Source organism: Eptatretus burgeri, chromosome 12 (assembly GCF_056783735.1).
Source record: "Eptatretus burgeri isolate ZD-2024b chromosome 12, Ebu_testis_v1, whole genome shotgun sequence".
Lineage (NCBI taxonomy): Eukaryota > Metazoa > Chordata > Myxini > Myxiniformes > Myxinidae > Eptatretus > Eptatretus burgeri.
Genome location: NC_140972.1, coordinates 1,478,464 through 1,550,552, shown reverse-complemented (window position 1 = coordinate 1,550,552; position 72,089 = coordinate 1,478,464). Strand labels below are relative to the sequence as shown.

At 40.8% G+C, this 72,089-nt stretch overlaps 1 protein-coding gene across 1 annotated transcript; it reads left to right on the top strand.

The window, feature by feature from the left end:
* Nucleotides 1-12,696: 12,696 nt before the first annotated feature.
* LOC147014968 (deoxyribonuclease gamma-like) lies at nucleotides 12,697-53,920 on the top strand. Its single transcript, XM_085849231.1, has 8 exons — nucleotides 12,697-12,912; nucleotides 27,741-27,838; nucleotides 29,043-29,129; nucleotides 43,123-43,235; nucleotides 50,633-50,745; nucleotides 51,242-51,387; nucleotides 52,721-52,817; nucleotides 53,364-53,920. Exons 1-8 carry the CDS (start codon nucleotides 12,769-12,771, stop codon nucleotides 53,421-53,423), a joined length of 858 nt encoding a protein of 285 aa, XP_085705357.1. The 5' UTR covers nucleotides 12,697-12,768; the 3' UTR covers nucleotides 53,424-53,920.
* The last annotated feature ends 18,169 nt before the right edge of the window (nucleotides 53,921-72,089 follow it).

The following is a 72,089-nucleotide window of genomic DNA, read 5'->3' as shown; positions in this document are numbered from 1 at the left end:
TAAAAAATATATCTCTTAAAAATAGTATGAATATAAATATAAATTAAAACTGGTAAACCAGTAATCCCGGGCTTCAAGGCGTGCCTCCATTTTAACAAATTTCAACACCATCACCCTGTCACATGATGTGGGTTTTCCGAGTTAGAAAGTTAGTTCAAGTCTGCAATGTGGCCCAGCTACGGGGTCCCTCAAGTAATATCAATGAAGGATTGAAAAGCCCATAGCAATACATGATAGAGAAAGAAACTTCACATTGGACAAATCGAGGCTGGACAAATTTTCAAGTCAATTTCAAGTGAGAGTAATTAAATTGATAAGTTTCATTGAATTTACTCCAAGCGTTGTTTTCATTTTATGACATTTCAAAAATGGGTCATTTTCAACTTTGGGGGGCGCTGGGGGCTCACCGGGGTCAAATACAGACGTCGTATAAATATATTGGGAGTCCCCTGTTTATGTACTATCTAAATCTGTCATTAAATTTTTTCAACTCTCATTTGCATATTTTGCATATTTAATGAGGCCAATCGGCATCATTTAAAATCATATAAATTAAATAACGATTTCAACCAAATTAACAAGTTTACATTCCCAAGCAACTTAGCAAATGTGTGCAAAAGATTGAGGCTGTCTGATTATCCCTTCTGGAGAAGAAGATGTTTTTAGGTTTTGGATAAAATCCAATATGGCCGCCATACCACGTGACCTACGTCATCAAATGTTTCATAGTATAAACTTCAGGTGGTGAGTAATAATCCTGTTAAGTTTCGTTGAATTTCATCCGACAGTTTTCCCTCCAGATCCGCCACAAAATCGGTCAGTAGAACATAAAAACGCCGTTAATAATAATAATAATTAAAACTGGTAAACCAGTAATCCCGGGCTTCAAGGCGTGCCTCCATTTTAACAAATTTCAACACCATCATCCTGTCACATGATATGGGTTTTCCGAGTTAGAAAGTTAGTTCAAGTCTGCAATGTGGCCCAGCTACAGGGTCCCTCAAGTTATATCAATGAAGGATTGAAAAGCCCATAGCAATACATGATAGAGAACGAAAACTTCACATTGGACAAATCGAGGCTGGACAAATTTTCAAGTCCCCAAAAAAGTCCAATAACTCCACATTTGCATATTAATGTAAATGGCGAACTTGTAGAACGTTAAAATATCTTCCAGAATATGTGGTCACTTTTTGTCTATCTTCTTTGGTTTTCATTTTACGACATGTCAAAAATGTGTGATTTTCAACTTTGGGGGGCTCTGGGGCCTCACTGGGGTAAAATACAGACATAGTGTAAACATATTTGGAATCCCCTCTTCAAGGCCTATCAGAATCTGTCATTAAATTTTTTCAACTCTCATTTGCATATTTGGCATATTTAATGAGGCGAATCGGCATCATTTTAATCATATAAATTATGTAACGATTTCGACGAAATTAACAACTTAACATTGCAATGGAACCTTGCAAATGTGTGCAAAAGTTTGAGGCTGTCGTATTACCCCTTCTGGAGAAGATGTTTTTAGGTTTTGGAGAAAATCCAATATGGCCGCCATACCACGTGACCTACGTCATCAAAATTTTCAAAGTATAAACTTCAGGTGGAGAGTTATTCAATGGATAAGTTTCATTGAATTTCATCCAAGCGTTGTTTTTATTTTATGACATTTCAAAAATGGGTCATTTTCAACTTTGGGGGGCGCTGGGGGCTCACTGGGGTCGAATACAGACATAGTATAAATATATTGGGAGTCCGCTGTTTATGTGCTATCTAAATTTGTCATTAAATTTTTTCAACTCTCATTTGCATATTTTGCATATTTAATGACGCGAATCGGCATCATTTAAAATCATATTAATTATTTAACGATTTCGACCAAATTAACAAATTCACATTAACATCGAACTTAGCAAATGTGTGCAAAAGATTGAGGTTGTCGGATTATCCCTTCTGGAGCAGAAGATGTTTTTAGGTTTTGGATAAAATCCAATATGGCCGCCAGACCACGTGACCTACGTCATCAAAATTTTTAAAGTATAAACTTCAGGTGGAGAGTAATTAAATTGATAAGTTTCATTGAATTTACTCCAAGCGTTGTTTTCATTTTATGACATTTCAAAAATGGGTCATTTTCAACTTTGGGGGGCGCTGGGGGCTCATTGGGGTCAAATACAGACATTGTATAAATATATTGGGAGTCCCCTGTTTATGTACTATCTAAATCTGTCATTAAATTTTTTCAACTCTCATTTGCATATTTTGCATATTTAATGAGGCGAATCGGCATCATTTAAAATCGTATAAATTAAATAACGATTTCAACCAAATTAACAACTTTATATTCCCAAGCAACTTAGCAAATGTGTGCAAAAGATTGAGGCTGTCTGATTATCCCTTCTGGAGAAGAAGATGTTTTTAGGTTTTGGATAAAATCCAATATGGCCGCCATACCACGTGACCTACGTCATCAAATGTTTCATAGTATAAACTTCAAGTGGTGAGTAATAATCCTGTTCAGTTTCGTTGAATTTCATCCGACAGTTTTCCCTCCAGATCCGCCACAAAATCGGTCAGTAGAACATAAAAACGCCGTTAATAATAATAATAATAATAATAATACTAACGAATTCAATAGGGCTTCAGCCATGCTTGAAGCCCTAATAATACTAACGAATTCAATAGGGCTTCAGCCATGCTTGAAGCCCTAATTAAAACTGGTAAACCAGTAATCCCAGGCTTCAAGGCGTGCCTCCATTTTAACAAATTTCAACACTATCACCCTGTCACATGATATGGGTTTTCCGAGTTAGAAAGTTAGTTCAAGTCTGCAATGGGGTCCAGCTACGGGGTCCCTCATGTTATGTCAATGAAGGATTGAAAAGCCCATAGCAATACATGATAAAGAAAGAAACTTCACATTGGACAAATTGAGGCTGGACAAATTTTCAAGTCCCCAAAAAAGTCCAATAATTCCACATTTGCATATTAATATAAATGGCAAACTTGTAGAACGTAAAAATATCTTCCAGAATATGTGGTCATTATATGTCTATCTTCTTTAGTTTTCATTTTACGACATGTCAAAAATGGGTGATTTTAATCTTTGGGGGGCTCTGGGGCCTCACATGGGGTAAAATACAGACATAGTGTAAACATATTTGGAGTCCCCTCTTCAAGGCCTATCAGAGTCTGTCATTAAATTTTTTCAACTCTCATTTGCATATTTGGCATATTTAATGAGGCGAATCGGCATCATTTTAATCGTATAAATTATGCAACGATTTCGACGAAATTAACAACTTAACATTCCAATGGAACCTCGCAAATGTGTGCAAAAGTTTGAGGCTGTCATGTTATCCCTTCTGGAGAAGATGTTTTTAGGTTTTGGAGAAAATCCAATATGGCCGCAATACCACGTGACCTACGTCATCAAAATTTTCAAAGTATAAACATTAAGTGGAGAGTTATTAAGGTGTTAAGTTTCATTGAATTTCATCAAAGCATTGTTTTCATTTAACGACATTTCAAAAATGGGTGATTTTAAACTTTTGGGGGCTCTGGGGCCTCACTGGGGTCAAGTCCAGACAAGATATAAACATATTTGGAGTCCCCTGTTTATGTCCTATCTAAATCTGTAATTAAATTTTTTCAACTCTCATTTGCATATTTTGCATATTTAATGAGGCGAATCGGCATCATTTAAAATGAAATAAATTAAACAACGATTTTGACCAAATTAACAACTTAACATTCGCATGGAATATCGGACATGTGTGCAAAAGCTTGAGGCTGTTGGGTTATCCCTTCTGGAGAAGATGTTTTGAGGTTTTGGAGAAAATCCAATCTGGCCACCATACCACGTGACCACGTCATCAAAATTTTCAAAGTATAAACTTCAGCTGGAGAGTTATTAAATGGATAAGTTTCATTGAATTTCATCCAAGCGTTGTTTTCATTTTATGACATTTCAAAAATGGGTCATTTTCAACTTTGGGGGGCTCTGGGGCCTCACTGGGGTCAAAAACAGACATCGTATAAATATATTGGGAGTCCCCTGTTTATGTCCGATCTAAAGGTGTCATTAAATTTTTTAAACTCTCATTTGCATATTTTGCATATTTAATGAGGAGAATCGGCATCATTTTAAATTATATAAATTAAATAACGATTTGAACCAAATTAACAACTTAACATTCCCGTGGAACTGAGCAAATGTGTGCAAAAGATTGAGGATGTCAGATTATCCCTTCTGGAGAAGAAGATGTTTTTAGGTTTTGGATAAAATCCAATATGGCCGCCATACCACGTGACCTACGTCATCAAATGTTTCAAAGTATAAATTTCAGGTGGTGAGTAATTATCCTCTGAAGTTTCATTTATTTTCATCCAACAGTTTTCCCTCCAGATCCGCCACAAAATCGGTCAGTAGAACATAAAACGCCTTTAAAAATAATAATAATGCAAAAGAATTCAATAGGGCTTCAGCCATGCTTGAAGCCCGAATAAAAAAAAATAAAAAACTACCTCGTAATGTACAAAAATAGCACATACAATTATGTACGCTGTACAGTACATAATACCTCATAATGATTATAAACGACAGTGTGGCCCTGTTATAATGCGATCGCTGAGGTCCATAAAACGTCATCGCTAAAAAAACAGGATCGTGCTAAATCGGGATTCAAGGAAATCGCTTTCAAACTGAACCAATGAATCCACGTTTACCTTCCAGCAAGTAAATTACCTTTGAATTGAAGAATTCCGCGAATAAATCGTTGTTCTTCGTCGAAATTAAAACACAAATTTATTTTTTGGTGAAGCTTTTTATGTTGTTAAAACAATCGCACTGTTCCCAAAATATATCACACAATTGACAGGAGCTCGTTTCTTCATTTGTAAATTATAACATCGATTCAATGATTACATATTTATAAAATGCAAACGCAAATTATTCACCTTTCGATAATCGATGCGAGATAAGATTGTAAGCTGCTGCTAACAACACCGATGGCCGTCATGAACAGCACAAAGGTAAAACTAACGTGTCTTCCCTCAATCTTGGATGTGTGTTACAATTGCCCACAGTATTCAGTACAGTAACATGCTGTACAGGTTTGTATCCGAGGAGCAATAGGCAACACCATCGAGCCGAGGTGTCTACGTTTGTGTAAGTTCGATGTTCGAAAACGAAAATATATATATATATATATATGTATATATATATGTATATATATATATATATATATATATATATATATATATATATATATATATATATATATATATATATATATATATATATATATATATATATATATATATATATATATATATATATGATGTTCGCACAATGACGCATTTCTCAAAACGGAACCCCGTCGTTAAGTGCGCATGACTGTAGTCGACATTATAGTTCCTCCATGCAATGAATGCATCACCAACAGTTCACACAAGTGGAGAAGTGGACTTCCTTATACTTCATGAGGGTTCCCTGTCAGAATGACAGGGAACCCCATTGTTTTTCTTCTGTTTATTTCCTTATTCTTTATTATTTATTCTTTTTCCGCCGGCAATTTGCGTGTTCTTTCGCTTTAAAAATCATTTTCTCAAGAACGGTAAAGTCCGATCGACACGACATTTTCACCATAGTATGTATCTTTTTTGATAGCAAACTTACTTGGTAATTGTGACGTCATAGGTCACGTGGTGAGAGCGCCATCTTGAAAAAACCGAAAAACTTTGGACCTCTGTATCTCTGAAACGGTGCGATGGAAAATTTTTTCACTTCAAACATTTGAATAAGCTCCTCAAGGGAAACAGGTTGATTTTTCGTGAGGTCATCGGTCAAGAGGTGTGCCAGTAAAAATTCGTTAGGTACAACGCTGCATCGGAAAAATTTGAAATTTCTTGAGCCTCATCTGCACAACAATTCACAGTAGAAAAAATATATTGTGACGTCATTGGTCACTTGGTTTGGCAGCCATCTTGTTTTGGGATTTAAAAAAAAAAAATATTCTTCTCCAGAACGGCTAAACAGATTGAGGGGAAACTTTACACACACATTCTTCATGAGGTCCTTTCACAAGTTTGTTGATTTCTTATTGATCACTTATACGGATTGGCGTCAATCTTCAATTTACCGGAAACCTTCAAACATCTTCTTCTCCCGAACGGCTGGTCAGATCAAGGGGAAACTTCACAAACATATTGCACAGGAGTCGGGAATGTAAATTTGTTAATGTCTAATTGATAGGTCACATGGTTTGGCAGTCATGTTGGCAGTCATGTTGGAAAAAAATTAAGAAGAGTAAATAAAGAAGAATAAGAGTAAAAAATGAAGAAGAACAAATAATGAAGAAGAAGAGTAAATAATGAAGAAGAAGAAGAAGAGTAGAAATGAAGAAGAAGAGTAAAAATGAAGAAGAAGAGTATAAATGAAAAAGAGTAAAAAATGAAGAAGAAGAGTAAAAAATGAAGAATAAGAGTAAACAATGACGAAGAAGAGTAAATAATGAAGTGCGAAAATAAGACATGCTCAAAATTATGACATCACAAGTCACATTGTGTGGCGGCCATCTTGGATAGAAAAACACACATTTTCCGATGAACACTAAACTTGACAGACATGTTCCAATACACGGTTTGAAGCAGAATATAAATTTGTGATGTTATCGGTCACATGGTTCGTCAGCCATCTTGGATTGAAAATTAATAATTTTTTTAAATCTTCTTCTCCAGAACAGCCAGACAGATCGAGGCAAAAATTCACGCACACTTTCCCCAAGATATCCTTTCACAAATCTGTTTATTTCTAATCGAAAGGTCACACGGTTTTGCGGCCACGTCAAATTTACCCTAAAACCTTCTCTTCTTCTTCTCCAGAACGGCCGGTCAGATCGAGGGTAAACTTCACGTACGTATCGCACACGAGTGGTGAATAGAATTTTTTTAATTTCTAATCGATAGGTCACACAGTTTGGCAGCCACGTCGGATTCAAGAACAACATCAAATATCGTTTTCCCCAGAACCGCTCATCCTATCGTCGCGAAACTTTGCGACCGTCGTTTAAGTCTCACGTCGTATCAAAGGCTTCGTGTACGGGTACCGGTCATCACTGCCAGAAGTTATAAAGTGGCAGTTCTAGTTTTATTTTATTTTTGTCGATCTTGTCGAGGCTCGTATGAGAGCTCACAGACAACGCACAGCAAGGGGGGCATGAGACAAGAGGGGTGGGAGAGGGAAGGACAAAAGAGTGGGGAACGGAGACATTAGATGTGTGGAACACGGGGTATACAAGATGGACATTACAGGGACTTTCTGGAAGGAAAGCAGGAAATTTGAAGCGGGTGAGTTTGGGTTGGATTAATGGGGGCAGAAAAGATTGAGGATTTGTATGGGGGATGATAAGAGGTGGTGGTGGACAGCTGTTTTGAAGGCCTGGAGGGAAGAATGGGATTGAACAGAGTGAGGGAGTTTGTTCCAAAAGTTGGAAAAAGAGGAATGAAAGAATGAAGGTGACCAGTGATTCGTCATTTTGGTAATGTTACCAGAAGGGCGTTGATGGCAGACCTTGAGCGACCTGCGGAAATATTGTGGGGACAAATCACAGAGAGGGCGGGGGGGGAGGGGAGAGACCAGAGGACACAGTAGAAAACAGAAAGACCACCAACCTGCCTGCAGCGAGAGAGTGAGTGGCCGAAAGGCAGTCTCAGCGCGGGAGACACAAATGATCCGAAATGCCTTGGTTTCCACAGCGTGAAGCCGAGAAAGGTCGGAGGCAGGAGCACCAGACCAGAGGGGAGTACTCCATCAGGCTGTGGACGAAAGCTTTGTATGTGGTCAAGAACTCAGGTGGGCCAAGGAAGGACGTTGCACGATGGAGGATTACCAGTCGTCGACTGGCTTTGGAAATGGTGTGGTTCGAAACGGTCCTTTGGGAGAAACAAAGTCAGAGTGCGAGATTTGTCCGGATTGAAAGACATGTTCCACGTGTTGGACCATTTTTTGATTTTACCCAGATCTGCAGTGAGTGAAGAAGCTGCTGCTTGCCGGTCTGAGGGATGACCGATGGTACGGCAGAGGGTGGAGTCATCAGCAAATAGATAAAGAGGATTTTCCAGGAACTTGAGGAACTCCAGCCTGGACAGGAAGAGGGGATGAAAGAACTCCATTTAGGGTCACACGTTGACTGTGACAGGAGAGGAAGTCTGCGAGTCATGAGTGGAGATGGCATTGGATACCATATGAAGAGAGTTTGGTGAGCAGGGCAAGGTGTCAGACCGTGTCAAAAGCACGCAATATGTCTTGGGATATGGTTCTGATTTCATGTCCGGCATTGAGGACCTCCATCCATTGTTGGGAGAGCAGAAGCAGCATATCCAGCATAGGGTGACCTGGTCTGAAACTAAATTGATGATCGGAAATCAGGCCATTAGAGAAGAGAAAGGACTTAATGTCTGAAGTGATGATGGATTCCATAACCTTGCTGATGATTGGGAGAAGGCCGATTGGTCTGCAGTTACAGGGAACTGTTTTTGCACCTTTTTATGCAGGGCAGTGATGTTTGCTGATTTCCAAGCAGATGGCAGATGACCTTGAGCAAATGAGAGGGTGAATAGAACAGAGAGAGGGTGAGCAAGAGCAGAGGAGCGAGCAGGTTTTTCGGACACGTGGGCTGATGCCTTCTGGACCGGTTGCAGAATCTGAGTCGAGGTTTGACTGCAAGCTCTCCACCTTGTCAGAAGAAAAGGACACAGAGACCAGGGACAGTTGCATGCAACTGTGTAAGGTTGGTACAGAAAGCAGTGGGTTTTGGTCACAAGATTTTGATGCAAACACCGAGTTTAGGCATTCAGCTTTTTCACATGCGGTCTCAGCAGTGCGGCCATTTGAGGTAAGGGAGGGGATGGAGGGGAGCATACACCAGAAACAGATTTGATTAGATGCCACCAGGATTTGGAGAAGGGAGAGAGGTTGAGAGTTCAGACTTGACCTTAGAAAGATGTTTTCTGGCTCTCCTGAGGGTAAATACACACTTGTACTGAGCTTGATGGAAGGAACTGAGATTACCCTCAGTTGGGTTTGCTTTCCTGAGGCAAAGGCAAGTTGTTTCAGGACAACTGCCTCGTAACAAGCCTCAGTGAACCATTGGCGGGAGGAAGGGGGTGACAACTGAAGACGACAGGGGATAAATCTGTGCATGAGAGAGAGCAAGTTTCTTGGAAAGAATTCCCAGGATGAGTTGATGTTGGAGAAAGTAGCGATGGCTGCTTTGCGAAAGAAAGTAGAGAAAGACCAGTCTAGAAGTTTGATGGCTGCTTGGAGACCCTGCCAGCCGGCTTGAGTGAAATACCAGACTCGACGGTGCTGAGGGGGTTCTCTGATGACAGCCAGAGAGATGTCCACTTTGACAAGGACGTGGTCTGAATAAGTGATTGGAGTGGAGGAAAACCAGCAGATATTTTCAGGGAAATTTTGTCAAAATCAGATCCAGAAGAGATGGAGAACCATTGGCTTTGATCTGGGTCGGGAAATTGACTGATTGAGTCAGTCTTCCTTGTTTTGGTCGTTTTATAATGAATCTGTTTGAATGTGGCCATTAATAAGTATTGTTGTCTCAGTTTACACCTGTTTCTAATTACCACACCCGTTTCTATTAACATTAATTGCTACACCTGTTTTCTTTTCACGACCCCTGTTTCTAATTACTCCACATATAGTCACCTTGATGTAACTCATTTTATTGTAAGTTATAATCAAATGTATTTTATTGGAACTTGTAATCAAATATATCCTCTCTTGCTTATTATGTATTGGAGCCAAAAGTCCAAAAGCCAATTGCCTCCATAGCTTTATGTCTGCTTTCCTGTATTATTCTGTCATTATTCTCGAATTGCTCTCTGGATGTACTCCATGTCCTCTCTTTTTCTTCCTCCCTTCTCTTCCCCTCCCTTTCTCTCTCTGTTCTTAGATTTCTAATCAATGTGCTGGCAAGCCTTTGTGTACTGACAAACCTCTGTAAAAGAATTATGTGATGCTGACAGCCTGATATATTAATCTGTCCAGAATTGCTTTGCTGGTAGTTGGACCGCTGTTCGACCGTTGCTTGCATTCCTGTGCGTTTGTGTTTCTGACCAAGGCGATAAGAACTTTCTGATTTGTCTCTCCTGTGTGCATATTTCTTTAAACCGGCCCAGACAAGGTCAGATGTGGGACTTTATGACCAAGAAGTCTTGGAACATTTTGAATTTTGTTACCATTAATTCCGATGGGTGTGGAATCATACAGAACAAATAAAAGAACATTTTGTGAAATAGATTGATGATGTACAGGTTTCAATGAGATTCTCCAGTCACAATGCGCACACATGAAGATAAAGTCAACACATCGTGACGTCTGATGATCTCTGTCAGAATAATCAATGGTCATCGTCTTTGAATATCAGAATTAATGACATATTTAAAAGAATATCAGAATATTTAAAAAGTCTAAATGATGATTATAATTTGGAAGAATTAATATTGCACTTTGTGAAGATCATTTGCAAATTAGTTTGAAGTACTGTTTTAAATAGACATATCAATTTCACCTGATATTAAATTGTTTTAAATCGACATATCAATTTCACCTGTTATTAAATTGTTTTAAATTGACATCAATTTCACCTGATATTAAATTGTTTTAAATAGACATATCAATTTCACCTGTTATTAAATTGTTTTAAATAGACATATCAATTTCACCTGTTATTAAATTGTTTTAAATAGACATATCAATTTCACCTGTTATTAAATTGTTTTAAATAGACATATCAATTTCACCTGTTATTAAATTGTTGAAGAAGAGAGATCAATTTCACTTGTTATTAAATTGTTGAAGAAGAGAGATCAATTCCACCTGTTGTTAAATTGTTGAAGAAGAGAGATCAATTTCACCTGTTATTAAGTTGTTTTAAATAGACATATCAATTTCACCTGTTATTAAATTGTTGCAGAAGAGAGATCAATTCCACCTATTATTAAATTGTTGAAGAAGAGAGATCAATTCCACCTGTTATTAAGTTGTTGAAGAAGAGAGATCAATTTCACTTGTTATTAAATTGTTGAAGAAGAGAGATCAATTCCACCTGTTATTAAGTTGTTGAAGAAGAGAGATCAATTCCACCTGATATTAAATTGTTTTAAATAGATGTATCAATTTCACCTGTTATTAAATTGTTTAAAAAGCCATAAATTTCAACTGTTATTAAGTTGTTAAAGAAGAGAGATCAATTCCACCTGATATTAAATTGTTTTAAATGGAAAGATCAATTTCACCTGTTATTAAATTGTTTAAAAAGCCATCAATTCCACCTGATATTCAATTGTTTTAAATAGAAAGACCAATTTCACCTGTTATTAAATTGTTTAAAAAGAGAGATCAATTAAACCTGTTATTAAATTGTTTAAAAAGCCTGGTGTTTGCTTAAAAAAGCCTGGTGTTGGCGTAGTGGTGAGGGTAGCGGCTTGGGATCCAAAAGGTCCTGAGTTCAAGCCCCGTTGTCTGCTTGAATTAAGACACACCAGGAGGTTGTCTCAGCCTGTCATCCTTCCGAGGTCGGCAAAGGGAGTACCAGTGTACTGGGCCCGGTGTATGCCCCCGTTAGAATAGGTGTACCATCTCCCTGTGTCATAAGAGGAGACCAGGGTTGCGTCAGGAAGGGCATCCAGTGTAAAACCTGTGCCAAATCATTATGCGGATCATAACGGATGATCCGCTGTGGCGACCCCTAAAGGGAGCAGCCGAAAGAAGAAGAAGAAAAACAAGAAGAAGATTAAATTGTTCAAAAGGAGAGATCAATTTCACCTGTAATTAAATTGTTTAAAAAGAGTGATCAATTAAACCTGTAATTAAATTGTTTAAAAAGATGTCAATTTCATCAGTGATTAAATTGTTTAAGAAGAGAGATCAATTCCAGCTGATATGAAATTGTTTTAAACAGAAAGATCAATTTCATCTGTTATTAAATTGTTTAAAAGGAGAGATCAATTTAACCTGTTATTAAATTGATTAAAAAGAGAGATCAATTTCACGTGTTATTAAATTGATTAAAAAGAGAGATCAATTTCACCTGTTATAAATTGATTAAAAAGAGAGATCAATTTCACCTGTAATTAAATTGTTTAAAAAGAGAGATCAATTAAACCTGTTATTAAATTGATTAAAATGAGAGATCAATTTCATCTGTTATTGAATAAGACATCAACCATGCATCATGCTCTTCGACATCAACCATGCATCAACCATCAACCATGCTTTTCGCTCTCATATGAGCATCGTCAAGGTATACAAATTGATCAAAAAGACAAATTTACCTTTTTAAAAATTGTTTTGAATGAGACTTTTTCAAGATCTCTGAGAGACCACAAATCTAACCATTTAACCACCATGTCGACTCGGTGGAGGGAACAGAATGTCCTTTTAATAAAGATGTTCTTTCCTTCTTGAAACAAGTGTGTCCTTGTTCAACCGGAACATAAAAGTTTCCTTCTTGATTTATGATGTGTGGAGGAACGAAACGTGTTGTAAATTAGAGCCTGTTATTTATCACAATGTCCCTACCTGCAGAAAGCATCGATCAGCACTTCTCATCAGCAAAGCCACACCTTTGGCACAAAATGTGTCAAGAAGTGCTATAGAAGGACCAACTTCGACCTCACCACTTGTGTGAACCTTTTAGTTTGCAGTTTGAACAGTTTGCCGACTGTTTTCCTCGCCAGTAAAAGATGCATAAGTCTTTGTTCTTGTTCTTTTTCATCCTTGCCTGCTGTTTTGACATCAACCATGCTTTGAAAGTTTGTTCATACAGTGGGCTGGTCCGCAACAGAGTTCAATCGCAATGTCCAACAGTCAGCCAGGAGATAATCAAGGTAAGCAAAATCTGTGCATGATAATGGGGGTTTTTATGGAAGTTTTAAAAGTGAAGATGATGAAAATAACCAGGAAAGTAATTCCTGTCTTCATTGCAAAAATAAAGACAGTTCCATTGAAAATTTTGTCATTTGCTTAAGTGTATAATAAATCACACATTTCAGTGAAATTGTTGTCATTTATAAGGCATTTATTTTAATTGTTTGTGCTGTAAAATCAGATGAAGGAGTTGGAAGTGATTTACTAAATGTGTGTTCCATCAATTGGGTGTTTTGATCCCTCTGAAGGAGTAAATACAACTTCTGAAGAGTTGCTTCATGACTTTCACCACCTTAGAATCAAAAGGTTCTCACAAACAAATAGTCAATTTTCAGAAAGATGTTTTGATTCGAATGCGATGCTCTGCAGACATTAAGAGACACTATCAATCTGGTAAAATACCTCCTTAAAACAGGCCAATATGGTTAATGATTGGTTTGAAGAACATAACACTTTCCCTAAACTAGTCAAGAGTTGCAATGTGCCTCGATCACCCCGATATTCTTTTTGTAATTAGGGTGTGGAGATAATATTCCTTTAGGAATCAGAAAATAAAGTTTGCAAGTTGTTACAGAGGTGAGTTGCAAAGGCATTTCTTTATTAGGAATCCAATGTGACATGAAAATGAGTTTAGTGGGAGGAGAGATACAACAAAATGCGATGTTTTTATAAAATAAATTTCTGCTTATACATTTTTGAATGATATTTGGATAAAAGGTGCAGCAATAATTGGCATTGTCTCATGAGAAGAAGCAGAAATTTATCCAGATTAGATTTTCATGTTTGTTCCAAGGAATTTTCCAAGATATCCAAAATATCTCTTGCATATCTTCACATGAATGATATTAAGTGATTTAATTGAAAAGGATATATTAATTTGGGGAAAAAATTAAATACATACTTCTGGAAGATATAACCTGTCATCATAACATATCGAATTTGAGAATTGTCTGCTTGTTTTTTTTTTTTTATGTTTCACTTCTATGTACTCTCTTGAGGAATTAAAAATGAATACAATGTTTCATTGGGAATGTTTGTGAATTCGATTGATGACCACAAGTGGCTACCCAGCGCTGTCCAAAGATTGGGGGGAGATGGAACCCTCCGCTGCCCACCTGGGTGAGCTTTTCACAGCGGTTATTTTGGGATGTATCGGACATTGAACAGCGATGAAGTTACGAGCCTCATGGTGGTTACCTTTTGTCTGTGGGACGGCGACCGCACTGTCTTACCCCACATCCCAATATACACTTTCTAGTGGCCTTTGGCAGCCTGAAAACAGAGCAATGTGTTGTCGCTTAAAACCTTGGTCAGATTCTGAAGGACCGACACCCAAAATTTGTGGCTTCTTGATGCTATGGTTTACCCATGAAATAATAACATACGAACACACAAACAAAAAAAAACACTTGAAAATATTCAGAAGACCTTATAATTGTTTTGCTTTTTGTAACCACACAAATTAGTTCTAACATTTTTGTAATCTTCACTCAAATCTGCGAATTTGAGATTTTTTTTTAACTCTCTCACCCTTGCTGAGGGAAACCAGCTGCTCAAGAAACCTCCATAAGCCCAAGCGGAAGGTCGGTTACCGGGCACCACATGCTCTTGTTTATCACGAGTAACTTCCTGAGCAATTAGTTGCTCCATTATATTGCACCTGATCTTCGCTCCATGTTGACATGGACAGCTCAGGAAATGCGAGGGAGGATTTCCCCGTGCACACGCTTTGTTACACACCACAATCGGCCCATCCTCGTCAATACACCAAAGTGAATATTCTGCGGAAGTTGTAGCACGAGATTCACGAACGTTTTTGAAGGTTTCTCATGAAAAATCATTCCAAAATGAGTCGAAATGTGATGTCTGTTGATGAGGAAGGTGTGGATGATGATGATGTGGATGATGATGATGACGACGATGATGATGATGATGATGATGATGATGATAGTGATTTTGAGTCGGGAATGACTTTTCAAACAGGAAAGTGAAACTGACACTACTGACGACAATGCTGTGGGAGTTAACAGAGGTGTTTGTGGGGGGTGTGGTCGAGGTCGACGGCGTGGTGGGGCAGAGGACGTGGAGGGGATGGACCAAGTCCTGACTCCCCCAGGATGGACTGGGAGTTTACAGTGTCATGTTGAAGTTTGCACTGGGAGGAGAGATTATGCTGAAGCTATCGATAACCTTGGGGTTACAGGGAACCTGGTCGTCCGAATGACGGACAAATTCTCAGGATGGAATTATTCCCTGTACACTGACAGATTCAACACCTCAGTTCAGGTGGTTAAGTGTATGATCACACAACAAGGGATAAGGAGGTGTGGAACTACTATGACCAGCAGAAGACAATTTCCCAAGACCCTCACAAGGTGAAACAATGAAATCAAAAAGGGGAATGGGAATTTCTCTTCAATGGGATTGTTGCTCTTATAGTTTGGCAGGAAAAGTGGCCCATATTATTTGTCACCTCAATCTATGGCTCTTCCCCTCTTGAACATGTTCAATGATATGATGGTGCTGACAAAAGAAAGATTCCTCTTGCTTGTCCAAAAGCAGTGAAGGCCCATAATGCATATATGGGGGGTGGGGGGGGGGGTTGGACAAACAAAAATGAGCAAATTACTCAATTGCAGAAATGCCACCGCCACGATAAATGGGCAGGTCGCTTGGTAATAAAATTCTTCATGTGCACTGTGTACAATGCATACATACTGATGGGTTTCACAAAGTGCCATGCTCCACCACACAAGAGAGCAGTCAATTTCCATTTATTTTTGGAGAAACTGTCAGGAACTTGCAGGAGATGTTCAATCCACTGAAATAGCATTTGGTAATCGACCCTCAGCAGTTTCAGGATGAGCGACGACTGAAACGGGATGCTCACCATGATGTAGAAAAGGCTCCACCTGCGACTACCAACAATCGATGTGTTGTGTGCAGAGAGAAGGACATCATGGCAAAGTAAAGGAACTCTCGGGAAAAGGACGAGGACTTGCCAAAACGCTGCAAGACAATACACTGGTGCACGGACTGTGAAGAATTCTTATTTATCGGAAAGTCGGGATATGACTGCTCGTTTGAATGGAACCACAAACTGGAGTATTGGTGATAAACTCAAGAAGAAAGAAAGCAAGACAGTCTTTGATTCAAAATATCATTTAATTGTAATTACAGGATTAGAAAAATAATTTTAAACGCAGAAAACAAAAATAAAACAAATTTCAACTTTTCAATTATTTTTCTGAAGGGATCCCAGGGTGGGGGAACAGAAAGTCCAAGAAGCTCAGGGTTCAAAAGGTTAACACACAATCCTTGTTTTTGAATGAATTGTTGAATAATTTTTTGAATGAATTGAATGAAACATTCTCCACTGTTTTGAATGAATTGAGGTTCAATGAGTCTAAATCTGGACCTGTATCAAGAAAATTGGACTTCCGGTTCCGGTTTTAGAGCAGCGAGAGGTCTCCTTTGGGGCTCCCTGCTGACGTTCTCAAAGCTAAGTTACCGGTTGTTATTTGTCCCGTTTTAACTGTTTAATTTTCTCACCTATATGTTACTGTGTGTTGCTAGTTCGGTTTTGTTTCAAAAATCGTGCTATTTTGTGAGTATTTTTGTCGACGTTCTTACCTGTGCTTGAGGCCTCGGCCTAGGCTTGAGGCCTACCGGTTCCACTCGGTGTTCGATCGTTTTTGTTTTTTTTTGTTTGTTTTTTCTCCCCATTACCTTCAATTTCTATCCTCCCCATTACCTTCAATTTTGATCCTCCCCACTTTCCAAACATCCCCCATTCTCCCAACTAATCTCTTTCTTATCTCAAAAAATAAAAATAAAAAAATAAAAAAATACCCTACAACAACAACAACACGCTCACCTTCTCCCGATTCTGCTTCTTCTTCCTCTTAACTTCCTCCTCGTCTTCTTCCTCGATTTTTTTTTTTAACACTTCCATGACCTAATCTGTTGAACTCTCTCATATACAGTCATAGCTCGTTACTATGCCACCTCGCTTCTATGCCACTCTCGCTATTATACCACTTTTGCTCGGTCCCGACAAAATTCAATACAAAATAAATTTACTATGCCACCCCCTACTCTCGCTACCATGCCACTACTGTGTGACTGTTAAAAGGCACGAGTCGTGAAAAAGTCTGTATTGCACAGTGCTCGATTATCACACTCACGTCCAAAGGCGAAGCGACGAACTACACTCCAGCTGCGCACAACATAACTCAATACGTATGCGCATAGTCAGACTGTGTAAAAACACGCGATTCTTCTCCCCGATGCCAGCCACAACAAGCCAATCACAACACGCACAACGAGACACAAAAAAGCGCGAGCACACACACAGACACGCAGGCACACGTACAACAGTGACATCATTTTTTTTCAAATTCAGCCCATAATGTCAGCTCAGAAACGCAAGCGAACTGACTTTACGCTGAAGGAGAAGAAGGAGATCATCGATGCTGCGAAGAAGGAGCCGAATCAGTCCAAGTTGGCCAGGGAGATTAGCAAGAAATGGGGCGTCGAAGTTAAGAGAACCACCGTGAAGGGCATTCTCAGCAAGAAGGATGCAATCGAGGCTGCAATCAAAGCTGGATTTCCATCGAAGCGCATGAAGTTGACGCAGGCTCATGACCCGAAGCTTGATGAGGGAGTGCTCATGTGGCTGAAGCAATCAAGAGGACAGAATGTGCCTGTCAGCGGCGATCTGATCAAGGAGAAGGCGATGAAACTGGCCGAGCTAATGCACATCCCAGACTTCATGGCGAGCGACGGTTGGTTGGGCAATTTCAAGAAGCGCCACGGCATCACGTTCAAGACAGTGCAGGGCGAAGCTGGAGCGGTGGATTCGCAATCCCTTCTTGAGTGGCAACAACAGGTTCTCCGGCCCTTACTCGGGCAGTTCTCCGCAGACGACATCTTCAACCTGGACGAGACTGGACTCTTCTGGCAGCTGCTTCCGAACAAGACCATGGCTTTCAGGGGAGAGCGGTGTACTGGAGGAAAGAAAAGCAAGCAAAGGATCACTCTTCTGGTTGGGGCAAACATGAGCGGCAGCGAGAAGTTCCCTCTTCTGGTGATTGGCAATTCCAAGAAACCCTGTGCCTTCAAGAACAAAGAGATCCCGGTCAAGTACAAGGCGAACTCGAAGGCGTGGATGACGGCGGAGCTTTTCGAGGAGATGTTGCGTGCGTGGGACAGATGACTCGGCCAGCAGGGACGCAGAGTGCTGGTCTGTCTCGATAACTTCTCTGGCCACCCTCCCGAGCTCGAGCTGAACAACATCCAACTGGTCTTCTTCCCACCCAACACGACAGCCAATTCGCAACCAATGGATCAAGGAATCAGAGAACCTCAAGCGCCACAACAAGAAGCTCCTGCTATGCCGCCGGCTTGAGGCCAAGAACTAGGGAAAGGAGTTCAAGTTCACGTTGCTCGATGCTCTACACGTCGCCCGGCGTGCTTGGGAGCAGGTCGGCAAGTCGACGATCAGGAACTGTTTCGCAAAGGCCAAGTTCATCGAAGAGGAGATCCAAACTGAGCCACAGGATGCGGAGCTGCCCGACATCTGGGAAGCTCTGCCTGCCGAGGAAAAGATGCACGAGAACGAGGAGATCGAGCTGTCTGACTTTCTCGAAGCCGACGAGCGCCTCGCGACTGGCGGGTATTTCACGCTGGAGGAGATTGCGGAGGAGATTCTGTGCAGTGAGGAGCCGGTGGAAAGCGAAGATGACGAGGTAACTGTCGAGGAGGAAATCGTTCCGTTCGAGGAAGCCCAGCGCGCTTGTAGCACCGTCCGGAAGTTCATGCAGCAGAGAAGCGGGAAGCCCGGTGTGATGCAAGCGTGCGGTCGGCTAGACAACGAGATGCACGAGATCCGCCGAAAGAAGATGCGCCAGCCGACGATTCTTGAAAGCTTTGTGTGTCGTGAATTTCTTGCCATGCCATATGTTAGTGTGTGAACTCTGTTAGTGTGTGTATGTTCTCCGTTCGCTTAGCTTATACAACAGTCGTGCCTTTTACTTGCTGGAATAAATTTTGTCTAAAGATTAACTACAGATGGGTAACTTGAGAAAATAAGGCCGTTTTTACAAAATCTCGTTACTATGCCACTCTCGCTACTATGCCACTTTTGCTTGGTCGTGACAGGTGGCATAGTAACGAGCTTTGACTGTAGCTACTGTCCATCAACATCAGAGCTGTACAATTCGCCCAAATTTTCGCACTTCTTCTTTAGGTCGTTACTGTCGGCGCCGTAACACAGTCCCTCAACATCGAGAAGGAACCCAAACTTGGCGTCAGTGTTGTGCAAACGAGCGAACCTTTCCTCTATTTATCTGTGAAGATGGTCGAGTGTTCCCTTCATGACTCTGTCCTTTTCCTCCTTGGTGTTAACCCAGCATCTCTCATGTTCTCATCAGCCATTCGTTTCTTTCGTCTGACGTCTTTCAACTTCAATATTCCATTCTTGACAGACCGAGTCTTCCTTCGAGTGAGTCACTGACCAACACTTCTCTTTCATCATCAAAATGAACTCGGAGGGCTTTCAAATCCAGGGCAGCATCGTGGAAGTTCATGCTAGGATCCTGCAGCCTCTTTTGAATATGGTCAATGCGAATGAGTACTTTGTTCCAAAATCCAAGCAAAGTCAGAAAATCGTAACTCAACATGCGGCTAGACAGCTGCTTTGCTCACAACTTGTTTCACTGGTCTCGTTTTCATTGTCTATCATGTCCTGGAGAACTTGAAGTATCTCCTCAAGGTACTTGTTGACGGGCTTCACTACTTCTGTCCTTGCACTCCACCAGGTTTCGGACTCCGACTTATCAACCAGAGGCACATCGTTTTTGAGTTTGTCCCAGCGCTGTGTTGAACGGGAGAAGAACACATAGAGAGTTTTGATGGTTCCAAAAAACGTGACCATCATTGTATCCTGCTTGGTTGTGTGTACACCCACCAAGTTGACCGAGTGATTGTCGCAATTTACAAACACTGCCAGGTTGTTTTTCTCACTTATTTTTTGATGAACACCACTTCTGTATCCAGCCATTACAGCAGCGTTGTCATAGCACTGTGACCGACAATCTTGTAGCTCCATTTCGTCCTTCTCCAGCTGTTTCAAGATGCCTTCAACCAAGCCCTCAGCATCCTTCTGGCTTATCTGGATAAAGCCAAGGAAGGACTCTCTCACATGGACTGTTTTCCTCTCAAAATCAACTTCCACGTACCTCACTACTTCTGACATCTACTCACGGTATGCCTGATCCTGAGTGGAGTCGAACATGAGACCATAGTACTTGGCTTTACGAATGCTTCTCAGTAATCTCTGGCGAACAGTGGATGCCATCATGTGGATGAATTCCTTCTGGACACCCGGTGAAAGATAAGACGTGGACCCAGGAAGACTTTCCACGTGGACCGAGTGAGGTGTTCTTTCATGACAGGGTCAAAGATGGCCAGTAGTTTCAGTAAGCCAAGGAAATTTCCCACATTGGAGTCATCGTCTTGCTGAAGTGACTCACTGTGTCCCTGCAAAGCCAGGTTCTGAGTCACAAGGAATTTTATGCAGTGAAGGATTCTCGTCAAGATATCATACCACTTCTGCTTTTCCTTCGCAATCTGTGACTGAAGTTCCGCATCAATAACTCCTCTGTTTTCAGCTAAATTTCTTTCCATTCTTTCCACTATGTGAAGCACTCCCGATGATTCTTGGCATTTTCATGAACACGAATCCTTTCAGGTGCTTTCCACTGGTTGAATCCACTTTCCTGCTTCAATGAGGATTGATGATCTGACCGAGAATCAAAAAGACAACAGATACAAAATGCAGACTTTTTAGAAGGGGAATAGACCAGCCATGAGTGGGTCACTTCCTCACCATGACCACAGCCCAATTTCAGGCCCAGAAGAGAAGCAGGATTTGGGTCACAGCACATTGCTTTCAGGTCATGACCCCACCCTTCGCCCGGGGCTTATAAAAGGCAGAGCGCAGAGACATTCGCTCCCTCTTCTCTGCTCCTCTCGGATCTTCGTTGGCTGCTCTTCGTTGCCTCATTTTCATTGCCCCCCCCCTTCACTGGCTCTTCGCTCGCTGTGGGTGTACGATTATGAGAACGTGCTTCTTCCTGAGGGCCTGGGCCGGGGAGACTGCTGAGACTCTCGGCCGGGCTGATAATGTTTGCCACCCCTGTGCAGCTAGACGGACCAGTGTGGAGTGTACGTTGCCACTAGCCCTGGCAAAGTGACTAAGCCAGAGATAATGTGCCACATCTCGAGTTGGGAATGCTCAGGCGGAGCATCCCATGGAGGTACATGCAACACAAACAAACCTATACATGGCTAGGTTAAGGATCTTTCACCTCACGCATCTTCTCCTCTCTCTCTCTCTCTCTCTCTCTCTCTCTCTCTCTCTCTCTCTCTCTCTCTCTCTCTCTCTCTCTCTCTCTCTCTCTCTCTCTCTCTCTCTCTCTCTCTCTCTCTCTACCCCTCTATCCCTCTATCCCGTCTCCTGTGGACAGACAAAAGAGCATCATTACTGACTCGCAATCCCATTTTCCTCTGGCACGACACGGCACCCCCAATATTGCACTATACCACACCACTCACTCCCACACCTTCGACACCACCAGTATTCCTGACTCCTACCTCTCCTTAAGCATACTGGGTTGCGATGGTCCGTCAATCTCACCAGGTATTTGGAGGCCGTTTATCCTCATCTGCTTTCTTGCTCTCTCTGGGCTTTATCTCATCTTCCGTGTGTGTGTGTGTGTGTGTGTGTGTGTGTGTGTGTGTGTGTGTGTGTGTGTGTGTGTGTGTGTGTGTGTGTGTGTGTGTGTTGGCGCCTCTCCTAACCTGAGTTAAGATTGTAGAAGTTATAATGAGATAAGTCTGCTTTTGTAAGATTGCTTGCCTTTTGCCGTACCCCACAAGTTCCTTGCTATCCCCTGCTATACATACGAATACACCCAATTCACTGTGCTACATACCTTTCCTCACCATTGTGAATAAATGCTTGTGTGGAAATGTTTCCAGCTCGTTTTTGTCTATTCCTTCATTGGTCCAGCATGGTTCGTACTCCAGTCTAGCCAGGGTGTTATCCCCCAATGATCTGTTTTCTAGCCAGTACGTTCTTAGCAGTTATGCTCGGCTGCATCTGATCTGGCAAGGTCATCCGGTTTGAGCAAGACATACTGAGTGTGTGTCCCCCGGTAATTAAACCATTTGACCTTTAGATAAACGGTATCAGACGGAGGACCCTAAGTCACGTGGTCGAGTTATTGGCGTTCACGGTCGATTATCGACCTGCCATGTCACGAAGTTATTCATGTGTGACGGCCTGCGATTCCGGAGAGTCTGGTGGGAAACTGAGGTTGCTTACCCCCTCGTGTAATATATATATATATATATATATATATATATATATATATATATATATATATATGTATATATATATATATATATATATATATATATATATATATATATATATATATATGTATATATATATATGTATATATATATATGTATATATATATATATATATATATATATATATATATATATATATATATATATATCTTCTTCTTCTTCTTTCGGCTGGTCCCGTTCGTCGCCACAGCGGATCATCCGTATGATCCGCATAGTGATTTGGCACATGTTTTACGCCGGATGCCCTTCCTGACGCAACCCTGGTCGCCTCTTACGACACAGGGATATATATATATATATATATATATATATATATATATATATATATATATATATATATATATATATATATATATATACATATATATATATATATATATATATATATATATATATATATATATATATATATATATATATATATATATATATATATATATATATAAAAAATATACATATACATATCTACATATATATTTACATATATATATATATATATACATATACATATCTACATATATACATATACATATCTACATATCTACATATATATTTACATATCTACATATATATATATATATATCTATCTATCTATATATATATATATATATATATATATATATATATATATATATATATATATCTACATATCTACATATATATTTACATATATATATATATAAATATATATATATATATATATATATATATATATATATATATATATATATATATATATATATATATATATATATATATATATATATATATATATATATATATATATATATATATATATATATATATATATATATATAGCCTGGTGTTGGCGCAGTGGTTAGGGCAGCGGCTTGGGATCCAAAAGGTCCTGAGTTCAATCCCCGTTGAGCCACTGAATTAATACACCAGGGGGTTCACTCAGCCTGTCATCCTTCCAAGGTCGGCGAAATGAGTACCAGTGTACTGGGCCGGTGTATACCCCGGTTAAAATAGGTGTACCATATCCCTGTGTCGTAAGAGGCGACCAGGGTTGCGTCAGGAAAGGCATCCGGCGTAAAACATGTGCCAAATCACTATGCAGATCATACGGAGGATCCGCTGTGGCGACCCCGAACGGGACCAGCCGAAAGAAGAAGAAGATATATATATATATATATATATATATATATATATATATATATATATATATATATATATATATATATATACTGTATTAATATTAACAACAACAACAACAACAAAAAAATATATATATATATACATATACATATACATATACATATACATATACATACCCAACAACAACAACACGCTCACCTTCTCCCGATTCTGCTTCTTCTTCCTCCTCGTCTTCTTCCTCGATTTTTTTTTTTTTTTTACACTTCCATGACCTAATCTGTTGAACTCTCTCATACATTATTTTTAACTACAAAAACGATATTATAATGCTTCATCTTCCTCTCTCACACATGTGGTACTCTTTACTGTTTCACAATGCACTACTCTTCTGCTATTTTAACAGACTGCTCTCATTTCGACCTCTCCTTCATTCCTTGCCTAAAAAATCCAACTATTACAGCGCTTCTTCTCTCCATGCTCTGAATTCGCCTTCATTGCATCCATCAAGAATTGTGTTAAATCGCATCTCTGACCTAAAACTTTTAAAAACCACAGTTTGCCATGGATGCTCGCTTTCCATGAAACATTCTTTTTTTCCAACTTCAGTGCCAACTCACCCCCCTCACCCCTCACTCTCACTCTCAAAGCAACCATCCCACTCTTCTTCCTCCAAGCCTCCCTCTCACCTCTCTCAAAAGTCCGGCCCTCACCTTTCTGCCACCTTTCATCGCCCTCACTCTTGCTTCTCAAAGTTGCCCCCCCTCTCATCCACCAACCTGCCTCCCTGCACTGCCCTCTCACCTCCATCTCTTCACTCCACCTCCTCAAATCCTCAACTGCCTTCTTCCTTGTCTCTTGTCCCCCTCTCCCCCAGCACCACAGAGCCTTTTCTCCTCCTCATTCGGCCCCCTCCCCTCGCTGTTCTGCAATACCCCACACTCCTTCAGCAACCCTCCTTACCTGCCCCCCTCGTCCCTTGTCCTACCCTCCCCCTCCCCCTCCACCTCCTACACCCAAAGCCTCCTCCCCTTCCTCTTCATTAAAAGTGTGGACCTCAAATATCCGGGGCCTTCGCTCAAACCTTTCAGATCTTTCCATACAGGTTGCCACTGACAAACCAGACATTATCTGCCTAACAGAAACTTTCCTCTCCCAAGACGTGTCTGACTCCCAAGTATCTCTCCCTGGCAAGTATCATACTCTCCCTCCCAAGTATCATACCCTCTTACGGTATGACAGACCTGAGCCTCGTCCTGGTGGAGGTGTTGCTCTCTTCATCAAAGACTCTATTCCTCACTCTCCATGCACTGCTCTCACTCCCCCACACCCCCAGGAATACCTCTGGCTTCGGATTCCCCTCCACTCCCACCTCATGTTTATATGTGTACTGTACCGTCCACCGAACAGTGATGACTCCATCTACACCTCACTATCCGAAAACATGGACCATCTTATATCTTCTCATCCAAACTCTCTCTTCCTCTTATGTGGTGACTTCAATTGTCATCACGCCAGTTGGCTCGGTGTGGGTACCTCTCTCACCTGCCATGGCACCTCAGCAAAAGCTTTCTGCGACTCATTGGGACTGACTCAATCGGTCAACTTCCCGACCCGGATCTCAACCAATGGTACTCCATCTCTTCTGGATCTGATTTTGACAAATTTCCCTGACAATATCTGCTGCTCTTCCTTCGCTCCAATTGGTTCTTCTGACCACGTCCTTGTCAAAGTGGACATCTCTCTGGCTGTTATCAGAGAACCACCTCACCGCCGTCGAGTCTGGCATTTCACTCAAGCCGACTGGCAGGGTCTCCGAGCAGCCATCAAACTGACAGACTGGTCTCCTATCACTACTTTCTCAAACATCAACTCATCCTGGGAATTCTTTCAAAGAAACTTGCTCTCCCTCATGCACAGATTTATCCCCTCTCGTGTTCAGTTGTCTGACCCTTCCTCCCGCCCTTGGTTTACTGAAGCTTGTGGCGAGGCAGTTGGCCTGAAACAACTTGCCTTTGCCTCATGGAAAGCAAACCCAACTGAGGGCAATCTGAGTTCTTTCCACAAAGCTCGGAACAAGTGTGTGTCTACCCTCAGGAGAGCCAGAAAACAACATCTTTCTCATCTCAAGTCTGAACTCTCAAACCTCTCTCCCTCCTCAAAATCCTGGTGGCGTTTAATCAAATCTGTTTCTGGTGTATGTCCACCTCCATCCCCTCCCTCACCTCAAATGGCCGCACTGCTGATTCCACACGTGATAAAGCTGAATGTCGAAACTCGGTGTTTGCAGCTAAATCTTGTGTCCTAAACCCATCACTATCTCTACCCACTTTACCCAGTCGCACCCAACTGTCCCTGGACTCTGTATCCTTTTCTCCTGACAAGGTGGAGAGCTTGCTTTCAAACCTCGAGTCAGATTCTGCAACCGGTCCAGACGGCATCAGCCCACGTGTCCTCAAAGCCTGCTCTTCTGCTCTTGCTCACCCTCTCTCTGTTTTATTCACCCTCTCATTTGCCCAAGGTCATCTGCCATCTGCTTGGAAATCTGCTAACATCATTGCCCTGCATAAAAAAGGTGCAAAAACAGATCCCTATAACTACAGACCAATCAGCCTTCTCCCAATCATCAGCAAGGTGATGGAATCCATCATTACCTCAGATATGAAATCCTTCCTCTTCTCCAATGGCTTGATTTCCAATCATCAATTTGGTTTCAGACCAGGTCACTCTACCCTGGATATGCTGCTTCTGCTCTCCCATCAATGGATGGAGGTCCTCAATGCCAGACAGGAAATCCGAGCCGTATCCCTGGACATATCACGTGCTTTTGACACAGTCTGGCACCCTGCCCTACTCACCGAACTCTCTTCCCATGGTATTCAAGGCCATCTCCACTCATGGCTCGCAGACTTCCTCTCCTGTCGCAGTCAACGTGTGGCCCTAAATGGAGATCTTTCATCCCCTCTTCCTGTGCAGGCTGGAGTTCCTCAAGGTAGCGTTCTGGGCCCTGTTCTTTTTCTGGTTTTCATCAATGATCTCTCGGACTCTCTGGAAAATCCTCTATTTCTCTTTGCCGACGACTCCACCCTCTTCCGTACCATCTGTCATCCCTCAGACCGGCAAGCAGCAGCTTCTTCACTCACTGCAGATCTGGATAAAATCACAAACTGGTCCAACACGTGGAACATGTCTTTCAATCCAGACAAATCTCACACTCTCACTTTGTCTCTTCGAAAGGACCGTTTACAAACCCCCCCCCATCCACTTTCTCAACAATCTTCTGGAAGAAGTCTTTTCTTTCAAGCTTCTCGGTCTCACTATCTGCCATGACCTTTCCTGGGAAAGTCACATTTCCAACCTCGCCTCAAAAGCCAGTCGCCGACTGGGAATCCTCCATCGTGCTAAGTCCTTCCTCGGCCCTCTTGAGCTCCTGACCACTTACAAAGCTTTTGTCCATAGCCTGATGGAGTACTGCTCTCTCCTCTGGGCTGATGCTCCTGCCTCCCACCTTTCTCGGCTTCACGCTGTCGAAACCAGGGCATTTAAGATCATCGGCATCTCCCGCAATGAAGCTGAGTCTTTGGGCCTCTCACTCAATCACCGCAGGTTGGTCGGTGGTCTTTCTGTCTTCTACCGACTCCTCTCCAGCCTTGCCCCCCCTGCTCTCTCTGCGATTTGTCCCCACCACATTTCCACAGGGCGCTCAAGGTCCGCCAACAACCCCCTTCTGGTAAAACTACCAAAATCACGAATCACTGCTCATCTTCACTCTTTCATTCCTCTTTTTTCCCGCCTTTGGAATAAACTTCCTCACTCTATTCTTTCCCATTCTTCCCTCCAGGCTTTCAAAACAGCTGTTCACCACCACCTCTTATCTTCCCCCATCCAAATCCTCGATCTTTTCTACCCCCGATAATCCACCCAAGCCCTCTTCCTTCATTTCTCCTGCTTTCCTTCCTGAAAGTCCCTGAAATGTCCATCTTCTCTTCGCCATGTTCCCCGTCCCATCCCCATCCCTCTCCCTTCCACAGTTCACCTAATGTGTCTGTTCCCCACTGTTTTGTCCCTTCCACTCCCGCCCCTCTTGTCTCATGCCTCCTTGCTGTGAGTTGTGTGTTAGCTCTCATACGAGCCTCGACCAAGGTATACAAAAAAAAAAAAGTCGTGTTTGTCTTTCATTTCTCTTTCATGTGCAGCTCATAGTCAGTGATCTTTTGTTTGTTCTCTTTAGATTTTCACACGTTGTGATATTCTCCTCTTCATCGGAACAAAACCTCCTTCGGAAGGAGACGTGAATCGAGCAGCAATTGTGGTCGACCTCCTGAACAGGTTTGGCAACTTCATAATTTACAAAATCTACATTTTAACGAAGCCTGTCAGTGGCAATGAGCATGAACAAGACCTTGTGCTGAAGTTTGAACTTTTCTCTTTGACATTTCTCTTACCACGTCCTTGTTAAATAAATAAACATTTGGAAGGGTATGATGAAGCTGTAGATCAAATATTTATGACAGTGTTTGGATTAAGCTGAAAACAATTCTGAGAATTCGAAGGAAATTATTCAAATGTAGTTTTACAGTTCACTCACACATTTCTCTGCAACATTCTGACAGTGGCAGAGGTTGTTCGAGTTTATTTCTGGAATTATGAAGGTTCTCGAAGGGTTCCATCATGAACCATGTTTTGTGTTTGAGTACATCATCAGCAAGCCAGGAAATAAGAGAGTAGAGATTGACAAGAGTGAAAGGGGAAATAATAGACTTCCCAGAATGAACCATTTTGAGAGAGATCTGGAGACTGAATCGGAATACTTTGTGACGGTTGATCATGTAAAACTAATGGATCATTTAGTTTATATTTAAGAATCTACTATTTTAATTGCTTACACCTTTATCTCATGGGCTGGCAGCATGGTCTGTAGGTGTGCAGACTTACCTCAAAGGTATCTCGTCTTGGTTTGAATCTCAGCAGAGCTATCGTTTGTCAGGGTGGAGTTTCACAGGCAGGGTTTGTGTGTGTGTGTGTGTGTGTGTGTGTGTGTGTGTGTGTGTGTGTGTGTGTGTGTGTGTGTGTGTGTGTGTGTGTGCGCGTGCGTGTGTGTGTGACGTCCCATCTTCCAGCATTAGTTTTTGGACATTATTGATCCCACGGTGTACTTCGTGAAGAGTTGGCGAGCGATCTCCGGCACATTGGCCAAATTCCAAATTCCTGTCCTGACTCCCTGTCAGAGTGGTGACCCGTCGATGATTGTAACCTGAACCATGTAAACTACTTCGGCATCACCGACGCTCTGTTTAAAGCATGGTTCATGATCTGCTCTTTATTACATCACATTTTTCATTAACTTTGTTTGTTTGTTTTTCATTGTATATCTTCACGTTGTTGGACCTTTATAATTATTATATTTATCTCATGTTATTTTGAAAGGGATGTTCATAAAAGTACATGGAATTATCAAAAGAACATTTACATTGAAATCCAGCTTCCTGACACCGGTTTTACTGGAACTTATTAACTGGAGCATCTCCCCTAGGGAGTTCCCTGAAAACACCTACAACTACATTATGAGTGAAGAAAAGATGAAAGCATCCTGGAAGAGAGTGTTTGCGTTCATCTACCGGTGCGTCATCCAATGATCTTGAGAAGGATCATTACGTAGAGGGGTGTGAGATCAATTGTATTCCCTTCTATAAACATCCACACATGACATTTGTTGTACCAAGATGATTTGAGAATGAGATGCAAAAAGTGAATTATAAACATTTCTTTCGTGTCCAAGTTCACATAATATTTATAAAAATGGGATTTTTCACTTACAACTCCATTCCTACCCATCCTTCCCCCTTGGTGTACAATCGTTTTTATTTGTATTCTCTCCCTATTATCTGCAATTCCTATCTTCCCCACTTTCCAACGTCCCCCATCCCTCTCAACAAAACACTCTGTGTCTTGTCTTAAATCCCCCCCCCCAAATAATCTCCCTTTCTCCTTGCATACCCACGAGTTCCGATCCTTCTGCTTCTTCCTCTTCTTCTTCTTAATCCTGCAGGCACACCTTCTTTATTCTACTTGCGCTGACCCACACAAGCCTTTACCTTCACGATTTCTTCCGCCAACCTTCCATTCGCGAATCTTACCTATTCTTCAAAAATACATCAAAAATTAATAATCTTCCTTGTATCCTTTCTATATATACACCTCCTGTAATCATGTGTCGCTCTCCACTCTTCCTGATACGTTTCATCGACCCAGCAGCTTCACTCTGCGTTTACCGTTACAAATTCACCACACACCTCCACGATTTTACCTCAACCTTCCCTTTTCCAAACGTAACGCAATCCTTATTTGAAATAAATAAATTCACTTTTGACGATACACCTCCCATAACCACGTGATTCTCCCCATTCACTATTCACCTCCACGGTTTTTTCTACAAACATTCCATTTCCTAATCTGATGAAAACTCTCCAATAATAATAATAATAATAATAATAATAATAATAATAATAATAATAATAATAATAATAACGGTTTCTTATAATGCCTCATCTGCCTCTTTCACATGTGTGGTGCTCTTCAATGTATAATAATTCACTTGTCTTGTTCTATTTCCACAGACTGTTCTCAATTCGACCTCATATGTGGTGACTTCAATTGTCATCATGCCAGTTTGCAAGGTGTGGGTACCTCTCTCACCTGTCATGGCACTTCAGCAAAAGCTTTATGCGACTCATTGGCACTGGTCAACTTCCTTACCCGGATATCAACCAATTGTATTCCATCTCTTCTGGATCTGATTTTGACAAATTTCCCTGAAAATATTGGCTGTTCTTTCTCCGCTCCAATCGGTTCTTCTGACCACGTCCTTGTCAAAGTGGACATCTCTCTGGCTGTTATCAGAGAACCACCTCAGTGCAGTTGAGTCTGACATTTCACTCAAGCTGACTGGCAGGGTCTCTAAGAAGCCATCAAACTTCAAGACTGGTCTCCCGTCACTACTTTCTCCAACATCAACTCATCCTGGGAATTCTTTCGAAGAAACTTGCTCTCCCTCATGCACAGATTTATCCCCTCTCGTCTTCAGTTGTCCTACCCTTCCTCCGTCCCATGGTTCACTGCAGCTTTTGGCGAGGCAGTTCTCCTGAAACAACTTCCCTTTGCCTCATGGAAAGCAAACCCAACTAAGGGTAATCTCAGTTCCTTCCATAAAGCTTGGAGCAAGTGTGTATCTACCCTCATGAGAGCCAGAAAACAACATCTTTCCAAGCTCAAGTCTGAACTCTCAAACCGCTCTCCCTCCTCCAAATCCTGGAGGCAACTAATCAAATCAGTTTCAGGTGTGTGTTCCCCCTCCATCCCCTCCCTTACCTCAATTGGCCCCACTGCTGATACCGTAAGTGAGAACGGCTGAATGCCTAAACTCGGTGTTTGCATTGAAATCTTGTGTCCAAAACCCATCACTTTCTGTACCAACCTTAAGGCCCGGTCACACCTTGACGTTTTAGCCAACGTATGGCGATTTTTGAATTTTTTTTCTAAAACGCTGGCACACGTTGAATACGTTATGGGTAAGTTTTGATAACATTGAGAGCACGCTGAAAAACACTGCCATATGCCGTTGTACGCTGGCTTTAAACGTTGTACTTTTTGGTTGTCCTCAAATTTTTTCATGCTTGAAATTTCACGACGTATGCCGGTGTATGACTCACACGTTCCGCTACGCTGGCCACAAGTTGTATGCACGGTCTGCGATCGTTGACAGACGTCAACACATGCTACTTGTAAGTTAATCATAAGTTGAGACACGCCGAGGTAATGTTTAGCGTACCCGAAACTTATTTCTAACCTATGATGAACGTGTTGTTGGCACGTTACGCGATCGTTGCCACACATCGACAGACGTTACTTTTAAGTTACTCATAGGCTGAAAGACGTCGGTATTAGAGTGTACTAGGTGCAGCGGGACGCAAGAAGCACGCGGGCCACCATCTACTCCGCTTTATTGCGCGACCAGAAGCACACTCTTCCCACCCCTAGCGGGCGAGGAATGATATACAAAAACCCAATCACATGACACAGCACACTCCTCCCCTCGTAAAATGACCCGTCACATAATGAACGGATAATCACAACATGACCATCGGAACCCATCAACACTCATAATCCTCCAAGTACCGCGGCCGCACCCTGACCCGCCTCGGACAGGCAGCGCCACCGGACAGCCCAGGCTCAGACGCCTCCCGGCTCGGCCGAGGCGGCACCCTCGCCGGACTCGCACTTTCCGCAACACCAGCTACCCCCGACTGCCCAGCCTGCTCGACGTCCCCGGGTAGGATGGCATCAGGCGAAGCCCCCCTTGGCGCCGGCCCAGCCAGCCCCGGCGATACAACGTCAGGTGCCGGCGACCCTACCGGTGGGGGTCCCGCACCGTTCGGCTCGGGGAGGTGTGGGGGGGGGGTGACGCTGAACAGCGATCATGCATCTGGTCCACGTGCCGCTTCCACACATCCCCACCATCAGTCCGCACCATACAATTCGCCGGCCCCAGCACCACAGAGACCACCGCCGGCACCCATTTGGAACCGTGGAAATAATCGCGCACCATTACCCGCTGCCCCACCTCGAAGCTGCGCAGCCGCGTCGGACGCGACATCGCCCCACTACCCGACCCTCCAGGTCGTAGCAAATCCAGCCTGGACCGCAAAGCCCGTCCATAGAGACGAATGGCAGGCGAATCACCCGTGACAGGATGAACTGCGTTCCTGTAATGGAGCAAAAAGACATTGACCACCGTCTGCACAGGTGCAACACCCCCCCTGCGCAAAGCCCGCTTCAACATCTTGACAAACGACTCAGCTTGGCCATTCGTCTCAGGGTGATACGGTGCGGACCTTAGATGTCAAATACCATTCTGGGGCATAAACTCATCAAATACACCCTCGATGAACTGCGGACCATTATCAGAGACCAGGATCTCCGGCAACCCTTTATTAGCAAAGATCGTCCGCAGCTTCTCTACTGTAAGGTTTGCTGAAGTATGCTGCATTACTACAACCTTCGGCCATTTAGAGAATGCATCAATCACAATCAAAAACATCTTGCCATTAACCGGTCCCGCAAAATCTACATGGACCCTCTGCCAAGCTCGGTCTGGCACAGGCCAGAGACCCGAAGCTCGACGCGGGTTATCAGCATCTGTCTGGCACGCGGCGCAACGCTTAACCAACTGCCCAATGTCTTTGTCCAACCCCGGCCACCACAACAGGCTACGAGCAAGACTCTTGGTCTTCACGATGCCTAGGTGACTGACATGCAGTTCTTCCAAACACCGCTGCCTGAACCTCGGTGGAATCACGGTCCTCATTCCCCACATTACGCACCGCTGGACCAACGACAGCTCCGCCGCGCGTGACGTGAAAGGTTGAAATGCCGGTGTCGAAGGCAGATCACTCCAATTCCCCGTAGAAATCGCCTGGACGACACGGGCAAGCACCGGATCACGAGCCGATTCCACCGCGACCTGCCTGGCCGTGACCGGCCCGCTTTGGACCTGGTCCAGCGCAAACACATCGACCCGGTCGCCCAACTCAGACGCAGCTGGACCCTCCGCACACGGCAAGCGTGAGAGCCCGTTGCAGTTAGCATGCTTCTCGGTGCTTCGGAACTGAATATCATAATCGTAAGCACCCAGAAACAGACACCACCGCTGTATTCGCATGGCTGCTACCACCGGCACCCTGCGTTCGGGTCTCAGGATGAATTGAAGCGGTTTGTGATCCGTCTGCAAAGTGAAATGCCGCCCCAGCAGATATTGATGAAACCTCCGCACACCCCAGACGAGGCTGAGAGCCTCACGCTCAATCTGGGCATATCCGTGCTCTGCTGTGTACAGGGTCTGGGATGCAAAACAAACAGGCCGCTCGGAACCATCGTCCATCCTGTGGGAGAGCACTGCCCCGATACCATATGCAGAGCTGTCGCATGCCAATAGGAGCGGACGCGCAGGCTCGTAGTGCACGAGGACCGTATCCTCTGTGAGCAGCCGCTTGACGCGGTCGAACGACGCCTGGTGTGCAGGCCCCCAAGCCCAGCGCTCGTCCTTCTTGAGCAACCGCGTTAACGGCGCAAGTTGTGAGCTGAGCCCGCGCATGAACCTTTGGTAATACTGGGCCATGCCAATGAACGAGGGCAGCTGCGTCTTGTCGCGAGGCGGTGGCATGCGCTGAATCGCCTCCACCTTCCGAGGACCTTTCAAAAGCCCCTCCGGCGTGATGATGTGCCCGAGGTATTCCAAGCGCTGCTTGAAGAACGCGCACTTGTCCCTGTTTAAGCGCAGGCCGCACGCTTATAGCTTTGTCAGCACTTGGGCAATGTTCGCAAGATGCTCGTCCGCCGTTTTCCCCGCAATGAGCACATCGTCCAGGTAGGTCTGAGCGGGCAGGCCAATGCAAACCTGATCCATGGCTTTCTGCCACAAAGCTGGGGCCGAAGCAATCCCAAAACAGAGTCGGGTATATCGATAGAGTCCTTGACATGTGTTGATTGTTAAAAGCTCGCTACTCCCGGGATCAATCGGCAGGTGAAAATATGCATCACGCAGGTCTAGCTTCGTGAAGTATTGACTCCCCGCCAATCGCGCATATATTTCATCGATTGACGGCAATGGATATTGCTCCACGCTGAGCCCCGGGTTAACCGTGGATTTGAAGTCCCCGCACAATCGGACGTCTCCATTCCGTTTCAGCACCGTGACAACCGGGGTGGCCCAATCCGAGCACGACACCCGTTCGATCACTCCACAGGCCTCCAGCCTATCCAGTTCACCCTTGACCTTGTCCCGCAGGGCATATGGCACAGGACGTGGTTTACAAAACCGAGGAACCACCCCCTCCTTCAAGAAGAGCTTCGCCTCCATGCCCTTGAGCTTTCCAAGGTCGCCGCTAAACAACCCTTGATGTCTTTGAAGAATCTCCTCCAACTGATCCTCCCACTGGCTCGGCACGGGTTGCACAAGGTGAATTGCGGCCCAGTCTAGCCTGATGCGGCCAGCCAATCTCGGCCGAGGAGAGACGGTCCCCTCCCCCGCACGACGTACACCCGAAGCGTGGCGACCTGGCCTTGGTACCGCACAGACACGTCTGCCATCCCGACTGGCGTTATCTTCTCGCGGGTGTACGTGAACAGCATGAGGTTTGACCTGATAAGCTTCAAGCCGTTGAGTCTACGCGCGGTCTGTTCGCCGATGAGCGACACCGCTGCTCCCGTATCGACCTGGAACGTGATCAGCGTTTCGTTCACTTCGACTTCCACCGTCATCGGGCGCGCCGTCGCCGGGCCAATTGAAAACAGGCTCAACAACGGCCGCTGGTTCTGCCTCGAGTCACCTCGCACATCGCCGTCCATGACCTTAACGGTGGCCGACGCCCCACGGCACACACGCGCCAAATGACCCACCTTGTGACAATTCAAACACACGTTGCCTTTACACGGGCACGCACGGCGCAGGTGTCGACCTCCACATCCCAAGCATGTCCGCGGGGTCACCCCGCTGCATGCGCGGCCGCGTGGCGACGTTCGACCCGCATCGAAGGTCGTGCGCGCGTCCCGGGGTGCTCGCGACCCCGCGTGGCCGGTGATGGCTCGAACATCCCCGCGAGTCTGCTCGACTGCCGTAGCCGTGGTGACTGCCGAGTGGAATGTAATGGCTTCATCCTTCAGCCGTAAAACCGCTGAAACCATTTTCGCATCTTGTAAACCAGCAATAAAACGATCTCTGAGCCGAGCTGGCCGCTCCCCCGCCGTGAACTTGCAGGCCACGGAAGCACGCTTAATCTGCGCCACAAACTCAGAGACGCGTTCCTCTGCCCCTTTCGAGAGGCGATCGAACTGGAATCGAGCGAGCTGCAAAGACTTCTCCGGCGCCATGTGTCCGTATAAGTCACGTCACGTGACACAGCACAGGTATAATGGATCGTCCTTGCGTCAGCGTCCACGGCCACGGCCAGGACACTTATTTTCAGCATTCTTCAAACTTTTCTTCGGCATGACGAGGATGTTCACACTTCGATGTCTAGCTTGGCTATGATTCCAATTGTCCATCGGCAGCGTCTATTTAAAATAGTCGAGTTTGAGCGTTTTAACACGTTCAGAAGAAACGCTTCAAATTTCAAAACCTCAGCGTCAAAAAACAAAGGCGAGTGACAGCAATTTAAATCGTTCATTGTAAACAATGAAAATATTTGAGTGGTACCGTTTAAAAGTCGTTGAGTGTAAAAAAAATCCAATTGTTGAGCGCAAGCGTCTACTTTCAATAATCGGGTTCGAGCGATTTAACACGTTCAATAGAAATGATTAAAATTTCCAAGCGCCAGCGTCAAAAAACAAAGGCGAGTGACAGCAATTTAAATCGTTCATTTTAAACAATGAAAATATTTGAGTGGTACCGTTTAAAAGTCGTTGAGTGTAAAAAAAATCCAATTGTTGAGCGCAAGCGTCTACTTTCAATAATGGGGTTTGAGCGATTTAACACGTTCAATAGAAATGATTAAAATTTCCAAGCGCCAGCGTCAAAAAACAAAGGCGAGTGACAGCAATTTAAATCGTTCATTGTAAACAATGAAAATGGCTGAGTGGTACCGTTTAAAAGTCGTTGCGTGTAAAAAAAATCCAATTGTTGAGTGCAAGCGTTTACTTTCAATAGTGGAGATGCAGCCATTTAAATCGTTGAGTGGCAGCCTATGAACCAACACGTGGACACGCGGACGCAAGGAGGATCCATCAAAACCCACACCCTCCCCCTCACACTCACCTACTACTGCCAACATGAACAAACTACTACTAATACTAATACTAATACTGATACTGATACTGATACTGATACTGATACTGCTGACATGGACATCGACTCAAAAAGGAACTCGAAAACACTGTTGGGTTCCCCTTTTATGAGCAGCATTTTTATATACCAATTCCCAAAACCGCTGGGAACACGTCTTTATATGGCAGTTGTAACCTAGAAACACGTTCATTTTTTTTTTGTCGACCGGAAGACGTCATTGGAATACGTCTACATACGTCGATGTGTGTTGGGACTACGTAAAGAATTGGTTCAAAGCACGTCAAACATAAGTTAGAAATAAGTTTCGCGTAAAAAAGACATTACTGCGACGTGTTTCCACTTATATCAGTAGTAAGTACGTAGTAGTAAGTAGAGTACGTCAAGAAATTTTAAACATGTTCAAAATTTTACGACGTACTCGGCGTATGACACACGTTCCGCATGCGATGGGGATAAGTTTTACACACGATATGTGGACGCTTACACACGTCCACAAAGGCTACTTATAAGCTACTCATAAGTCGAAACACGTCGCGGTAATGTCTTTTTTACGCGAAACTTATTTCTAACTTATGTTTGACGTGCTTTGAACCAATTCTTTACGTAGTCCCAACACACATCGACGTATGTAGACGTATTCCAATGACGTCTTCCGGTCGACAAAAAAAAATAAATTAACGTGTTTCTAACTTACAACTGCCATATAAAGACGTGTTCCCAGCAGTTTTGGGAATTGGTATATAAAAATGCTGCTCATAAAAGGGGAACCCAACAGTGTTTTCGAGTTCCTTTTTGAGTCGATGTCCATGTCAGCAGTAACAGTATCAGTATCAGTATTAGTATTAGTATTAGTATTAGTAGTAGTTTGTTCGTGTTGGCAGTAGTAGGTGAGTGTGAGGGGGAGGGTGTGGGTTATGATGGATCATCCTTGCGTTTAACGATTTAAATGATAAACTCAACGATTTAAATGGCTGCATCTCCACTCTTGAAAGTAGATGCTTGCGCTCAACAATTGGATTTTTTTTACACTCAACGACTTTTAAACGGTACCACTCAACTATTTTCATTGTTTACAATGAACGATTTAAATTGCTGTCACTCGCCTTTGTTTTTTGACGCTGGGGTTTGGAAATTTGAAGCGTTTCTTCTGAATGTGTTAAAACGCTCAAACTCGACTATTTTAAATAGACGCTGCCGATGGACAATTGGAATCATAGCCAAGCTAGACATCGAAGTGTGAACATCCTCATCATGCCGAAGAAAAGTTTGAAGAATGCTGCAAATAAGTGTCCTGGCCGTGGCCGTGGACGCTGACGCAAGGACGATCCATTATACCGACGTCTTTCAGCCTATGAGTAACTTAAATGTAACGTCTGTCGATGTGTGGCAACGATCGCGTAACGTGCCAACAACACGTTAATCATAGGTTAGAAATAAGTTTCGGGTACGCTAAACATTACCTCGGCGTGTCTCAACTTATGATTAACTTACAAGTAGCATGTGTTGACGTCTGTCAACGATCGCAGACCGTGCATACAACTTGTGGCCAGCGGAGCGGAACGTGTAAGTCATACGCCGGCACACGTCGTGAAATTTCAAGCATGAAAAAATTTGAGGACAACCAAAAAGTACAACGTTTAAAGCCAACGTACAACGACGTATGGCAGTGTTTTTTCAGCGTGCTCTCAATGTTATCAAAACTTACCCATAACGTATTCAACGTGTGCCAGCGTTTTAGAAAAAAAATTCAAAAATCGGCATACGTTGGCTAAAACGTCAAGGTGTGACCGGGCCTTTAGCGTTGTACTCACATATACCAAACTTACTCATACCGTATTTGACGTGCCCCAAGGTTTTAGACACATTTTTCTTAGGTCGGCATACGCTGGCAAAATCGCCAAGGTGTGACCGCGATGTTGACACTTCCATTTCTACGGCAGTTATGATTCGAATCGTTGTGCGTCAGCCTTTTAATTGGCTACGTCACGACATCGTCGGCGATGCGTGCAACGCGCTATGCCGAAGTTAGACTATCGTTGGGCATCGGTTGTGTAGGCCGACAACAGGTTCAGCATTCGTTGGTATAAGTTATCAATAACACAACGAAACGTTCTGTGTCCATTACTAATATGTTATGCATACGACCAACTCGTTATGAATACGTCCGAATCTTAAAAAAAAACATCAAAAGTTCAACGTCAGCCAGCGTTTTACATACATTTTAATACGTTGCCATCGCTGGCTAAAACGTCAAGGTGTGACCGGGCTTTTACCAAGTCACATGCAACTGTCCCTGGTCTCTGTGTCCTTTTCTCCTGACAAGGTGGAGAGTTGCTGTCAAACCTCGACTCACATTCTGCAACAGGTCCAGATGGCATCAGCCCACGTGTCCTAAAAACCTGGTACTCTGTGCTTGCTCACCATCTCTCTGTTCTATTCACCCTCTCATTTGTTTAAGGTCATCTGCCATCAGCTTGGAAATCAGCAAACTTTACTGTCCCACATAAAAAATGTGCAAAAACAGATCCCTGTAACTGCAGACCAATCAGCCTTCTCCCAATCATCAGCAAGGCTATGGAATCCTTCATCGGTTCAGACATTAAATCCTTCCTACTCCCCAATGGCCTGATGTCCAATCAATTTGGTTTCAGACCAGATCACTCTATCCTGGATATGCTGCTTCTGCTCTACCAACAATGGATTGAGGTCCTCAATGTCAGACATGAAATCAGAGCCATATCTCCAGGCATATCACGTGCTTTTCACAAGGTCTGGCACCCTGTCCTGCTCCCCAAACTCTCTTGCGATGGTATCCAAGCCAATCTACACTGATGGCTTGCAGACTTCCTCTACTGTTGCAGTCAACGTGTGGCCCAAACTGGAGTTCTTTCATCCCCTCTTCCTGTCCAGGCTGGAGTTCCTCAAGGCAGGGTTATGGGCCCTGTCCTTTTTCTGGTTTTCATCAACGATCTCTCCGACTCTCTGGAAAATCCTCTTTATCTCTTTCCTGACGACTCTTGCTGCTAGCAGACTTTGTTGATCTCTGTAAATCATTTGATTCAGTGAATTGCGATACCCTCTGGAGGATTCTTGGTCTTCATGGGGTGCCACCCAAACTGAACGATCTGATGTCTGAACTCTACTCTGGTACTGAGAGTGCTGTGAGATAGGGTGGTACCATCTCTGACTTATTCCCAGTTGTTAATGGAGTTTGTCAGGAGTGCGTACTGGCCCCCACACTGTTCAGCACTTCTATGGGCTGGATTCCAGGGAGGATATCAGAGAGATCAAGCTGCGTTGCATCATTTGGGAATGTCAAGATCTCTGACCTTGATTTCGCAGATGATGCAGTCATCTTTGTGGAGACTTTAGATATCCTTTTGGGGGCCCTCGAGGTGCTGAATGAGGAGAGGGAGCCACTGGGATTACGGGTTTCCTGGGTCAAAACTAAGATCCAGGTTCTCAATGACATCTTGGATGCTGCTGTCCTGTCTGTACGTGTTTGTGGTGAGGATATTGAGGTCGTGGTGAGATTCACTTACCTTGGCAGTGATATTCATGTCTCTGCTGACTGTGAGTTAGAGGTCAATAGACATCTGGGTCGGGCCTGGGGAGTCATGGATTCACTGGATAATGGGGTGTGTCACTGTCGGTACCTGTGCGGGAGGACGAAAGTCCGAGTCTTCAGGTCCTTGGTGCTTCCAGTCTTGCTCTATGGATGCGAGACTTGGATTCTGACCAAGGATCTGAGATGGAGACTTAATTCCTTTGGTGCCAGGTCTCTTTGGAGAATCCTTGGTTATCGCTAGTTGGATTTTGTGTCCAAGGAGTGGTTGCTGAGAGAGACTCAAATGAGATTTGTTACCTGCATAGTCCGTGAGCATCAGCTGTGGCTGTATGGACATGTGCCTCATTTTCCTAACGCTGATCCTGCTCACCAGATTATCTCAGTGAGGGAGTCTCGTGAGTGGAGGAGGCCAATGGGCTGACCACATGCCTCGTGGTTTCAGCAGGCTGATCGTCATCTCAAGGTAATGGGGATGGGCCAGGCATCTGCCTGGAGGGTGGCCAGACGGAGGCCCCTGGAGTACCAACTGGCGGAAAGTGGACGCAGTGACGCGCTGCTCTGGCACATTCTCCCATACCTGACCTGACCTGACCTGATGACTCTACCCTCTGCCATACCATCGGTCATCCCTCAGACCGGCGTGCAGCAGCTTCTTCGCTCACTGCGGATCTGGGTAAAATCACAAACTGGTCCAACACGTGGAACGTGTCTTTCAATCCTGACAAATCTCACACTCTCACTATGTCTCTCTGAAAGGACCCTTTGGACCCCCCCCCAATCCACTTTCTCAACAATCCTCTTGAAGAAGTCTTTTCTTTCAAGCTTCTGGGTCTCACTATGTGCCATGGTCTTTCCTGGGAAAGCCACATTTCCAACCTGGCTTTCAAAGCCAGTCAAAGCCAGTCACTGGGAATCCTCCATCGTGCAAAGTCCTTCCTCGGCCCACCTGAGCTACTGACCACTTACAAAGCTTTTGTCCGCAGCCTGATGGAGTACTGCTCTCCCCTCTGGGTTGGTGCTCCTGCCTCCCACGTTTGTCGGCTTCACGCTGTGGAAACCAAGGCATTTCGGATCATTGGTATCTCCCATGAAGAGGCTGAGTCTTTGGGCCTCTCTCTCTCTCTCACCACAGGCATGTCAGTGGTCTTTTTGTCTTCTGCAATCTCCTCTCCGGTCTTGCCCCCCACCCCCCCTCCCTGTTGTGTCTGTGATTTGTCCCTACTATGTTTCCACAGGGCGCTCAAGGTCCGCCAACAACCCCCTTCTAGTAAAACTACCAAAATCACAAAACACTACTCACCTTCAATCTTTTATTCCTCTTTTTCCCACCTTTGGAACAAACTCCCTCACTGTTCAATCCCATTTTTCCCTCCAGGCATTCAAAACAGCTTTTCACCACAACCCCTTGTTGTCCCCCATCCAACACCTCTATCTTTTGTACCCCCGTTAGTCCACCCCAAACCCACCTGCATCAAATTCCCTGCTTTCCTTACTGAAATTCCCTGTAATGTCCATCTTGTATGCCCCGTGTTCCCCGCCCCATTCCACAGATTTCCTGATGTCTCTGTTCCCCACTGTGTTGTCCTTCCCACTCCCGCCCCTCATGTCTCATGCCCCCCTTGTTGTGTGTTGTGTGCTCGCTCTCATACAAGCCTCGATAAGGTACACAATAATATATATTCCCACGACGTCCATCGTTTCTTACCGACATCCTTCCTCGCTGGATTCTCATCACATCCTTTCCCTTTTTTTCCTGCACTTATCAAGGGATCAACAACTTCAGGATTCATCGATTTGTGATGAAGAGAAAGGATAAACCTTCAAAACTTGAAGATAATTCAGAATGAAACAAACTTGAATCTCAATTGGAATTTTAATATTTTTGGTGGACAATGTCTCTTTAATTTCTATTTCGTTCTCCTTCACAACCATCATCATATTTTACCAATTTATAAAATAATAACAATCACTTAAAAACCACACAGGTTCGCAGGATCAGATCAGATCCATTCCAACATTCTGAATGACGTGTGTACATCCTTCTGTTTAAGAGAGCAGAAATCCCTTCTCAAAACAACAGTTCCATCAGGCTGGAGGAAAGCTGACGGAGTGATGATCAAAAAGAAAGGAAACAGGAATGAACAAGGCAATTAGCATGGTGTCAACTTGAGTTGTGTGGCAGGCAAGTTCATGGCAAACATACTGAGGGATGTCTGTGTTGAACACATGGAACAGAACGCTGTGTTCACGCACAACCGTCACTCAAACTGTGATGTCATACATTGTGGACACAAGAATCCAAATGTTGAGTTCGTCATAAATAAACACAACTCTACCATAATATAAACATGAGCAGAACGAGAGCGACAATAGGTGGAGCACACACCGTGTAGGAAAAAGATCAAAACCCCCAAATATCCCCCAACCTCAAAGCAGAGGAAGAAGAAGATCAATAGGTTTCAAGTGTTGAGAATGATGAACCAAGTTGATAAGATCACTGAGGGAATATTCTTCAACAGACGAGCAGAGGAACAAATACGAGGAAACTGGTTCATGAGATTCACGGGAAATTACCGGAAGTAGATAAAGAAAAACATTCGGTGAAAGAACAATTACACAGTGGAAAAATGTCCGCACACAAATGGTTATCAGTGCTACGGTGAACCAAGTTCAGTTCAAGAGAGTTTATACTGGAAACATGACCCGGGAAATATGACCAACAGATACCACGTGACCACAATTATAACTTCAATGTGCAGGAAGAACAATCAGATGACTGAAAATCCTGGAACAAGTGATGTGTGTGTGTGTGTGTATGTGTGTGTGTGTCTGTGTGTGTGTGTGTGTGTATGTTTGTGTGTGTGTCTGTGTGTGTGTGTGTCTGTGTGTGTGTGTGTGTGTGTGTGTGTGTGTGTGTGTGTGTGTGTGTGTGTGTGTGTGTGTGTGTGTGTGTGTGTGTGTGTGCGTGTGTGTGCGATTTGTTTGTAACTTCTCCGTGAGTCTGACACCATGTATTAAAGAAGTTTTCATTTCCTGGGAGGGATCACTCCCTGAAAGAGGTCTCTGTTTTTGCCATATGTGTGAAGGGGTCGACCCAAACATATAAAAGTTGAAAATGCTTGATGTAAGAAATGTGAGCAGGAAGTTTGTATTACATGTTGTACACGATTCAATGCAAGTTTAGTTACTGGTTTTGTTTGTTTGCAGATCAGACTTGGTGGAGATGAAATATGATTCCACGGAACAGGGTCCAAAATTAAGTGGATATAATATCTTTCATCCAGAGTCATTCTTCGTGAGGTTTCAGGCCAATAACACCAGTAATATTAAAAACTTTCACATTTTAGTTTACACAATGCTCTTTCATCGGTACAAAACAATATTTACTAATATTTCATTACACTTCATTACAGATTTGGAATGTGATTTATTATTGTGTGATGATTGTTCATGAGTTGGTTTGATTGTTCCATAACACCCCCATTGGTCCAGGGCCTTGTGTATGCCCATGGGAATTTTATGATAAATCTAATGTTTATTGTATTAAATGTGTTGATATGTTATGGAACATTGGAAGCAAGTCGGGTTCCATGTTTTTATACGAGTTCAATATAATACATTTTGAGATCCCAGAATGAGGACACCATATAATCGGTGTCTCGCTCTTCCCCACTGTCTGTGATTGTTTCGAGATCAGTGTTGAGATGCCTTGGTTCATTGTCCTTTTGTGTGTGAGCTTCCAAGATCGCCATCAGCTTAAATTTGTTCAGGCAGACTTGAAGGGAGCCATCTGATGTAAATAGAGATCTTGGAATGGAACTGAACTGGCACATTCCAACAGCGACTTGGAGATCAACATCTGGGTGTGATCATGCATTGATGAGCAGTCGAGCGAACAGTGATAGGTTCTCCTTGAGCTCAACATGAGTGGCAAACTTGAGATTTTTTTCTTTGAAGCAGATTTCCACGCCAGACGATTCAGCGTATTGCTGGGTGATGTCTTCATGGCTGGAATGGTGAGCTTGGGATCCGAAGGTCCTGAGTTCAAATTCCGATTTGCTGTTGAATTAAGACCAGGTGGCGTTGACTCAGCCTGTCATCCTGAGGTTGGCAAAAATAAGTACCAGCTTGCTGGTATCCTGTGTCGGAGTGGCGATCCGTCCAGCATTCTGCCCAATAGCCCAGGAAACTGCTTAGTCAGCACCAACGCTCTGCACAGAGTATGTTCCCAATGTATGGATAGAGATTGAGCTTGTTCATCTTTTTCCAAAGACTGAGTGCACCAACGATGTGCGTTGTTACAAAATCCTCACAGCACTGCGATCCAATGACAAATCCACTAAAGGTAATACATATCAGGGGTGTGCATTCAGGTGTACTCCTTGGGTCGAAATTAAATTGAAAAATAGCAAACACAATGAACTAACATTGCAAACAATTATATCTTCCAAAGGTGTATTTTAATTAACTCAAACACCCAATTTTCATTCATGCACTCCATTGGAGTTCCTTTCGTATGCATGCAAAGTTCAGGGCCCCGAGTTTTCATATTTTTGGAGTTATGGAGGAGATGGACGGATGAATGGCCTGACACACACACATTTATGAGTATAGATGACCAATATGAGCGATATTCAAAAATCTCTCTGAATGATCATCAAAACACACCAAGGTATGTTTTTTGTTCAAAATATAACATAAAGATTTCGTTGGAAAATATAAATACATATATATATATATATATATATAAATATGTATATATATATATATATATATATATATATATATATATATATATATATATATATATATATATATATATATATATATATATATATATATATATATATATATATATATATATATATATATATATATATATATATATATATATATATATATATATATATATATATATATATATATATATATATATATATATATATATATATATATATATATATATATATATATATATATATATATATATATATATATATATATATATATATATACATATATATATATATATATATATATATATATATATATATATATATATATATATATATATATATATATATATATACATATATATATATATATATATATATATATATATATATATATATATATATATATATATATATATATACATATATATATATATATATATATATATATCCATATATATATATATATATATATATATATATATATATCCATATATATATATATATATATATATATATATATATACATATATATATATATATACATATATATATATATATATATATATATATATACATATATATATATATATATATATATATATATATATATATATATATATATATATTTCTATATATATAAATATATATGTATATATATATATATACATATATGTATATATATGTGTACATATATATATATATATATATATATATATATATATATATATATATATATATATATATATATATATATATATATATATATATATATATATATATATATATATATATATTGTGGTGAATTGAGGTGAATTGAGGGACATGACGCGGGATCACATGTTGTGCGTCTCGCGTATAAGGGGAGGTCTCCGCGGCACGGGGTGATTGTCCCAGGGGCATTGCCATTTACATCGGCTGTTCACTTGATGCTCGTTGACTGAAGGTGCTCATTGACTGGTGAGAATGGAGATTATATCGAACTCCGTGCTTACGCGGATTTAGTCTGCAATGATTAATCGCACATGTATACGTTACTGCTTATGTATTCCTAGCTGAACCTGTATTCCCCGGTGTGCCCGCAGAAGCGGCTCCAATCAAATGGAATAAAGCCTAAACTCTGAAGGTTCTTCTCTCGCTCTCATTTCAATTTATTCCATTTGGTTTTCTCGGCTCTCTCAACCAACGATGGACAAGATCTACAAACCAGAGAGGTTCGACGCAGACCCAAACGCGACTGACGCAGAAATGAAATGGTCGCATTGGTTCTGTTCCTTCTCACTATCTGACCATCATCGAGGAGAGAGCTGACAAATTTGCTGCTCTCGTGAATCATGTCTCGCTCAGCGTGTACAGGCTCTTCTCGGAGTGCGACACTTACGAAGCAGCGATCGACGTGCTGCAAGCGCTCTACGTGAAGCCCAAGAACGAGGTATACATACGACATCTTCTCAACACACGCAAGCAAGCAGCCGGGGAGACAATCGATCAGTTCCTGCAAGCTCTGAATCAGCTGGGAAAAGACTGCAGCTTCCGGGCTGTAAGCGCCGAGGAACACCGAAAGGAAGCCACACGGGAGGCATTCATCCAAGGACTCAGATCAGCCCACATACGGCAACGCTTACTAGAGAAAGCGCAACCCACTCTTGACAAGGTAGTCGATCAGGCACGAGCGATGGATATGGCTCAGCAGCAATCTGAGTCATTTGGGACACCGATGCTGCTAATGAACGCTGCTACGATGGGAACCCAAGGAACCCCACTGGCACAGACACAGCCAGACATAGGGGATGGAGAAACACCCGAGGAGCCGGATACCCAGGCCACGTCAAACTCCTCAGCAACTGCTCCGGTTGGTAAATGCTTCTTTTGTGGGTACAAAAGGCACCCTCGTCAAAAATGTCCCGCCAGAGATGCCACATGCATGAATTGCGACAAGAAAGGGCATTATGCCAGGGTATGTAAATCTACTCTAAGGAGAAATAAACCCACTTCTGCGGCTCTCTACTCGCAAAATAAATTAACTGCAGCCTCCCGGGGAATCTATCCAAGGCTATCATCAACGTACGAATTAACGGGCATATGGCTGAGGCACTGATTGATACCGGTAGCTCTGAAAGTTTCGTCAACAGCTCGCTAGTGAAGGGCAGGAAATGGATAATCCACCCGACTGACAATACGGTATGCATGGCCGCCACCTCACTACAATCCCGCGTACGAGGGTACTGCAATGTTGAATTGGACGTAAAAGGGTACACGCATCGGGATGTAAGGGTACTGGTGCTTCGTGATTTGTGCGCAGACGTAATTCTGGGTCATAATGTCCTCAAGCAGCACACGAGCGTCGAAATACCCTTTGGAGGAAGCAAGCCTCATCTAATTTTAAATGCGTTGACCACCGCGGAGGTGACGTCCCCCCAGCTGTTCGCTAACTTGTCGCCGGTCTGCAAACCGATAGCGATTAAATCGCGGCGATATACCACTGCTGACATGAATTTCATCACCTCAGAAATCAAGCGATTACTGGAAGAAGGAATTATAGAACCGAGCGATTCGCCATGGCGCGCACAGGTGTTAGTAACCAGCAGTCAGAACCATAAGAAACGAATGGTTGTCGATTATTCCCAAACGGTCAATCGCTTTACCCAACTCGATGCCTACCCCCTGCCGCGCATAGACGAGATGGTCGAACGCGTGGCCAATTATAAGGTATTCAGCACCATCGACTTGCAAAGCGCCTATCATCAAATTCCCATCCGAGAGGAAGACAAACCTTACACCGCATTCCAGGCAGGGAGGCGCCTCTACCAATTCAGGAGAATACCTTTCGGTGTCACGAATGGGGTAGCTTGCTTCCAACGGGTTATGGACGACATCATCTCAGATGAAAACCTCAAAGACACTTTTGTTTACGTGGACAATGTCACAGTGTGCGGTAGGGATCAGGGGGAACATGATAGGAATCTGGACAGATTCTTGAGCATTGCTAGAAAATATAATCTGACTCTCAACTACGAGAAATGCGTATTCTCGGCAAGGTCAATTGACCTTCTCGGCTACACAATAGCCGACGGCACGATTAAGCCTGATCCTGAACGATTGCGCCCACTTCGTGAGCTACCCCCACCTCAGGACCTGCAGGCAATGCGCCGGGTGATCGGCATGTTCGCTTACTATGCAAGATGGATTTCGCAATACTCCGAGAAAATACATCCCCTAGTGCATTGCAAAAACTTTCCACCAGATGCCGCTGTTGTAAGAGCTTTCCACAACCTCAAGGATGATATCAGTAAGTCCGTGGTTTTATCGATCGATAGCTCGGTGCCCTTTGTGGTGGAAACCGACGCTTCAGATCACGCCATAGCTGCTACACTTAATCAGTCTGGGCGGCCGGTCGCGTTCTTCTCGAGAACTCTCTCTAGAAGCGAGCAGAGACACTCAGCGATAGAGAAGGAAGCGTACGCCATCGTCGAAGCGCTGCGGAAATGGAGACATTATTTAGTGGGAAACCACTTCACGCTCGTTACGGACCAACGATCCGTGGCATTCATGTTTGATGGGAAAAATAACGGGAAAATTAAGAATGAAAAAATTATGAGATGGCGGATAGACCTAGCTTGCTACAGTGACGACATTGTTTACCGGCCCGGGAAGGAAAACCCTGCTGCAGATACCTTCTCTCGGGTCTACAGTTCGGCAACAATCAGTCAGGCTTTGCAAGACCTACACGTGTCTCTCTGCCACCCAGGGGTAACCAGAATGGCACATTTCGTTAGCAGACAAAATCTTCCCTATTCTGTTGAAGATATTAAACAAATGAATGCTTCATGCCCTGTTTGTGCTGAACTAAAACCCAGATTTTATGGCGCGGCATCTGGCAGACTGATCAAGGCCACTTCCCCCTTCGAGAGACTAAACATCGACTTCAAAGGGCCCCTGCCGACCGAAACAGACAACAGATACATATTCACCGTTGTTGATGAATATTCAAGGTTTCCTTTCGCATTTCCGTGCTCGGATATGACCTCGGGCACTGTCGTGAGATGTCTCTCTGACCTCTTCGCTATGTTTGGGAAACCTTCGTACATACATTCAGACAGAGGGTCGTGTTTCATGTCGGCCGGGCTAAAACAATTCCTACTAGAGCTCGGCATAGCAACTAGTCGAACGACGGGTTACAACCCACAGGGAAACGGGCAGGTGGAACGGTAAAATGGAGTTATTTGGAAAGGCGTAACTCTGGCGCTGAAATCGAGAGGACTGGGCCCCAAGCGGTGGGAGGTTACTCTTCCCGACGCTCTGAATTCCATACGCTCTTTGCTCTGCACGTCCACCAATGCAACTCCTCACGAACGAATGTTTACTCACCAGCGACGTTATGTTGACGGTCAAACGGTGCCCAACTGGCTGACCCATCCCGGAACAGTGTTCATGAAACGCCCGGTACGACAAAGCAAGTATGAACCCCTGGTGGAGGGGGTTGAACTCATCGATACTAATCCAGAGTATGCTCATGTCAGGCTCCCGGATGGCAGGGAGACCACTGTGTCGGTTCGCCATCTGGCTCCCTCAGGTACTCCTCCCGCAGGTACACCACCTTCTGGCACTCCTCCTTCTGTCATCCCCTCCCCAGGTGTTCCCCCCCAGGAACTCCACCGGGCGACGGGGCTGCCGCGATCCACCCGAGAGCGATCGAGGAGTCATCCCCGGCACAAGTCGAGGCTCACCAAGAGGATCGGGAGTCTCCCTCAAGTGAAACTGCCATTTACTCCCGGAGAGGTCGACGAATAAGGCCCCCTCGACGACTCAATCTGTAAAGGGGATTATCGGCATTCTCGCTGCTCATGCTCCTATATGCTCATTATATCATATATCGATGCTCATTTCCATGCTCCTACAACTCAAAATAATCACTGCTTGGCATGTATGCTTCTGTAGACCTATTAGTCCGCGTTGCTTGAAATGTATACTCCTATAGTGCTAAAGCAATCATGGTGTGTAAGATGGGCCCGTAGTTGCATTTTAAAGGTGGGGAGAATGTGGTGAATTGAGGTGAATTGAGGGACATGAAGCGGGATCACATGTTGTGCGTCTCGCGTATAAGGGGAGGTCTCCGCGGCACGGGGTGATTGTCCCCGGGGCATTGCCATTTACATCGGCTGTTCACTTGATGCTCGTTGACTGAAGGTGCTCATTGACTGGTGAGAATGGAGATTATATCGAACTCCGTGCTTACGCGGATTTAGTCTGCAATGATTAATCGCACATGTATACGTTACTGCTTATGTACTCCTAGCTGAACCTGTATTCCCCGGTGTACCCGCAGAAGCGGCTCCAATCAAATGGAATAAAGCCTAAACTCTGAAGGTTCTTCTCTCGCTCTCATTTCAATATATACATATATATATATATATATTTATATATATTTCTATATATATATATATATATATATTTCTATAAATACATATATATATATATATATATATATATATATATATATATGTATATATATATAAATATATGTGGGTATGCCCCGGTTAGAATAGGTGTACCATATCCGTGTGTCATAGGGGGCGACCAGGGTTGAGTCAGGAAGGGCGTCCGGCGTAAAACCTGTGCCAAATGATTATGCGGATCATAAAGGATGATCCGCTGTGGCGACCCTAAACGAGAGCAGCCGAAAGAAGAAGATATATATATATATATATATATATATATATATATATATATATATATATATATATATATATTTTCATATTTATAAAAATATATCTGTACATATATAAATAAATACATACATATACATTTAAGTATATATATATATATATATATATATATATATATATATATATATATATATATATATATATATATATATATGCATAGTTTTCATTAGAGATACACCTGGTGTTGGTGATTGTGCCTGTGTTGTGTAAATTGTGAGTTTCTCAATTACAGACGATAACAAATTTTGGTTTTTTCAGGTATCAGGGATTTGATTCTTATCCCCATTTGGACGGATCCAACAGAAGTGAAGAAAGAAAGTGATAAACTTTCTTCAATGTTTCAAGCAGTTCAATCACAGTGGTATAACACAGTAAGAACAATAAAAAAACTCGTTTTTTAAATAAAATCTGTGCAGATGTCCCGTTGTAAATTTAATATCCACTCCACATACTCTATGACTCTTGAAATATTTTTTATGACATTATGTAAATTCAATAATTTATGACGCAGGTACATTTTGAAATTAACCTTCAACAAAATTTTGAGAAATGCTCCAGAAAGTTAAATAACAATGGTGTAAAGTCAAGGGCTCAGGATGTGCAACGAATGTTTGGATGGATTCCTTGGTTTGAGGGTCCACGAAGCCAACATCATCAATGGAGTCATAAATGGAGCTTTGTGGACACAAGTACATTTACACAATGTCGATCATACATCCTTCAATCGTGGACATGAGTACATTTACACAATTACCATCACGCATCCTTCAATCCTTCATCTGGAAAGAATATTGGAAATTAAATAATGTAATTCTGGTGATCGAGGATCCAAAGAGATCACGTGACCTTTTTCTGTTTCTTCTGTAGATGAACGCCATGTTTCTCGGAGACTTTAGTGCCATGACACATCCTCAGGAGGACGAAAGTTTGAACCAGTTTGGTGACTTCCTTTGGCTCATTGATGAGAACATGGACACAATGGTGAAAGAGGATATCAACTCTGCAAATGACCGGTTTGTTTGCAATTCCTCAATTCTATTGGGACATTATATAGTAAGAGCAACTACAATCCTGAATGATGTGCTCTTTGGGATTATTCAGTTATAACATTCACAAAAATGTGAAACTTGTTCTTCTCCTTACCCCACTCCACCCAGATTCCTTACCTGTTACCTATCCCCAACCCTTTCCCTTATTTTCCAAACTCTCAACCTATTTCCTTTCAATTCCCTTTCCTCTAACAATGACATAGCTTCAGTTGTTAACCACAAGCCTGGTGTTGGTTAACAGTAACCAATGTTAACTATGTAACCAATGCTATGTAACCATTTTGTCTAAATGCAATATCAATAAATAAAGAAATAAATGAACACCTTGCAGACACACAAGTGAATTGTTTACTTCAAAGGAACTTTGCGAAAACGTGTTCTTGATTTGTAATAAATTTATCTTTACATGTTTCATGATGAGTTATGTGTGATTATCAGTTGTACTCTTGAACCACCAACTGCAATATGATTACATCACTACCCATAAATGAACACACACACACACACACACACACACACACACACACACACACACACACACACACACACACACACACACACACACACACACACACACACACACACATACATACACACACACACACACACACACACACACACACACACACATACATACACACACACACACACACACACACACACACACACACACACACACACACACACACACACACACACTCACACACACCTGGCACAGAAACCACTCCAAAGTTGGTTTCCATCTCAGATGAATAACTTTATTAGCCTCTGTTGGACTTCATGCGAAATGAGAGCGAATGGATTTGGTTTCTGTTCACGTCCCTGCGTGCGTGTGTCCTCAACCATTTCTCGGACATGCATTTACCGATGTTGTTTAAACTTGTCATTCAGATAACGAATGATGTCTTACATATGCTAGTCATTTATTTTTCCACATCAGATCGAAGATGGCCGACTGGTAAACTGGCATCCATTTTAGTGGCACATAAATATGGGCTAGCCCTTTACGTCCACACAGCAAAATTACTCAAACAACGGGTCTGCAACATTTTATGTCTTTTTTATACTTGTTTTCCCAACCTTTTTAGTTGTGGGATCTGCAGGGAATCCTCACATTCTGAAATCCTACACCGATTCATTGGTCCATCCAATGGCACAACACCCTATCATGATAAACATAATGATGAGATATCGTGTGCTGTTTGGGTTAGGTTTTGGGGTAGGGTTGGAGTTACCTTCCTCTGTGTGTAATACGATTCTCGCCCCCTTTACGTCTCACGTGTTTTCAAACTTACAGATTTGTGGTTTTTGGATCGGCATTACAAGAGGCTATTGTACCTGGATCAGCAAAACCTTTGAACATTCAGACGGAATACTCTCTCAGTGAGAATGAGGTATGAGCAGGGTATACCTGTCACTGATTGGACATTCAGAACATACCGATCATTCATAGTGGACTTTTCTATTGATGGTTCATCGTTTGGTGCTTGGTTATACTTGGCGTTCCATAAAGTGTGCACAAGTACATCAATCGGGTTTTACATGGCAATGAAGGATGAATGGTTACGTTTCTCCTTCATTTAGATATATCTGGTTTACAATTAATACAGTTCTGTGTTCCATGGACATAATGATTTTTTGGGTTTTCCCAGTTTGTTGAAATTTCTGTTTTATATAATACTTTTCCCCATTTTAATTGAGGATGAGTTCAATGAACCTGGACCAACATTTCAGAGGTGATAAATGTCCCCAGTAAACACATAAGATGATCAATGTGTGTTTGGAATTTAAAGTACCCAGAGACGAATGTAATATTATAAACAATACATATGATCTGATAAATCAATAAGTTTGATTAGAAAAGATAAGATTTGAAATGTTTATGAGGACATGTTAAAAGTAACATGGTTAATGGATTCCTTTTCCTGATACTCCCACAGGCTCTGTGTGTCAGTGACCATTACCCTATCGAAGTGGATCTGAAGGAAATACCGGTTTAAACATGTCGCACCCAAGATCGTGAGCAACTCTCGATTTGATGCCATCGCCGAGAGCACAGAATGAAAGGGTACAGCTAATAATGGAGCTTTTAAGGGATTAAATTCGTGATTATTCAGCATTTGTGCTTTTCTTGTCCCTTTGCAAATCTTGTGCGGAACATATGATTCTATAAGTGGTTTATTGAATAAGTTTTAAATGGTATTGTCTTGGGGTTAATCAGTAAAGTGATGGGGCACTCTTTTCACAACTTCTTCACATGATGCATACCAGTTCACTGAGCTGTTCTTTTTCTTCTGGTTTCCTTGTTCCTCCTGTACTCTTTATGTAACTCTTCTATCAATGTCTGTTTCCTGCAAATAAAACTCATGAAAACACATGAATGTATTGCGTTTGAATTTGCTTACCTGCTGTTCACTTCAATATGGCTTCATTTCAGGTCTCCTCATAAATGTGTGAAAGCCATGAACAAGAAGAAGAAATCATTTGTGGAGGCATGCCATGTCGTTGTCATTCTTACAGAATAACTTACAGAAAGAAAATAATTTACAGAATCTGCTCCATTTTAGGTGTTTGCAAAAACTCTTGGGTCACATGATATCCTGTACAATTAAAGAGATGTACCCGAAGAAAAGCTGCAATTGGGAACAACATTTAAACAAACATAGTTCAGAATGTCATTCCAAATAATTTCACAAGACAAACGAGGGATGGAGCTCACACAGCTGTGTTATTCCATTAAAGGATGTGTGTCTTGAAAACAGAACTTCATTGTTGATTAAAAAAACTCAAATTGGTAATTGTATATTTGATGATGGGTGAGGAGGTAGAGGGGAAAATTACCACAAATACACGACACACACTACCGCAATCTGACCCAGGAAGGTTTTCCCCAGGACCAAGTAGGAGCCCCAGGAGTCTCAATCCCATCATTCGCTGAGCTGCCTCCCCCTTTTTTTTATGTTGAAGACTTCAATCATGGACGAAATCGTCCTCAACGAGGCCAAGTCTTAAATAAAAGAACTGCATTGATAGAAAAGAAAGGAAAAAGAGAAGAGTCGAAGAATTTTTGAGGAAGTAATAAATCAGTTTTTTGAAAAGGGAAAAGTCATGTGTTTGGGAAGACATGAGAAGGTAAAGAGTTCCAGAGTTTGGCAGTGGAGTGGAGGGAAGAAACAAACATCGTAACGACCCACCCTTGAGATGCCAATGGGCACACAGTAATCATGTGATGTCGTGGCTTGTCCAGTATTCCTTGACCTCGCGAATGGTGGAGGTACACAAGAAGTAAGTTTTATGAGCAGAAACCGATGTAGTATCTGTAGAAAAGAGAAAGAGAGCCTCCTATGTTGCGGAATTTGAGTGTGTCAAGTTATGAGAGAGAAAGAGAGAAAGAGAGAAAGAGAGAAAGAGAGAAAGAGAGAAAGAGAGAAAGAGAGAAAGAGAGAAAGAGAGAAAGAGAGAAAGAGAGAAAGAGAGAAAGAGAGAAAGAGAGAAAGAGAGAGAAAGAGAGAGAGAGAGAGAGAGAGAGAGAGAGAGAGAGAGAGAGAGAGAGAGAGAGAGAGAGAGAGAGAGAGAGAGAGAGAGAGAGAGAGAGAGAGAAATTGAGTTTTTGATACATTAAACTTAACTTGATTACATTTGCCCCACTTGGAGATTTTGTCCAAATCCGAATTTAAAGAGGTGGCTGTGATGAAACGAGATGTAGATCGAGTGAGGGAAGATGGGGCAGATGGGAAAGACATGGAGGAATGTAATGTTGAATCATCAACATATAAGTGCATTTGGTAACGATTGGAAGAAAGAAGGTCATTGATAAAAATAAGGAAGAGTGTTGGAGACAGAATGGAACCCTGAGTTACACATCAGTTGATAGGGAAGGGGATCGATGTTGAACCATCAACAATTACAGAGATAGAGCGGTTGTAGAGGAAGCTCGATACGAGAGAGCAGAGTGAAGGAGGAAAGCCGAAAGAGGGAAGCTTGGATATCAGCCCCCGATGCCAAACTCAATCAAAGGCTTTTGAGATATCAAGACCTACAACAAAGGATTCCCCAAAGTCTCTCAAAGAAGAGGCCCAGACATTCGTATTCATAATGTAAGAAAGGATATCACCTGTAGATCTTGCTTTGTGAAAGCCGTATTGGTGATCGGATAGAAGACTGTGAGGTTCAAGATGCTTGAGAAAATGGAAATTGAGACGACATTCAAAGATTTTGGAAACAGTGGAAGTCAGAGCAAGAGGACGGTATTCGAATGGTTTGAAGGATCACCCTTCTTTAAAATAGGCTGCATTAAGGCATGTTTCCAGGAAAGTAGAAAAGTTTGGGTTTTTAAACAAAAACGAAACAAACGAGCAAGCAGGGTGCAAGCTCTCAAGCAAATTCCTTCATAACACGAGGAGGAATGCCATCTTGCCAATAGGCCTTGCTTGTGTCCAGAGAGAGGAGTATTTTTTTGACTGAATGAAAAGAGATGATTTGGAGGGACATATGATTGGTGGGAGGAAGGGGGTTGACTCAGCCTGTCATCCTTCCGAGGTCGGCGAAATGAGTACCAGTATACTGGGCCGGTGTACATCCCGGTTAAAATAGGTGTACCATATCCCTGTGTTGTCAGAGGCGACCAGGGTTGCGTCAGGAAGGGCATTCGGCGAAAAACATGTGCCAAATCACTATGCGGATGATACGGATGATATGGCTTTTAAAAAAAATGATCCATAGATATCGTGGCTTTCCTTCCAGAACACCCAAATTCCACGTGTTAGTGGTTTGGTTTAGTTTAACGTGTTGACATCTTCTTTTGAGGTATGATACACTCAGTGGTTTCTTTGAGTTAAGTCTTCTATTCAACATCTCTTCTGTTTTAAGGTTAGGAGTATATTCACTAAGATACCAACTCATTTCATCAATTACAAATTTATTCTGATCACCAAAAGCACTACCAACACCAAAAAGTAATCTATTTTCATTATCATTCCTTTGCAGTTGAAATCTAATTTTAAGACCATACAGAACTTTATCATTATCACAAAATCCAAATATACCTTTAAGAGGAACTGCCACAGTAAAACTATTAACTGCTTTTGTATCATCATTATACGCTCCTTTCCTTTGAATACATCCAGGGTCTGTGGTTGTTCCCATTGACACATCAGGAATAAAACCTTCGACAGATCCCTTTCCTATTCTATCACTGAATGAATATAGTGTAAATTTCATCATTTCAGATACAGCAGAGACATAATCAACCATTTTAACTTCTTGTGTTCCAATGTACAAACGAACACTATCAAACATTTTACAGGAGAAATCATTTACAAGTGGAGCATTTGTGTTATTCCCAGTCTTAGTGAATTTAAATTTACACAACAAGAAACTTTCGAATAGATTCAAATAAGTTTTTGATTGTTTATTTCAAAACTTTTTGTACCATTTGCATTCCAGTCTCTTCCAGTTATTGCATTTACCTTGAAATAAACTTTTTTAGTGGAGTTTGAGATGACAATGGTATCATCCAAATCATCGATACTATCAATTGCTTCCATACTTGTATTTATTTACGAAAAAAGATGATAAGACTTTTGAAACCCTGACCCAAGTATGTGAATTATTTTCTGTCGTTCTTGGGGAGACAACTGAGTTTTGCTTTTCTTAATTTATTTTATTGCTTGTAATTTATGAGATTCCTTTTGGGCATCTTTTATGCTCTTCACAGCACCTGCTACATTTCCCGCAGCAGAAGCAGTTGAACCCATTAGGTCTTTATGTTTAAGAATAGTTGAACCGATACCCATTAGAGTATCAATTATCGCATCTCCTCTAAATTGATGTCCGACACCCCTTTGTCTCTGAGGTTTATAGTATCCTCTACCAAGATACATACCTTCACCCTTGTGGTATGGGGAAAGGAACATCCCATCCCCTGTAATTATTTTATATTTTCCCAACTCGTGTTTCCTCACAATAATCATCGTATTTATTTATTGGAAAACTTGACGTAGGTGAATTCTGATGGATATAACTTCTCCATTAAAAGAAATCATACGATTATCTTGGTCGGTTATCCTAAACTTTACTTTGTGTATGGTTTTTCCTGACAGAGGGAGATAAACCAGATTTTTGGGTTCCATATTGAATTTATAACCAATTGGGGTTGAGTATGCGCTGACTGAAAATATTGCATTTGTTTTTATTCCATCATTATAAGCACCATTAATCAAATCACAGAGAATTAATACCGAATTTATTCCTGAGGATATTTGAATGACATTATCACTGTAAAACGTCCCATTAGTTTCAATCTTTTTGGAGGAGAAACCCAATCACTCTCTAAATGAATTAACTGTTGTGAAATCAACCTTGTAGTTATTTTTAAGTTTAATCGTTGATTTTGAAGTATGTTTTTGAATGTCTATCACAATATTTTTTGGTTCATCACCCTGTTCTTTCATAAGGCGAGCAATTTTGGAAGATATTTGAGAAATCTCATATGCTCCGGGTTAGACTGTTATAGTTTTGTGTCCACTTCCCGGATTATAACTGAACTTGTCATTTTTCTCAGTTATATTAAATAAGGTATTATAAGTTTCCATGGGCAATAAAGATGCCTCATATTCTTTTGTTGGGTCAGGTTGTCGTGGGTATGGGAGTACGGTGAATATACTGGTTCTGGCTCACTTTTCCCCATGTAAATGAATGGGGGATTTTCAGCGATTCATATTTTTTTTCCCTAAAAATAAACCCCCTTTTTATCCCAAGGTATATTTATTTGTCTCCCCTTTTAACCTGGAGACACTTTTTTTTTTCAAATAATCCATGCAATAAGATAAAGATTTGTTCAAGTACTAAAGTGGTAATGTGATTTGTTGAAGGTGATTCGAAAGAAATATCTAAAACGTCTAAGCCTCGGGACACTCTTTATCAAATAACCGATGCATATTGTTTAGCTCACTCATTGAACCTATAAAGATTTGTTCATTCTCAAATTCCTTCAATAGTTTAATTTTCTTTGCACAATAATCCCCATCTAAAATATTGAAAAACAAAACATTTGAATCTTTATATTTTTTAAGATACCCCTTTTGTGCCATTACGAAATGATAAACTTCTCTTAATGCTCTTGTTTGACCACCTCCTGAGCCACATATCATTTTGAGATTATAGTAAATTGTTTTTTCATTGTTCAATTGATAACCATCAAGTTTTCAGTCCATTCAAGGATATTCATTTTTTTCTTTACATCCTCTAACTTACTACTTTTTAAATTGATTCGCTTATTTGTTTTATTTACCTTTGTTTTAGTTATTTTTTCAATAAGACTTTTTTGATATTTTTCACATTCATTATGTTTTCCATTTATATTCCAAGACTGAGATTTTCTCCACTCTTTAGTTTGACTAATACTTGGTTTGACCATTTATATATTGCGAAAAAACGCGGCGGTAGCCCTTAAAAAACCCTAACCCATCTTACCATCGTTAAAACACAATCTATTTTATTCATACAATATCGATTTGTTATTCATACAATATCGAACAACCCTAACCCTAACCCTAACCCTAACCCTAACCCTAACCCTAACCCTAACAGCTAACCCTAACCCTAACATACAATAAAACACAATCATACAATATCCATATGGAACACAATCTATTCCATTATCTAAAATAAATCTCTTATCATCAAAGGCTCCTAATGCCTTTTTATTTACTTCTTCACTATATATGTTATGTTTATAACTTCTTATTGTATTCATTTTCCTATATTCTTCTTTCTTATTCATCAAACAATTATAATAATTTCTAAAAGTTATTGATTTCTTTATTACATATTTCTTTATTCCCTTTAACCTCTTATCAATTTGATCACCATACTTATAAGCATATGCCTTTGCTCTCAATCCAATAAACTCACTCATTACTTTTCCACCCAACTCATCCTTAAACTTACCAATAACCTTTTCATTCTTTTTGGAAAATAACTCACTCTTCTTGCTGAAATTACTTGTATCATATACTCCAATATTTTTCTTCATATCTTTATAAACATCATCAGTTTTTATATCTAGGATAAAACTATCAGTGTCCATATACAACAATGAAACATTCTCACCATACTCTTTCTTTAAGTCATTATACAAATAATCATACATCAATATCTTTGATAAATCAAGAACTGCTGTTCCAATATAAATTGGTTTATCCATTACAATACTTTCCTTTTTCATATGAATTGCAGAAAAGTTCTCTGAAAAAACCTCTTCTCTCTCAAAACTTGGTTTATTTATCAATCTCGAAGCTTCTTTCCAAGATGTTGCGAATCTAATGTTTTGCCTGTTTCTAACATTTTCCATAGTCTTTCCAAATACAGCATTATTCATTAATGTATAAAAGTCCCCTTCAAATTTTACTTTTGTATTTGCTCTCATATCTGTATTGAATTGAATATACTTTTTCACCCAAGGACTTTGTTTAAATTTTAAAACTCTATGAATTTTAGCTACTCTCAATCCTTCTCTCAAAAACTGTTTTAAGCTTCTCTGAAGCTTCTTCTAAAAAGAAATTTGAGGATTACATGAAGCACACGACTGAAAAATATAAATATATTGTTGTGAAACAAGATGAGATATTAAGGGATATATTTTTTGTTTTATAAACAATTACATATATAAATGACAACTATTATTGTAAATCTTGTGGGTAAATCTGCTTCTGGAAAAAACTTTCATAAATCAAGGTTCTTGTGTAGTACAAATGAGAATATTGTAAATTTACTTAAAAAACACGCCGTGATACGCATTGCATCAACAACAACTAGAGCAATTAGACCTGGAGAAGTAAAAGGTGAAGATTATCACTATATTTCAGTGGAGGAACATATGCGATTGAGGAATGAAGGTCAAATATTTGAGGAGGTTTCTCTTGGTACAACAAAATATTCACATTGTAAGAGTGAGTTAAGGAAACTAAAATCTGGTGGTCTTGGGATATTAGAAACTAATCCAGAAGGAACGAGACAAATTATTAAACATCTGAGCGGAGTGAAGATTTTATCATTCGGTTTTGATGTTGATGAAGAAACTCAACACAAACGTATGAAAAGCAGAGATGCAAGTATTAGTGAAGAAGAAATTACAACTCGTGTTAATGTTAATAAAGAATTTGATGAAATATCTAAAGAAAAGGATTTATTTGAACACATCTACTTTAATGATGAAGAAAAGGAAAATTTCCCTGTTGATCTTTACAATTCATTAAATTATATTTTACAATAAATAAATGGATGCAAAAGAAAGAGCAAGAAGATTTAAGGAACATCAAGTGTTGGTTTCAAAAGTTGTAAAACAGCAGGAAGACATAAAGAAGAAACGCAGACAGAAACTAACGGGCGAAGAAGCATTTGAAAGAAAACAAGAGAAATTTTTTAAACCACTTTTAAAAACTTCCCAAGAAAAAATGAAAGATGTTTCCACAGTTCCCACAGTAGAATATACTCCCAAAAAACTTCAAATGTTAAAAGATTTTGATCAAATGACGGAGGAAGATTTGGAGCATTTAGGAGAATTAAAGGTATATGATGATGAAGGTTTATTTCAACAACTGGAACAGATTAATCGACCCCCTGATTATATTGTGAATGCTCTTCAAAACAATGAATATTCAGCGGATTCAAAAAGGAAAGCAGGACTCATTCCAACAGAACAACCAGCAATATTTCATCTTGTTCAAGAAAAGGTATTGATATTTAATGATGAATTAAGGTTCTTGGGTTCTGCTCAACCCCCTGTTAAACTAACTCCGAGATTAATGTTTCTTCTCACAAAAGATGGAAGACAAGGTTCAACTGTGAGGGATGAATCAAAGTATATTGATAAACCATTGGATATGAAAAATAATGATGATAGAGTATATATTGATCTGCTGAACACTCTAAATTATAGGGTTAGTATTTCTAGTAAAAGTAGGAAAAATGAGAAGGAGAAACACATTATTCAAGCTTTAAGTATCCTTGGTTCAGGTATTAGTTTTCTTCCAAATGACCCATCACAATTAGTGAATAGACTGTTATTGTTGTTAGGTAGTAAGAAGGCTGGAAATAACAATTGTTTTCATGAAGCATCAGCCATTTTCGACCAGTTGATGACCATGAAAATAATTAATAAATCTCAATATAAAGACATTTCATCTCATATTAAATAAGATGAGAAGCACAATCCTGAGTTTTAATTTCACAACAAGCGACCACACATCTTCATTCACATACCCACTACAACTTGACCCAACAAAAGAATATGAGGCATCTTTATTGTCCATGGAAACTTATAATACCTTATTTAATATAACTGATAAAAATGACAAGTTTAGTTATAATCCCGGAAGTGGATACAAAACGATAACAGTCTCACCCGGAGCATATGAGATTTCTCAAATATCTTCCGAAATTGCTCGTCTTATGAAAGAACAGGGTGATGAACCAAAAAATATTGTTATAGACATTCAAAAACATACTTCAAAATCAACGATTAAAGTTAAAAATAACTACAAGGTTGATTTCACAATTGATAATTCATTTAGAGAGTTATTGGGTTTCTCCTCAAAAAAGATTGAAACGAATGGGACTTTTACAGTGATAATGTCATTCAAATATCCTCAGGAATAAATTCGGTGTTAATTCACTGTGATTTGATTGATGGTGCTTATTATGATGGAAAAAAACAAATGCAATATTTTCATTCAGCGCATACTCAACCCCAATTGGTTATAAATTCAATATGGAACCCAAAAATTTGGTTTATCTCCCTGTGTCAGGAAAATCCATACACAGAGTAAATTTTAGGATAAACGACCAAGATAATCGTATGATTTCTTTAAATGGAGAAGTTATATCCATCAGAATTCACCTACGTGAAGTTTTCCAATAAATAAATACGATGGTTATTGTGAGGAAACACGAGTTGGGAAAATATAAAATAATTACAGGGGATGGGATGTTCCTTTCCCCATACAACAAGGGTGAAGGTATGTATTTTGGTAGAGGATACTATAAACCTAAGAGACAAAGGGGTGTTGGACATCAATTTAGAGGAGATGGGATAATTGATACTCTTATGGGTATTGGTTCAACTATTCTTAAACATAAAGATCGAATTGGTTCAACTGCTTCTGCTGTGGGAAATGTAGCAGGTGCTGTAAAGAGCATAAAAGATGCCCAGAAGGAATCTCATAAATTACAAGCAATAAAAGAAATTAAGAAAGGCAAAACTCAGTTGTCCCCCCAAGAACGACAGAAAATAATTCAAATACTTGGATCAGGGTTTCAAAAGTTTTAACATCTTTTTTTCCTAAATAAATACAAGTATGGAAGCAATTGATAGTATCTATGATTTGGATGATACTATTATTATCTCAAACTCCACTAAAAAAGAAGATTACTTCAAGGTAAATGCAATAACTGGAACAGACTGGAATACGAATGGTACAAAAAGTTTTGAAATAAATAATCAACAAACCTATTTGAATCTCTCCAAAAGTTTCTTGTGTAAATTTAAATTCACTAAAGCTGGGAATAACACAAACGCTACACTTGTAAATGATTTCTTATGGAAAATGTTTGATAGTGTGCGTTTGTATATTGGAACACAAGAAGTTGAAGCGGTTGATTATGTCTCTGCTGTATCTGAAATGATGAAATTTACACTCTATACATTCAGTGATAGAATGGGAAAGGGGTCTGTCGAAGGTTTTATTCCTGATATGTCAACGGGAACAAACACAGACCCTGGATATACTCAAAAGAAAAGAATGTATAATGATGATACAAAAGCAGTAAATAGTTTTACTGTGGCAGTTCCTCTTAAAGGTATATTTGGATTTTGTGATCATGATAAAGTTCTGTATGGTCTTAAAATTAGATTTCAACTACAAAGGAATGATAATGAAAATCGATTGCTTTTTGGTGTTGGTAATGCTTTTGGTGATCAGAATAAATTTGTAATTGAGGAGATGAGTTGGTATATCAGTGAATATACTCCTAATCTTAAAACAGAAGAGATGTTGAATCGAAGACTTAACTCAAAGAAACCACTCAGTGTATCATACCTCAAAAGAAGATGTCAACACGTTAAACTCAACCAAACTACTTACATGTGGAATTTGGGTGTTCTGGAAGGAAAGCCACGATATCTGTGGATCATTTTTAAAAAGCCAGATGGTGATACTGCGACTGATAAGAATAATGCATTGAGTGATAATGCTAAGGTGAAACAACTTCGCGTTTCTCTAGATGGAACATTTTATCCACGAGATAGATTGGAAATTAATTGGGAAAAAATGATTTTGCTGAAGCATACAAGTCTTACCAAAAGGTGTGTGAAAGTAATGGAAATAAAGAACCTATTTTGGATATGACAGCATTTAAAAGTTTGTATACAATCTATGCGTTTGACCTGAGCGCTCAAAAGGAAACTATAAAGTCTAATCGAGTGGATACTTCCCTATACATTGAAAGAGGAGAGAGTGAAGAAGTTGATACATATTGTTTGCTTTTGGAAGAAACAGAATTGCAGATTAATACAGATAATGGTGTGATGATTAGTCTCACATAATCTTTTGTTAAATAAATGAGTGGCAAAGTACCAACTGGGGTATATGTTAATCAAATCAATCTTCATAAACTATCATCTTGTGTTCAAAATCAAAAGCCTTGTATGATTAACGTTAATACAATTCAGAGAAAAAAGGCAGTAAGAATTGATGTTTTGCTCACAAGAGAACAGGTTAAAATCTTGAATGACACTGGCTCACTTAAAATTAAAATGACAAAACCAATGTTGAAAAAATATTCAATAAGAGAGACGATTGGAGGATTTCTCCCATTTCTAATTCCTTTATTTGCTGGTTTAAGTGCGGTTGGAGCATGGATGGGTGGTATTTCAACAGCGGTGAAAACTGCCAACAAAAGGAAGGCTCAACTCCAGGCTCAAAAAGAATTGGAAACAGATAACAAAGAGTTGGAGAAACAAATTAGTGGAAGTGGTGTAATTGTAGATTTTGCTGAAAAACTTGAAGGTCTGCCTGATAAAGCGAGATTGTTAGTTGGAGATATGCTTTCTTCTATAGCACAAGCAGGTGTAAAATTAACGAAAAGAGGTAATGGATTATATCTTTCTAATAAATAAATGAGCATTGATGAGTGGTTTAAAGAATTTGGAAAGAATACAACATCAAATTTACAACTTGTCAAATATTGTAAGAAATTAAAAATTCATAATGAGGATATTTGTATGAGAGATGAATTAACAAATGTGCCGAAACATACAAAGAATATTATTATGAACTTAGAAGATAATAATGGGAAAGGTTCTCATTGGGTTTGTCTTTTTAATAGTCAAGACAAATATTATTTTGATCGTTTTGGTTTTCCACCACCTGTTGAAGTCATAAAATTCTTACAGAATGGTGTTTATCAAACATTTCAAGTCCAAGAATTAAATTCCAAGTGTTGTGGTCAATTATGTCTATATGTGTTATTTCAACTCAACAAAAATAAAAAAATTTATGATATTATTTTTAATCTAATATAAATGACTTATGTTGGTAAAGATGGTTCTATCTTTGGTGTATCTCAAGAACTGGATATTGATTTATCAAATTATTACACAAAGGCACAGGCTGAACGACATAAATATAATATAACCAAAAATATTAACATGAAAAATGCTTATAAATTAAAAAATTATCCAAGCCCGACTGACGCGAATGACTTGGTGAGATTAAGGGATTTATCACAATATATATCCTTAAATAAAACGGCCGTGTATTCCAAAGATACAGAAGTGTTGATATTATCTCCAGGTCATACAGAATTCACAGTTCGAATTAAAATAAATTTTTTATAAAGAAGGGCGTATCGTTTGTATGAGAATAGAACAATGGGGGTATGATATGAATGATTTAGGGTATAATTGGTCATTTAAAATTAACCTCGAAGACCTGGAACAATTAAATCAGTCTCGTAAGGAAGAATATTATCCACTTGGTATCGAGAATGAGTTTTGTGGGGCCACGATTAGTAAACAACAAATAAAAGAATTTAATAAGGGTAAATATAATAATGGTTTTGCCCTTGTTTATATCATGAAAACAGAAAAAACAGGATTATATATAATAAGTAAGGAAATACAAAATGATTTAACTATGGGAAGATGGGGAGGTGTTTCTTGCCATAATATTATTCTAACATATATTTCTAATACATAAATGCCAGAAAGAATGCCTCAAGAAAATTATCATTTCTGTGTCCAAGCATACCTTCAAGAAAAGGGTATTCGGTATTTTAATAAATATGTTCTACAACATAAGAATGAGGTGTTTTCAATAAAAGATTGGCATTATGCTGATGTTGATAAACCGACAACTTTAGATTTAATGAAAATGTTAAATAATGAAAAAATTATAAAGTTAAGAAAGGGTAAGGCTCTTTTAGAAATTCAAAAGAAATTTTATTGGTTTCCTGTTGCAAAAAAAAATTATTTTTGATACAGGAATAACAAGAAATCCTGATGAATATATGTATGATATTCTATGGGGTGTAAGCGATTCAACGATAATAAGGGATAAGGAAGGAGTTGAAGAAGAGAGGGAAGAGGAGGAAAAGGAGAAGAGAGAGAAGGAGGAGAGGGAGAAGAAAGAGAAGGAGGAAAAGGAGAAGAGAGAGAAGGAGGAGAGGGAGAAGAAAGAGAAGGAGGAGAGAGAGAAGGAGAGGGAGAAGGAGAGGGAGGAAAGAGCGAGACAAAATAAATGTCAAAATATGGAAACCAGTGAGATTAAAAAAAGATTGGTGGTATTAAAGAAAATAACTCAAGTAGGAAAACAAAGAATTGACAAGTCTATTTGCAATACTTTCGGCAAGAATATTGACATGGACAAGATATTCATTTTAATTCAAGTTTTTCATTTTTATTTTTTTTCTTAAATAAATGGAGGAGAGAGTGAAGGCATTTCTCAGGATTCTTTATGTTTTAAAAATTAAGATTCAAATGTGCATGTTGGAAACTAAAAAGGTTTTTGCACTCTGCAGGAATTTTTCACATAAATAAATGAGTTATTGTCTCAAATGTAAAAAGAAAACTAATACTAAAAATATTTCATATATTAAAAGTAAAAATAACAGGGTTATACAAAAAGGTATATGTTCGGTGTGTGGTTCAAAAAAAAATCAATTTATCTCCAAACACAAACGAGGAGGAGATATACAAAAGTTTTTATCAGTAAGTAAATTTACAACTACTGGAATACCAGGGGAATTACATCTTCCAGGGTATTCTTTCTGTGGTCCAGGCACAAACTTGGATAAAAGATTAGATGAGGCAGACAATCCTAAATCCTGGAGTAAACCAATCAATAGAGTTGATGAAGTGTGCATGAGACACGATATTGATTATGGGAATACCACAACGTTGGAAGAAAAGCATGAAGCCGATAGAGAAATGTTGTATAATTTGTCTCTGATACAAAATCCAACCTTGAGAGAAAAAGTTGATCGGTTCATTGTGAAGAAGATGATCAGTGCTAAATTGAAACTTGGACTTGGAAATTCAAAAAACTTATAGGCTCGACTGATGTCATTAAGACTGAAGAGCAATTAGCTGATGAATTACATAAACCAATATTCACAAAGTTTCAGAGAAGGAAAGTTTATTCCAAGGAAGTGGATTATATCTGGTCTGCTGATTTGATTGAACTCAATAATGATAAGGGGTACAAGTATGCTTTAACCGTTATTGATTTGAGGAGTAGATACGCATGGGTTGTACCATTAAAAAACAAAACAGGTAATACTCTTATGTTAGCCTTTCAACAGATATTTAATAAAAGTAAGAGAAAACCTAAAAAATTGTGGACTGATGAGGGTAGAGAGTTTTATAACAAGACATTTATGAATTTTCCAAAAAAATAACAGTATTACATTATACAGTACCTTTAATGAAGGGAAGGCAGTTGTTGTTGAACGTTTTATTCGTACCTTAAAATAGAGATTATATAAAAAATTCACACAACTCGGTTCACAACAATGGTCATCTTTTATTCAGGATATTGTGGATAAGTATAATGACACGATTCACACGTCAACAAATATGAAACCATCAGAAACATTTACAAAATGAAAATATGAAAAAGAGATTAATGTCAGAAAACCTAAGTTCAAAGTTGGTGATATCGTATGAATATATAGGTGGAAATCTCATTTTGAAAAGGGTTTTTCTAAATGATGGACGAAAGAACTTTTTAAAATTGTTGATTTAATAGATACGGTTCCTTGGACTTATAAGATATATGATTTGGAAGGGGAAGAGATTTTAGGTTCATTTTATTCACAGGAATTACAAAAGACAAAGATTTATTGAAATTTTTTGACTCCGCCCACACAAAACCCACCCACATAAACCCCACCCACACAAGCCCCACACACACAAAAACTCCACCCCACACAAGCTCCACTCACACAAACCCCACACAAGCTCCACACAAGCTCCACACACACAAACCCCACACAAGCTCCACCCATATTCATCATATTCACATAATTAGTGATTAGTTAATTAGTTCCCCACACACAACATGTTTATTTAATTAAAAATTATCCACCCATCCACCCATCTCTCCACCCATCCATTTATCCACACAAACCTCATCCACATTCACCCCTCCCACATAAGCCCCACCGAAGCCACGCCCACATAAACCCTGCCCACATAAACCCTTCCCACATAAACCCATCCCACACAAGCACCACCCACATAAACCCTGCCCACACAAACCCCACACAAACCCCCACAAGCTCCACACAAAAACTCCACACACATAAACCCCTCCCACACAAGCTCCACCCACATAAACCCCTCCCACCGAAGCCCCGCCCACACAAGCCCCTCCCACACAAGCCCCAACCCCTCATCCCCCCGGTGCGCCCCCCACCTTTGACCCACCACCTCCCTCATCCCACCCCCACCCTTCCCCACACACACACATGGGGAGGGGAGGGGTGGGATGAGGGGGCGATGGGTCATTGGGGGAGTGCACCTACCCCCCCTTCATGTCTTAATCCTTTTTTTGAAATTTAAAATCAAGTAATTGTAAACAAAACAAATATAATTAATCAAAATTGTAAATATTAAATATTCATTTGCGAGAATGTATAATCTTTCCCAGCAAACTTCTTCAGATGTCTTGTGATTTCGAAACTCAGACACCATATTCTGTTTTGAAACAAAAAGTGGATAATAATTAGGTTTTATAAAGATAATTACATGGTAATATGAGTAAGCCTGGTGTTGGTTTTAAGTTCAAACCTCGTTAACCACTGAATTAACACACCAGGAGGCCGACTCAGCCTGTCATCCTTTCAAGGCCAATAAAATGAATTCCAGTGTACTGGCAAAACCGCGTCCAAACTAATGATGCAACCAACATAAGACGACATTCCAAAGAGAGAGGGATATTAATAAAAGAATAAGCAAATAATAATTCAGAAACATTTACCTCCAGAAAATCATGTGTTGTATCAGATTGCTTCAACAGCTGATGTTGTGTGATAGCGCTGAAAAAAAATAAATGATGAGTCAAGGGTATAGATGGAGAGACAGACAGAGAGAGGTAGGTAGAAAGACACACAGAGAGAGATACAAAGAGACAGACAGGGAGAGATAGAGAGAGACAAACAGACAGGGAAAGAGACACACACACACACACACACACACACACACACACACACACACACACACACACACACACACATATACACACACACACACACACACACACACACACACACACACACACACATATACACACACACACACACACACACACACACACACACACACACACACACACACACACGTGTCTCACCATTGGTTTAATTCATTCGAGATCAGAGGCCGTGATAAGACTTCGTACCAGTCATTATAAATGTTTTTCAATTCTCTTCTAAAATCATTGACCTCTTCAATGAGAGCATTCATTTGATGCACCTCATCGTGATATGTAAACTCCACTTCTTCCAAGGACCTGCCAGGAAAAAATATATATTTTCGCATTATCACGATTTAATTTATAATCAATTGCTTCATTGTTCAAAGAGGAAACCATACACAAACTTACCAACTTTGTAGTGAGCTGTTATCTTCATCGGAAGAGAGTGAGTCCATGTCTCAGTTTTTTTTTACCATTGGTACAAGATGGCAAAAAGATCAGAGACCGTGATAAGACGTCGTGTCAGTCTTTAAAAATGTTTTTCAATTCTCTTCTAAGATGATTGACCTCTTCAACAAGAGCATTAATTTCATGCACCTCGTCGTGATATGTAAACTGCTCTTCTTCCAAGGACCTGCCAAGAAAAAAAATATATATCAGAATGATCACGATTTAATTTATAATCAATTGCTTCATCGTTCAAAGAGGAACCAATACACAGGCTTACCAACTTTGTGTTGAGCTGTTTTGTTCGCGGAAGAAAGATCGCTCATGTCTCAGTTGTAAAAATGAAAATCCCGTCTGGCAGAAACTTTGTCTGGTGAATCACTTATAAAACAACGATGAGGAGATTGCTTAATCATTGGGTGTGGCCACAGGAAATGACGCTTCGGGAGAGACAGCTTGGAAAATAACTGAGAGATATATTCTCAAATTGTATGAATCATTTTTAAAACATACTTAAAATACCCTAAAATGGTTTTGATTCACATGTTTTCAGTTCGTGTTCTGAGATAAAATATAAACACGAGACCTTGTCTCACAGAATAGTTCCTGTTTTTTTCACACATGACTGTCCAAAAACAATTCCTCATTTTCACAGCACGACCGTGTCAAAAAAACACTTCCTCATTTTCACGGCATGAACTGAAAACATTTGAAACAAAACTTTTTTTATGGCGTGGTTTATACAAAAAATGATTTGCAACTCGGGCGGTGGCCAGATGAGATCATTAAGAGAAGTTTATCATTTCGTAATGGCACAAAAGGGGTATCTTAAAAAATATAAAGATTCAAATGTTTTGTTTTTCAATATTTTAGATGGGGATTATTGTGCAAAGAAAATTAAACTATTGAAGGAATTTGAGAATGAACAAATCTTTATAGGTTCAATGAGTGAGCTAAACAATATGCATCGGTTATTTGATAAAGAGTGTCCCGAGGCTTAGACGTTTTAGATATTTCTTTCGAATCACCTTCAACAAATCACATTACCACTTTAGTACTTGAACAAATATTTATCTTATTGCATGGATTATTTGAAAAAAAAGTGTCCCCAGGTTAAAAGGGGAGACAAATAAATATACCTTGGGATAAAAAGGGGGTTTATTTTTAGGGAAAAAAAATATGAATCGCTGAAAATCCCCCATTCATTTACATGGGGAAAAGTGAGCCAGAACCAGTATATTCACCCTACTTATGGGAATGAAGATGTGTGGTCGCTTGTTGTGAAATTAAAACTCAGGATTGTGCTTCTCATCTTATTTAATATGAGATAAAATGTCTTTATATTGAAATTTATTAATTATTTTCATGTTCATCAACTGGTCTAAAATGGCTGATGCTTCATTAAAACAATTGTTATTTCCAGCCTTCTTACTACCGAACAACAATAACAGTCTATTAACGAATTGCAATGGGTCATTTGGAAGAAAACTAGCACCTGAACCAGGCCTACTTAAAGACTGAACAATGTGTTTCTCCTTGTTATTGCGACGTTTACCAGAAAGACTAACCCAATAATCAACAGAGTTCAGCAAATCAATATATACTCTATCATCATTATTTTCATTATCCAATGGTTTATTAAAATACTTTGATTCATTCTCACAGTTGAAGCTTGTCTTCCATCTTTTGTGAGAAGAAAAATTAATCTGGGGGTTTGTTTAACAGAGGGTTGAGCAGAACTCAAGAACCTTAATTCATCATTAAATACCAATACCTTTTCTTGAACAAGATGAAAATTGCTGGTTGTTCTGTTGGAATGAGTCCTGCTTTGGTTTTGGATTCCGCTGAATATTCAATGTTTTGAAGAGCATTCACAATATAATCAGGGGGTTGATTTTTCTCTTCCAGTTGTTGAAATAATCCCTCATCATCATATTCTAATTCTCCTATATGCTCTAATTCTTCCTCCGTCATTTGACTGAACTGCAGGGTCTACCGGAGTGCAGTTCCTCAATACTGACCACAGGCTTGTTGTAGCAACTCTAAAGCTGCACCTTAAATCCTGGAGAATGGTACCATCCCAGCCGAGGCTGGATGTTGCCAAGCTCAGGGATGAGAGAGTAGCTGAGGAGTTTGCGAACAGGCTGAGTGGACACTTGGGGGGTCTGGGTGCTTTGGGGGGTCCTGAAGAGTTGTGGAGCGCCTTCAAGACTACCGTCCTTGATGTTGCCGGTGGATGCCTTGGAGCTCACCGCAGGGCAAAGAAGAATTTTGTCTCTCAAGGGACACTGGATACCATTGACCAGAGTCGCAGGGCCAGGCTGAATGGCAGAGCTGAGCTGTTCAGGGAGCTGAGGCGTAAAACTGTATGTGCCCTGAGGGTGGACAAGGAGGCCTATGTGCAAGGAATCTGTGAGGGGGTAGAGCATCATCTGTGGACAGGTGATTCTCGTCCCACTTACAGGG

What these genes read in the sequence shown, in the direction of transcription:
- LOC147014968 (XM_085849231.1), top strand. Translation starts at nt 12,769, where the DNA reads ATGCATAAGTCTTTGTTCTTGTTCTTTTTCATCCTTGCCTGCTGTTTT. An exon ending in GTGGTCGACCTCCTGAACAG is followed by an intron (nt 27,839 to 29,042) that starts GTTTGGCAACTT and finishes CATCTCCCCTAG; the next exon opens with GGAGTTCCCTGAAAACACCT. An exon ending in ACTCTCTCAGTGAGAATGAG is followed by an intron (nt 52,818 to 53,363) that starts GTATGAGCAGGG and finishes ATACTCCCACAG; the next exon opens with GCTCTGTGTGTCAGTGACCA.